General features: G+C 37.5%; 1 protein-coding gene across 1 annotated transcript; it reads left to right on the top strand.

Annotated features, from left to right (window-relative positions):
* Positions 1 to 27521: 27521 nt before the first annotated feature.
* Positions 27522 to 56780, top strand: LOC150078333 (uncharacterized). The gene is made up of 4 exons (XM_090384870.1): positions 27522 to 27820; positions 46671 to 46957; positions 50214 to 50285; positions 56095 to 56780. The coding sequence occupies exons 1-4, from the start codon at positions 27709 to 27711 to the stop codon at positions 56479 to 56481; spliced, it is 858 nt and encodes a 285-aa protein (XP_090240996.1). The 5' UTR covers positions 27522 to 27708; the 3' UTR covers positions 56482 to 56780.
* The last annotated feature ends 7911 nt before the right edge of the window (positions 56781 to 64691 follow it).

The following is a 64691-nucleotide window of genomic DNA, read 5'->3' on the forward strand; positions in this document are numbered from 1 at the left end:
TAATAGAACAAACTTATCTGCAAATAAATCTAAACTTACTAAATACTCCCGCTTCCATTTCACAAATATACGTGGTCTCAATTCCAATCTCAAAGATGTCCATTGAAAATGGTCATCTTTCAGATTGGAAAAGTACATGGAGATATCAAAGATTCCCCATGTACTTTTTTGACAGAATCCCAATTATCAGTTGATTCAACCGCTGATCATCTCAGTTGTCCTAATTATTTCATGTCTAGAGACTCAGTAATTTGGAATCTCCTCTTTTCAATCTTCTAAGGCTTAAAATCCCTACCACATTCTGTCAAATTCATCTGTTGTCTCCAGTAATCACTTGGAACTTTTTGACTTCCTCTCTTTGAAACTTGACTTTCTCCAGTCCAACTTTCCTAACAGTGACTTAATTTTTTTTGGTGATTTTAATTTTAACAACTCCAGCTGGCTTCCGTTTTCTAATCACACGGACCCAGCTGGTTGAAATACTGAAGCTTTTTACAATTACTAATGACCTCACACAGATTGTTCATTTACCTACCGGAATACCGGACAATCCTAACTACACAACCAATACGCTTGATCTTTTTCTCGCAAACAACCCTTCTAAGTACACGGTCGAGGTGAGTGGTCCGCTAGGCAACTCTTATTTATTTATTGAATTTATTACATATGCTTCACCCCTGAACAGCCTTCAGCTAGGAGGGTGCCTATATACATTTGTACATTATAATTTAGACAGCAAACATAGAAATCGTACATAAATTACGCATATATAAACATTAGCTTCTATAAAATAATACAACAAATAACATTAATGAGAGCAAATAAAGCACATAGAACTATATATATATAGTGACACAAGCAAAAGGTAGAGACATATAAACACATACGCATCCTGTATATGCATATACAACTAATACATATACATACAAACATAATAATTTAAAACGAATTAATTCTTCAGCAAAGTAGAGTTCGGGGGAGATTCCATCCTGAAGGAGATAATCAGGAAACTTCGGGGGAGATTCCATCCTGAAGGAGATAATCAGGAAACTTCTACAGTTGTATGTGGTGGTACATGTCCTGTATCTTCTCAGATGCATATGCTTTCTCATCACAGAACTTCTGGGGATCAATCTTCAGGGTGTTGTACGTTTGAAGGATGTTAGACGGAAAAAATCTTTTAAGCATAGTTAAATTCTGTAATAAGCTTCTTATAGGGAATCCATGCACAATTGCAAAGAACGCAGGAAAACCTAGGGCCTACAACAAGGTTACGGACATTTGGGGCGTCAAGGTGATCGGTGAGGAGTTGACAGAGATTGCGCAGATTTCCTGTAATGCTCAACTGATTCCAAAAAGTGCAACCAAGGTTAGCATACATGATTGACCTCGAGATGGTGAAAGGGTGGCCATTAACACGATTCAACCACCTTAAAATCCAGTACTCATTACCCATGAATTTTTTTAATGTTAGTGAGGGAAGCAGAGGACCAGATCATCGAGGCATACACGGGAATCGGAACAAGACATGTTTGTATGTAGTGAGTGGCAAGTTTTTGGTTGTTTACTCCAGTAAGTTCCTGTCTTATCGCCCACATTGCTGACAGAGTTTTTGCTTTAGTGTTGGCAAAGTGCTGTTGGAAGGTCAGGCCTTCGTCCCAGGTGAGCCCTAGATCAGTGTGATGAGACCTCTTGGACCCTAATACCATTGATGTAGATTTCTATGTTCGTCTTCTTTAGGTTGGTGAAAGACATTTGTGCTGACTTGGTCGGATTTATGGATAGGCCAATATTCTCAAGTTAATGGTAAAGTTCTATTAGGGAAGTGGCATGGGCGTTGATTGCGTCAGATTTGTCACCGTGTTTCGATGAGATGAAGAGTGTTATATCATCTGCGTAAGAGCTGCAGTCAGGATGCGGAGAGAGGAAGGGGTCCAAAGCGGCTGCAAAAAAATAGTGCAGAAAGGACGCCACCTTGGGAGACTACTCTGTAGACGACGTGGTTCCATTGGAATGTTCTATGTTCTACTCTCAAATGCTTTTGTTTGAAAATGGAAACGACAACTTTTAATAGGCCTCTCTGTATTCTGAAATGCCTTTCAAGTATTGTCATCAAAGAATTGATTGTGACATTATCGTAGCAGCTTTAAAGTCTAAAAATACTACATCAATCTGTTCTTTGGAGTTTAAGAGTCGTTAGGATCCGAAATAGGGTGTCCATTAGAATCGTCACAGTTGATCTCTTTGGAATCACAGTGTGTAAATATAGTGGTCTTTTCTGGAAAAAAATGCATAACAAGAATTGGCAGCAGAGTCTTCTCGAACAATTTTAATAAATTGCAGCTTATAGAGATGGGACGAAAATCCTTCTTGGCTTTCGGATGTTTGACTTCAGGCACGAATTTTACAATATAATATTTCCATATTTCAGGGATAATTCCAGTGTGTAGGGTTTCTCTAAATATGTGTAGCAAGACCTCGATGAATGGACTGCTTATTTTGATGATGAAGAGGGGGAACATATCGGGGCCAGAAGTGGATATATTTGGGAGACTATTTAATTAATGATGTCGTATCAGAAGACTATTAGCTATAGTCCTCCTTGTAGGATTTCCCTACACGGTGGATTCGCACTATACAGGACAAGTGAGTATAGTCTCTTCGTCACTCGTTTGGCGAGCTCTGAGTTCTAATCCCGTCTGATACTGGAGAAATTCTTAAAGGCCTAATCAATCGGGACTGTAGTTAGCCGATCTTAGGAAGAGAGCATGTGGAGTTGTCCTCTCTAAGAGTTATTCGGGGTTTTGCAGCCTGCACGATATGCAACATACAGACTACATACGCTATGTTATATTTTTATAAGAATTCCGAAAATTATTTAAATTATTTTTACTGGAGGTTGCATTCAGTCTAATATTTCGTAAAACCGGTGAAATTTCCAGCATTTTTTTTTTAAATATCGATTTTTACTAAACTTAATGGAAAAACCGGTTTGCCTAAATGTCGGGCATTCATTCTACACCGAGAACAAGGAAGTGATGGGGGAAGGGGAGGGGAGAAGTATAGTTACAACAAAAGGTTACAAACGTCGCATCCGTTACTCGCAGCACGAATAACACGACTTCTGTCTCCTTATACATAAACTACAGGTCTAAGCTTATTCCCCTTTGGTCCTTCAATTTCCTGGTCTACTCGGGGGAAGAATACACAAATTCTTATCGACTGAGTAATACACTGAAATCGAGATGTAAAAATACAAATGAGAAACCTTTTAAGATCTAAATTTTCAGAAAATCTAGTGAATGCTCTCTTATTAGTTCGCTTGATGAGCAGTCTGCTATAGTTGCTCTATTTATCACACAAAAAAAAGAGCATGCATGCCTTCGAAGTAAAGTATTTCACTAAGATGGTTTTTATTATAATAATAAACAGCATTAATAAACATAACAAGATAAACATACGTTATTTTAGATGAATTCCCAATTGAAATTATTACAATTAAATGCAACGTGCAAATAAATTTACTGAAAGCGTTTTAAATAAATAAAAAAAAGGCGTAATCCACTAACCCACGTTATTTCAACACTGTCACCTCGTAAGGGGCGCCAAACCCACGATTTTGCCTGGAAATGGCAAGTTACCATCATTCAGAATAGACTCGTGGGTGGTAGGAATTTGAAGTGGGCCTCCAGGAAGCTTTAAATCGGATAAAAATAGTTTTAATACGTATTTGTTCAACTTGGTACATATTCCTTTATTTATTTAAGATTCCATACATTATACAGAGGGCTCTTTGTTATAAAGAAAACATCCCGTACGGCCACCACGAAGGTTAAGAGGTGGACACTGCTCTAAGTGGGATAGAACCAAGGCTAACTTAAAAGCGCGTACTACTGTACCATTTGACCACCCGGCTCCGGGGCTCTACAGGCAGACGCATGCACAGTTCTCGAAAACAGCTCGATGTCAAAAGCAGCTGTGAGAAATATGTTCACTTTCAAATTGATTATGAAACGTCTGTAACAGTTGCTGTTGGTTGATTCTGTACCAACGCAACTAAGGCCAAGAGGTGTCTGCGTATTGTGTTTGTAAATTGTACTTATTCTATGATCAGTTTTGCCTGCTTTTCTGGATGAAAAATCCAACTTTCTGGGATGAAAATTCTGGTCTGTAGCTCTCCAGATTTTAATTTCTGGAGCCACAAAAACAACCAACAACTAAAATCGACGGAATTGTGATCCTTCTAATTTTAACGCTTCACAGAGGAAAGTCAACCACAAGCCAGAACTGTATTCACGATGAAATAGTTGCGTATCAAAATGTATATGGGACGTTTTCTATGCATCAAATAAATCCAGACAATAAACAGTGATTTACTTCGATCATTCGGTTACTGTATTTCAGAACCAGGGACTTACTAGGAGGGTCGCACGTTATGTAATAATTATACGTACAGAGTAGTAAAACTGGCGACGGAGTGTCGTTAACGTGCCAACACCAGTCTTCTACAAGCATGTAGGCGTGTATTTGAAGAGCTATGTAGACGAGGGCATCCGAAGAATTCCAGTACTTAGCAAAGACCGCTCAATTCTGTGTTCGCTTCTCCAAACGTCTGAGAGCAGTTCGGTGTCCCAGTACATTTGAGTGAATCACGGGACGTTTAAAATTCGTGTTTGAAGACTTCTGAAGTTTTCTTCTTTCTTTCTATCTGTGTAATTATAAAAAAAAATAGGAAGCAAGACAATTTTTATGACTTACATTAATACTATTTATACTAAGATATTTTCATCAGTTTTGAAAGGCTATTTTCAAATGCTCCTTACATGTAGTAATGCTTTATGGACATGTAAGACGTCAACGCATAAATTATCATTAAGATATTCTTGGTGGCAGAGCTGGACAAGCGAATCTTATTAGTTGAAAGAACAGGGCGAAGAAACAGAACCCAAGTTGTCATATCTGGCTTTTGTTAATGCAGAGAAAAACTTACAGTATTTTGTAAATGTTATGTTAATGAATTGATACACTACACTATTATATCACTTGGTAGATTAATTTATTATCTAAGCGATACAATTTTAAAGGAATTGAACCACCTAAATGCCAAACACTTAAAGCTATTTATGGCTACGTTTCGGGAACTTACTATTTCCCGTCTTCAGGCCTAAAGGGGGATAGTTCATTGTTTGAGAAGTGGTAGTACAAGTTTTCAATTTGATAATGAGATTTGATTATTTTCAATACAATGTACTCTAATTATCCTATACTATATTCCTTTACCTGTACACTCGTCGTATAATTATTACTTTTTCTTATAACTTTAATTCATTAATTAAGACAGTTTAAGAAAAATTCCTAGAATTACTCTAAATTAGTTGCAAAACTTACCTGTTAACGTGATCTGGCGGAGAAGTCTCTTGGTCCGGTTGGGGAAGACTGGAGTGGACTGTGGGTGGAGGACCGGTGATGAATCTATTATCCCTAATAGGAAACATTATTGGACACTCATTAGCGGGAAAAACACGCTAGCCCAGCCACTCAACTGGGCAGGGTTCTCCAATGACATCTCCTAACCTTGAAATTTCTGTCCCCACTAGAAGTCTTCACAACCGGACCAAGAGACTCCACTGCCGAATCACATTAACAGGTAAGCCCATCCAACTAATTTAGAAAATAATTCTAGGGATTTTTCACAAACTATCTTCATTTATTAACTAATTACAAGAAAGTGTAATAATTATACGACAATTGTGTATAGGAGTATAGTATAATTAGAATACATCGTATTGTAAATAATCATATATCATTATCAAATTGATATTTGATTGTTTTTCACTTCAGGTGGTTCAATTCCTTTAAATTGTATGGTTTCGGTAATAAAATACTTAATATACCACATGATACAATTGTCGTGTCTATCAATTCATTAACACAATAACGCGCAGTCACGTAGATCCCCTCTTCCAATTAATTCCTAAATAGTGTCTTATTCAATATCAATTCTTCCCGGGACTATACACCGCTTTTCCATCAACCAAAAACTATCTCCGGGCATTGAGATCCCTACTGCCACTGCGACCAGATGGAAGACTGGCATTATTTAGTCTACGTCTGCCCCCGCTATGAAGAGCTCCATAGCTAAGTAATCACAGATATACAAGACTTTCCACAAAAATAGAGCGCACCTCTTCATAACAGACGAATGGTACTACCAACCTTTTACCATCGCTCAGAAGCTTTTCACCCGCAGAAGAACAATAACGGCCCTAGAAAACCACACTCCTGACCGTGACTGAAGTCTCCCCCTGAACCTTTCTCTCAACATGAGGATCAAATTGGGCATTCTCACCTAAAACTCTTGCCAACCGAACTTGGACTTGACTTAAACCGGATATGACTCTACTATAATCCCAAACTAGGACTCACATCATCCCTACATTATTGGACACTCGATAGCGGGCAAAACACGCCAGCCCAGCCACTCAAATAGGCAGAATGACATCTCCTAACCCTGGAATTTATGTCCCTTGTAGAAATTAAACCTGCTGACCCTGGGCATTGTAGGGTGGGATTGCAAACCTATGAATTGGTATGATGGGAAGCCATTCTTCTTGTAAATGTTTGCAGAAACATTTTGGAATCTTTTAATTGTGATATGCATATACTGATGAAATAGGATAATATGCTAATAATTGTCACCTATGGAGCTCATGTTTGGTTAGACTCTGCCTTGAAAAAAATAAAATAAAAATAAATAAAATAACTACCGTTTTGGGTTATGTTGTTAGATATAGTGTTTTGAGAGGATGGCGCCCCCTCCCAAAACACTATATCCAACACCGAAGTTCGTGCGGTAGCACAGTGATTATAATCGCCGTCTTGCCCACACCAAGTGGAAAAGGGCCGGGTTCGAATACCGTCAATGACGCGAGGAACTTTTATGGGCTTTTGTTTTTTTGTTTTCATTCTGCGGCTGAGTTATTCGGTCTCAAAGAGTTACAGGTCAAGGTTTTCCGTTCATCAAAAAAAAGGCAAATCGACCAGAGAACACATGTAGTTTATGGCTATATGCCAAATGAACAGATGAGCTTGGGTGGTCCTGATATTGACAGTTTTTTTTTTTTTTCATCCAACCAACGTTGAAGTTCTCCATGGCAGCGTAGTGACACAATACACCGCAGTCTGCCACCCTTTCGGAGAGGTCTGGGTTCAATTACCCTGGATGACTAGAGGAATTTCTCAATCGAGGTTGTAGTTCACCGATATCAGGCGCAGGGAGTAGGGCTTTGCTCGTGAGTTATTCCCGGTTTTCAGCCCGAACAACATGCAAAGTGCCCGCGAATACGCGCTAATACAGACATAATACGGTTACATGAGCATGTTAGGTCGCTATTAATACCAATATTTATTTATTTATTTTTATATATTCGAATCTTGCTCCACTCCTCCCGTTGCTAGTTTTGTACTTTAACTGCGACATCTTATTCTGCTCCTAATTGCCGTTCCAAAAGTGTTTAGATATGAATTGAAATATGGGCTCTGGGCTGGAAAATGTTAGATTCCCCACTGCTATTCTTCCCAACCATTTTCATACTCCCGGTGCTTTTTTTTTTTTTTTTTTTTTGACAGAGAGCAGTCATGCTGCGACAAATAAGACCCTCGCCAAAGAATTGCCACAACGTGGGTAAGAAGAACGGTTAAGAATATCACAATATACAGCTTCATTTACGGTTTCATTGAGAGCAGTGTAACAAGGCCAAACCACACAAAACAGGCTGATGCCATCATACTGCAACCAATGTACTTTATCGTTGGTGTAATACAATCTTGGTGAAAACGTTCTTTGGACATAAGCCACATCCTGGGTGAAACTGTTCTTTCCTCATCAGCCCACATCCAGGTACGCCCATTCTCACATATCCAAACTTTGTTTTATTATTATTATCCGTTGGTGTTTTCCTAGGTTGATGGAACGTTCAGATATCCTGGATGCCCTTACACACCACAATGGCAATCAATCCTATGAAGTGTTTTTCTGATGATTGTTTGGTCCTTCGCTTATCCCACTTGTGTCAACTGTCTCTCCAGTCAGCTCGCTACAGAGCGCCTTTGCGATTTCCGACAATACTCAACTCTCGATATGTCGTGGGCTCAATAATGGTAATCTAAAAGGCTTGCAATGAATGGTCGCGTTGCATTCGGTTCTATTGGAGTACGATGTTTCCAGCAGTTAAACTTTGGGTTTTTCACTCTTCAACTATCTGGTGAATAAACATGGCCAATTTGTTGCAACCTCATAGCAAACTAGTCTGATAGAAACCAGAGTGCTTTAGGCTAGTTCATATTAAAGCAACGATCCCATGATTGGAAATTGCACACCATATTTTCACATACTTGCTATGAAAGGGATCCCCAGTAAGTTCATTTGGCAGTTGAAATCCTAGGAATTATTCTCTATGAAAACCGATTTGGATAGTCGTTTATCTCATGATCATCACTCTTGAAAATCGAGGCTTATTTCTTTTCATACTTAATGTAGTCCAAGTTTAATATTTTTGTACCAAAAAATTAATAGAATTGCATCAAGTACATATTTTATTTCTTGGTGTCTCTAATTTCATGATTATAACTTAACATTTCTTCGACACCATTATGGATAAACAACTTTATACCCACGGAAAGCTGTGAGACAGCGACTGGAGTATGTACTAAGATGCAGTTTCCTAGGGAGGGGAGGGAAAGCGCAAACAGAAATTTTATACACCGGTTTGTTTTTTTCTTACAATACTCCTGTTTAAAACAAATATGCGTTTGTCACTTTTTTTGGTTCTTTTCAAATTGCCAAAAACGGTGAATCTGCCCGGAGAGCTAAATGGGTCACTACCGTCTGGTGTATATATACGGTATATGCATTAGTAAGTAACAACATTTCATCCCTCACTGAGTATATCAAAGAAAACCTCATATGTACCAACTGTACCCTTGACCCAAAAGAAATGATGGAAGACCTACTGTCCTTGACCTAGAAAGGAATGAACAGTTTTATTCAGGCGCAGGAAGTTTCTTAGCCATGTTAGTGCCCGTGCACTGATAACTACTCAAGTATATTTGGTTTCATCTTACCTTCAGCATCTAGCAGGGTTGAAAAACGGCATGCGATAACAAAAAGTGCTTACTCCATTACTTAAGAATATCATTGTTCAATTAACACACCTGCTATGAATTCGTGTTAGTTAATATTATTATCGCGAGGTGTAATCAAAACGTTTAGGGAATGACTTGGTATTTTGATATTACGGCGTCTCATAGCGAGTTGCGACTTGTCGCAACCTGTTCGGTGACTTATCTAGACACGGTAACTCGTGAATCTCTCGTTTATCTGCAATCAGTATTAATTCGCGCGTGGTAATTTGATTAAACTTTGTTGTAATTTAGGGAAATGTACTACAGAAATCCACGAAATATTAAAATAAAACTTTCTGAGAAGATAACATCTGTCGTTCGAAGGTGTTTCAGTAGTTTGAAAAGTTTTAAAGAGCGCAGCTTGTCCGTCCAAGATGATCCTCGTTCTTGCCTCCATTGAAACTTAAAAACAATAATTCAATCGCCCGATGAGGAGTGATTGACATTTTAACTATTCACGAAATTGCTGATTAAATTGGATTCCTTACGGGACATTAAGTCAATTTTAGCACTGGCGCATTTGTTCCTCACTAATCACAGAACGACGAGTTCTCGCATGCCAGGATGTTCGTCAACGTGCCTGCTGCTGACTTACGGTTTATTTCTTCCGTCATAATTACTGCAGATTTTAAATACAGTAAATTTTAAACAAGGTGAATTTCAGGAACCTCCTCCTCCTCGCAGCCATCAAGTTGATCTCAGGATATGCAAGTAGAATCCGCAGCAAAGGAGTCTTGTTCTACTAGGACAATACGCCTGCTCATAAGCTTGTCATTGCCATGCTGCAATGCATGAGTACGGCTTTTAAATCGTGGACCATCCTTGTATTCACCAGATCTAGTACCATCGGATTTTCATCTACTTACTAATTTGAAAAAAAATACTTGGCTGGCATCTTTTCCCACAGACAATGACGTCATTTCTGCAATGGACGCATTCCTGGAGGCCCAAGAGAAATTTTCTTCTCAGCTAGAATCAACGGACCGCATCATCCTTGTCCAAAGTGCATTGGATCCAAAGAGGACTATGTTGAAAAGTCTGATGTTACCAGACTTCTCAAATAAATCCTTTATACTGAGGCCACCAACTTTTCAAATACTCTTGGTATATCCATACAAGTGAGAATGTGTTCAAGGGCCGACTTGCATGTTGTGGGATGGGGTTGGCAAACCAAGAGTAGTTCACAAGGAAACTCCACTCCCTCTGTCTGACATCGGCTAACTATAGTTCCGATTGAAGAGACATTTAAGAATTCATCCAGTCTCCGACGTGATTCGAAGTCAGATTTCACAAAACGATTTTTAAATATTAGTAAAAACCTTATCATAAGATAATCTAGGAAGTCCGTTCTCAGAATTCAAAGGTTGATCAGCTTTTGGAGAAGTTTATTGAAATTTTACAAGCGGTGAGTTGTGTTTATTGCAACTTACCAAGACAGCAATTTAAAGCTTGACTGCATCTTTCACCGAATTTCTGGGTAATGTAAGAAATTAGAGAATGATAGTAATTATATACACAGTCGTTGGATAATATTTTGGAAAAGTGATCTTATACGAATAATTTTGTGCACTGTTTCTTTATAGTGAGGTAAACAAAATCCCATTGAGGGACATGTTTTTATAACTTCGTAACTATTCATGAGCAACAAACCATACTTATGAGGACTGCTTAGCAAAGCAAATGACCTCTTGAAACAGAGTTCTTTAAAAGGTTACGAACTACTTTCTGCAGGATTGTCCTATCACAGAAAAAAATATATTATTTAAAAAATATCTGTTCTACCAGATCTTCAAGAAACTGAGAATCTTTAAATTTTTACATACATTTATGATTTTCCCCTGAATATTCCTTTTGTGGTTCTTGTCAACTGTCGTATGACTGTCGATCATAGCCATTGGGGTTCGGTTTAAATAAATCCCTACACAACAATTTCCTTCACCAAACCAATATAAATCAAAACATGAAAAGTTGCCCTGGGCGCACAAAGTTTTGATTATTGCAACACGTGCATAGCCAAGTACATTACGAGATATATTTATTTATAATTTTAGTATAATTTTCAAGTGGAATTCTTTAAAGATAATTTATCACAGCTTAATTTGATATTTATTATTTAAATCTTTACTTAAACATAATTATGGTTTCAACTCAAAGTATGCATATGTCAGGGAATGTGATGATTGATGGGGGGAGGAATTGTCACTGACAATTTTCCAGTCAGTTATGGCTTTTCTCGCTGTTGATTACGAATGAAACCACAAGTCAATGACAGGTGGAAAATTAAAGCCAAGCTAATTTTTCTGAAAATCCAGCATTGACTCAAAAAAACATTTAGAAAACGGCTTTATTCTTTTATGCGATTTGAACGACTTGATTGTAATGCTAACGTACTTAAGCCGTTTAAATAATTGGATATTATTCATTTAATCCTTCAGAGTTTCTACCGGAAGCTCGGGGGTTTTCGCCCATCACACAACAAACCGATGGAACAATAGACGCAATTACAGACTCGATATACTTACTCCTCATAGCCTTAATTGCTTTGCCACTTGACACACACTTAACCTAAACCATATTAATCTATTAGCCAGCTGGCGGACATGCCTCTATTCGTTTCAGTGCAGCTCACGACAACGCGCTACATGTTGTAATAGGAATCGTGTCGCAACACAATTTGGAAAGTACTGCTCTAATTAACCGCTCACGAAATCTGACTCCACAGCGACTCTTGTTTTGTGTTGTCATTGTACACTCCCCAACACTTTTAACTGTTTCTAAATAACGAAAAATACGTGACGATTCCACGAAATCGGCCGCCAAATTAATCCGCAAGGGGGAAACCAACCTGCGTCGTCACCCACCTATACACAAATTCCATGAAAAAGCTCGAAAACTCATACAGTTACTCTTGACATTTAAAAGTGAGATCTTACACAAAGGCCTTTTAGATAAATTCCGGATTTATGTTTATGGTCTGATTTCTACGTTTTACAACTAGGTGTTGACGTGTATCGTAGCTTATGTAGCGTGGCACCAGAGTGTTAATTCAACTGCGCCGTGGTATACTGTAATGTTACTGGACTGTAAAACAGCCAGTATTGTGTTGTTTTCTGACCACTTTGCCTCTAGGAAGGCGATCTCCTGGTGACTCGGCCTAGTACCCGTCTATACCATGAGGAGATGGGCCACAACTAGGCGTGAGTCATGGCGGACCCCGAAATACACCGTACAGAATGCACATTACGAGTGAAATCTATACTCGCCTTGTGCACAGTATTCCTTAAGAAAAAGAAAAAAAGCATCTGTATCCACTTGAGAAAGATCGTTGGACGCCAGCAATCCCGTACCAGAGAGCCTAACCCCAGGAACCAGCCAAATACCACCTCCAGCATAGGGCTAAAGGCCAACAAAAAATAAAGATTTATGAAGATTATATATATTAATCAATTAAAATTCTCCCCAAGTAAGCTAAAGAGTCCGAAAACCTGTCTTCAAAAGGGGGTAACATAGAAAAACAAGGGATTATAAAAGTATTAAAAATAATAAAAACACTTGATAGGATAGCAAAAGAAAATATGGAAGAGGAAGAAAAAAGGTAAAGATGAAATATAAATCCTGTTGAGAGCCAACTCAACGCCAATACAAAAGACAGACACCATGTGAATCCCAATATCAAAAATAAACACGTCAGCATCATTTATGCTGACGTGTTTATTTTGCACCTCATGAAGACAGGAAAGTAGAATGTGAAGAAAGAGGATGATAGTTGGAATGTTATATTGACGATTTAGTGTGAACAGATGTGATTCTAAGATGCAGTGAAGGACGTCACAGGTGGTACAGGAGAGCAACTTGCAGGCGTAGGAATAGAAGCAGCAGAAACAAGTGTAGTTGTCTAGAAAAGGCGTTGTCCGTAAAGATTTAATTGATTGAAGATATTTTGGACTGTGGAAGTTCAGCTTCATGACCGAGAGAGAGAGAGATTGCAGGAAGAGGAAGCAGCCATCGGATGACGTAGGTATTGATACAGCACACGTTCCTAGGCTTCAGTTTTACCACAGAAAGGTTGAAGGAAGCAAGACTGATACCAAAAGCTAGCGGGATGTTTGTTGTAGAGTTTTAGGTGCATCAGCAACTTAGACCATATTGTGGCGTATGTAAACTGCTTGTATTCTGTGGCCAATATGTCTCAGTGCAGAACGAAAAATCCGACGAAAAAAACATTTTTCTCCCATTTCCGGAAGGGAAAAACTATGCTGTACCATCTCCTGAGACCAACTAACGAAAAAGGCTTATAAAAATTGTTCACATCATTGCTTCGCATCTGGACAACTCTAGATGTGGGTGGAGAAAGGAAACATTTCAGTAAAACAGAAAAGTAAGGAAACTTGCTTTCTCCCAGACGGAGAAGCTCAGTGGGGAAATAAAGCCAACCTTCTTTCTATATTACAACGACAACTTTGATATGATACTTTGTTTTTCATACCTCACTGTTCTAGGGCCATATATATATATATATATATATATATATTTTTTTTTTTTTTTTTACTTTTTCGCTAGGAATCAAGGTGTTTTTTTTTTTTTTTTTTCTTTAGAAATATGAGTTGAGACTTTGACGAATTTCGGTGCTAGCAAAATCCAAAACTTTTATTTCTTACAAAAAATTTTCGATTCTCGCTTATCTTCGTTCATACCTAGATTTATGAACAAGATCAAAATTTCTACTTTGAATAATTTTAGTTTCTGAATAACTTTCTCATCCAAGGTACAGCAGGTTTGCCATTTCTCACTCCAGCATGGAGAAGGCTCAAGTTCAAATCCAGCTGAGACGAGAGGAAATTCTTCTAGGCTTTTTTCACACCATGAGCAAGGGTTACATGATTCCTCTGCAGGAAGCTGGCGTTTTTCATGAAAACTGGCCAGATAGTTCATGTATTCTCAAATTTACAGATATTATATACCTTCACCGCATGGCCTTAGTTACCTCGCCACAAATTCTACAATCACCAACCAACATACCACACGATTAGAGAAGTCTAGGTTAAAATCCAGCCAGAGACCCCCTTCTGATCAAAGGAGTTTTACCGAAAAGTAGTACTGGCGAATGATGCAATAAAGCTAGCTTATTTAGAATCAGCCAAAAATAAATCAACACACTTCACCCATCCACACCCTCAAAGAATTTTAGCTCTTCCTCCAATTTATTCAAGCCATCAACTTACACAACAACAGATGGAAGCCCGTTCCAACAATCAACCACTCGCTAGCTAAAGGCCGCACATCTAACCTGCAACCATATTTCCTCAACTTAAACCCCCTCGTGTGTAGTCTCAGCAAGAGGAAGAATGACATTAACATTCAGCTTATTCAATCCATTCAAGGCTTTAGACACCCTCATTCAGACCATCCTGCAGATGCTTAGTCTCCAGATGCTGTAATTTGCAGAACTATAGCCTTTCTTGGTAAGACCATTTTGTTCTTCTCTTCAACCTCCATTATTACCCTTCTCTGTACCCGTTCCAGCAGATTTACATCCTTCCTAAAATGAGACCTTGAGACTTGTATGCAGTATTCTAAATGTTGCCTGACTATTGCCTTATGCAACAGGATAATCACCTCCTCCTTGCTACTATAATTCCTGTATATCATTGACAAAACCCGATGAACTGTCCTGGTATCATGTCTACACTGCTCAGAGAATTTCATATCTGACTGTACAATTATTCCCAGATCTTTTCCAATTTTCATCATCCTGAGTGTAGTAACAGAGTTAATACATTAATCTGGGATTACTGCTACCCACATACAGTACCTTGCATTTGTCAATGATGAACTTCAACTGCCATTTCTCACCCCATCAATCCAATTTTCCTAGATCTTGGTGCAGTAGCTCACGCTGATTAGTGTCGTTAACCAAACAGTTTTTCTATTATTTGAAAACTTAGACATTAATCCTGATATATCATCATCAATATCATTAAAAAATATTGAAAACAACAATGGGCCCACCACCGAACCCTGGTAAACTCCACTAATCGCATTAATCCACGAAGAACAGTGCCCAGTGATAACCACTTTCTGTCTTATTCCACTTAACCATCCCTTTATCCATAGCAGTAACTTGCACTTAATGCCGCATTGCTCCAGTTTGTATCGCAGTCTTTAATGTGCAACATTATCAAAGGCCTTCTTGAAATCCAAGTACAGTATATGATTTCAAAATTAGTTTTTCCATCCAGTTCCTTGGTCACAGCATAACAGTAACCTATCGCATTGGTTAGACAACCCCCCCCTTAACAAATCCATGTTGTGACTGCAGTATAATTGCATTCCTGTTGTGATGGTCCTGCATTACATCTTTAACTAGTGACTCCATAATTTTCCCTGGAATAGACGTTAAGCTAAAATGTCTGCAATTACTCGTGTCATCCTTTGATTGCCCTTTATGAATTGGGGATACTTTCGCACATCTCCAGTAAATAGGGACTTGCCCTTAATACAAAGATGATCTCATAATTATGGCTAAGGGTTTGCTTACCACCTTTGCTGCCTCCCTTAATATAACTGGATAGATTCCATCCACCCCAAGCGTCTTTTTTTTTATGTTCAGCTTCAATAATTTCTCTTCCACTTTCCTTTCAGTCATCAAAGTCATTTAGCTCCTTGTTAGTTTGATAGACTACTGGAATATCCCTTCAGTAAAGAATTCATGTATGCATGTAGATGCAAAATACCTGTCAATTTGTCAGCACCATGAGCAGGGTCGTCAACAGTTAATCCATTGTCATCAATTAGCCCAATGTAAGTCAACCCTTCGTTCTATTAAACATAGAATTCTTTGCTGCTTTTCTTTTGCATCCTTTGCCAAAGATTTCTCATCTGCCTTCGCTTGTCCAACCTTCTTTGTGACTTGATTACAGACAGCCTAATTTATATCTACCATAGGCTTCTGTATCACCTGGTAATTTATATGCATCCCATGCACTTTTCTTCTCTCCCACGTGTCTCAGCAGTTCATCTGACATCCAATTAGATATAATCCTTGAATGGTATTGTATTTTTTCGTTGACATGAAAAGCCCAGTATCTTCTATGATAACTTCCTTCACTGTTTCCCATTTAGAATTTGCTGTTGGTAACATCATCAGTTGGTCCCGTTGAACAGAATTTAAAAACTATCTGAAACCATGTAGTCACCCTTACGAAAGCAAAAGCTTTTCCCTTTACCCTTCACAGTAGGTATGTCTTTAATTAAATTCCGCATTAGCACACTGTGATCACTGCCACCCAGTAGGTATTTTACTCGCAGATGTTCTGTAAGCAGCCGAAGGGGATTTCCTCATGCATGATCCTGCAATTTTCAGTCAGCAGAACATGCAAATCACCCTCGAACACTTTTTTTTACCGATAGCACACACACACACACACACACAACAAAAATCACGTACAGTACCGTACAAACCGATACACTAGAAAGCAAAACTAAGAGAGGCGCATTATGACCACAGAAGCCGATGCGCTCACAACTAATAAACAACAACAAACCGATGCCGTATGACCAAAAGTCGATTCGCCAATGAATCCTCAAACAACTCGCAAACCGTATAATAGCATGTTGGTCCTATTTGGACATTTGCGAAATTTGATATGCTATAATTGTTTTTTTAATTTTCAGACCTTAGTTCTCAGCCTCAAAATATAATCGTTATATAAACACCCCCCTCCCCCCCTCCCCCGAGTACATAGTAGATAACCCTTCCTCTAGCATACGCTGCTGTTAAGGACAAAGTTTGTAATTGCATATGAACCAAATAAAAATAAAGTTTATACATACATACAGTTATACGTTCCAGTGTTAACTCATGCTTGCAAATATGTAAAAACATTGAGTTTACCAGCTTATATGTCGCTGTTGTAGTATCGTTTTAGTGGCATTAACGACTTAAAACTGCATGTGTTGTTCTGTGGTCGTTTCCTGTTTACTGGACAAAAAAAAATCCATGCTTCCCTCGCCTGAGACCTAACTGCACCACTTTTTGAAAAAGGTTCATGAAAATTCCTCGTGTCACTGACGGGATATAAAGTCGGGTCTTTTCCACCAAGTATGGGGAGGACAGTGATTATACCAACTGTAAATGGCGTTTAGTCTAGTCGGAAGAGGGTTTCTTGAGATCTTGCCTCACAGAAACTAGGGTTTTCAACTGACAAAAGAATATAAGCAATTTACAGTCACAATACACACTCGTCTTAGTTGCTTTGACACAACTTCTAAACGGATCTGTCCCAACTATCCAACATATACCTATCACTTTCTTTAGTTTGCACGTAAACACCCAACTCAATTTTTGTTTTTCTCCTTTAGGAATTAAACTATGCAATGCAGCTCACATTTGGAGTGACAAGTTTATTTGCAATTATTCAGCTTAAGTGTTCCATTGTTCTTTGAGATATCAGTAAGCTTTCATGGAATGATATCAACGGTTATGAAGAGAATCAATGTAGAGATGGGAGGATAGTTTGGTGGAGCGGTTCCTAAAGATTTTGCTCAGTTACCATCCAGTATTTGTTCAAGACCATATAAGCTTTTAAGACATTAGATCGAGGCTACTGTCCCATGTTATTCCTAGATCTTTCTAATTCGGTAACTTTTCAGTGCGAATTCTGCCAATACAAACTTGATTGTCGTTTTCATGTACTTGATAAAGATTTCTGCTGATTTTGTTTTTATTCTCAGTGCTATCAACTGCAAGTAATTTTTCAGCCTTGAAATACGTAGATAGACATTCTTGTTAATGATGAATGTCTTCACTGTTACCTGGTGCGATAACAAGTCTCTATTGTGAAGGTGTCTTCCTTTCGCTCGGTGTTATTCGGTTAATGATAACCTGACTAATGCTGTGGGACTCAACCGCTTGGCAAGAAGGAAGATTAGCTTCTCTGATGCGAAACATCAACGTTTTGATTTTGTTAGGTTTTTGATTTTGAGATAGTACAAGGGTATAAGCTTAACGTTTAACATCTGATAAAATTGGCAGTCGCTTGCAAATAATGTCTGCTATAGCGCGCAGTCCTGATAATCCGATTCCTCTGTTCAAACAGTCGGTGTCTGGAAAACTTCCCCCGAGGCATTGAGCTTAGTTCGCTTTTTTTCGAGACAATACATTTACGAGAGACACTGCTGCCCTGGTACGCCGGTACACTGCCAAGGTCTCTAAATCTCCGCATCAAATGATTCACCAACGGCCACAACCTGAACTCGGCTATAAATAAATTTCTTCCTTTCTATCTTAGAACTGCCTTCACCTTCCACTCATGACTCTTCTTTTATCAACCAGTATCTGAGGCACGCGCAGTCACCTGACGAATCATGCCACGTCGTTCATCGCTCCTATTTTACATACCTTGACGCTATGCCACACGCTTCTAATGTTTTGCCCCCATTGTACGTACGCTGTGTAAAAAGTCCAGTTCGTTCGCAAGGACTCAAAGCACGCGCGATAATAATAAATAACTTTATTCACACTTACAATTTGATTAAGTGAAAAATAAAATTAAAGAAATCTTAATCTTATTTTCCCACATACTGAGAAACTGTGAGAGGATGGTTTAGTATAATTTTAGATGAGCACCAATCAGTATTTATCTACATAGCAAACAGCGTGTACCAAAGCGGCATGACACATCTACATACTTTATTCCAGTGGCTCTCAACCAGGAAGTCGCGGCCCCCAAGTAGTCTCGAAGGATATCCTGAGAAGACGTGGGGGCAGGGGAAATCGCGACTGACTACAATAAATTAAAAACACAAAACAGCATTAAACGAAGAAAGGAGCTCTAACCTTTATGACAATCAAGCGGATTGGGGATTCTTCAAAAATCAGTGGCAGAAGTTAAGGAACACTTCATCCAATATGGGAATTCCAAGATGGATCAGCAAAATATCATTGGAAATGTTGCTTATTCTAGAACTTTTGCATTACAAACTTGACCAATGAAGAGGACAAATGCATCCGAAGTGCTTGACCCACAGCATTCATATGCAGAATGGATGTACAAAAGACAAACTCGAAACTGATGATCTGAATATCTAAAAATAACTTTCCTGGAAGGAATAATTTTCAAAAGGCAAATTAAGAAAGAGAAGGAAAAGTTGGTACACTGAGTTGGTTCAACAGATGGAGAACGTTTGCCTACTTCACTTAGATTCAGATGAATAATCAGAGGGAATTCAGAAGAACTGTGCTGCTCGTAGAAATCAGCGGTATATACGAAAGCCGTGCAACAGATTGGTTCAATAAGAAGATATTGCAAAGCGTCTGATTTGTAAAAGGTTAAATTCTCTTTTCAAAAGAATAGAAAAGGAAATGTGGAGTGATAGAGAAAACCTAGTTAGACGCAATGCAAGTCACAGTTCGAGAAGTAACGTCCTTTTGAATGCTGCTCTGCCTCGTGCTTTTCTCATTTTACTGTCTGGGAATACTATTGCTCCAGCAATGACAGTGCTTGGGCATAACTTAGTCGTTTCTGAAGGGAGCTATCTACCAGTCGACCTAAAGTTATTTAATCGAACAACATCACCAAAAGGGCGAATCTTATTCATCAAAAACTCCAAGGGATAATGAAATTATAGTAGCGCTAATTTTAGGCACTTGCTATTCATTTTTTAGTCATTTTTTAGCCAAACTCCAAGGGATTGTTGTAACCCGTTATTCATTAAAACTCAGTTGAGATGTTGCAATCCACTATTCATTAAAATTATTCGCTTTTTGGGACGCTAATCGATTTAAAACGGTGTTAAAAACTGAAATTAACTCGTAGCCGTTTCCTCTAAATCTCAGTAAGGGATAATAAAAGAAGTATGCAGGAACCACCATCACAGTTTGAGAACTTGGGTTCTTGCATCTAGCACAGTGACTGCAAGCGCTGTTCTTCCATGCAATTCCTCTCAATTGAAAAACTTTAATGGTCTTTACCCCCCCCCCCCCCCACACACACACACATACACACACCGTGGTCGGACCTAGCTTGTCTCGGGCGATGGTTGCCTTTCAAGTTCCGCTTGAAAGGTTCGGTAAGAGAATAGAACTGTAGGAAGGGTAGAGGAAGAACAACGAACTTATCTTCCAACGCCCGGAGTGTTGGTCGAAAAGTGTGTGACCGAGCATTGTAGAGATAGTGTGATTAGTTCGGTGTTACCGCGAACTCGACTCATCCTCTTCCTCAAGTAATTAGAAAAATCAATCAGGTAAATATGCGCGTACATAAACATGGTACCCATAACCCTGTGGGCAGATGCTTGTCATAAACTTTTCTTGGTCGTGTAGAGTCATTGTGACGATATTCCATGTATTTCCTTTACTCTTCGAGATCAAAATGGTGGACCCATCTCTCACTTTCTGTAACAATTCCATGCAGAAATCAATTCCTTTCTTTGTGATGACTGTTCAACAACTGCAGATTAATCCGAACTCTTTCGGCCTTCATCTGCACAGTGAACATTCGAGGAACTAATGCTGCCCAAACTTTTTAATAACCGAGAAATCCAATTTATTGGATTTCTCGGTTCCAGATGTTCGGGTCACTAGCAATGTAATCTTGGATTATGCAACAATCACTTTGATTCATGTCATTCACAATTTGTGTATTTTATCGAATACCGTTATCGATCTTCCAATGCGAGGTTTATCGTTCAAATCAGCTGTTTCTGGTTCGCTATCTCCACATTTCTTTGCCCACCTACTCGAGGTGCTTTTATCGACACATTCGTCGCCATAAACAGCCTTCATTCGTACGCCGCACTCGTAGTTAGCACAGTTGGTAGAATCGTCTTCCTCCCCACACCGTGTGGAAAAGATCCGAGTTCGAGTCCCGTTGATGAAGTGAAGAGTTATCTTTTCTGGGTTTTTTTCACAACATGGCTGAGTTAGTGGGCCTCAAGCGAGGGTAGCATGTTTTTTTTTTCTCCTGGAAACAGACATATCGATCACAGAACATGCAATTTTCCAGAAAATATACGCGGAACAATATGGGCTTCTCGCTGATGATCCTAAATTCTTATTACAACAACACCCTTCATTCGCCGATAACTTTTAGCAGGAATGACCTTTCCGCGTTTAAGAATTCAATAATAGTACGCTGTTTTAAGCGCGTTGACGTACCTATTGCACCAGCGCTCATTCTAATGGATATTGACTGAGTTTTGGTTATGCTACAGAGTGAGCTTTTTGCTTTGAGTATAGAACATTCGAAAGATTCATTTATATTTTGAATTTTCAAAATATCTCAATTGTTTACCAGTTATGAGTCAAACACAAAACTTATCAGCCTACCCTCGTAAAAGCGATTTATTAATCAAAAACGAAACGAAGGAAAAACGTCCACTTCTCCATATGTTTAAGGTGATATCGGCATATATTCAAATAGATCAGAGCTTGTCATTTAAATGCTAAACTGTGTCATTTTCCAACATTCGCCGACACCTAACTCATGACTCGCCAGCACTGTCATCGTAGTAATACCCATCACGATTTTCACTATTGTTCATGTGATTCCCTCTTACTTTTACCTATCTACTCAATCCGTCATGAATAGTTAAACAGAAAAGCTTTTCTGCAAAAAGATGTAAACCCCCCAACCCCCAAAAAACTTCCTCATTCAATTGACAAATATACTTGGTCTCAGTTACAATCTCAATGACATCCATTTCCACCTATAATCTGCCAAGTCCCACTTACTTTATCTGATAGAATCTCAATCACCACTTTTCAGGGCAGACAACCACCTTGTCCATTCTGATATTCTTTGTCATAGACTTCCTAATCCGAGCCTTCTCTTCTTGATCTCCTATGACTTAAAATCTTTACCCAATTAAGTCAAATTCATTTGTTACATATATGGTTCTTCTAACTCTGCAAATTACTCAGCACTTCCACTGCTCTACCATTAATATCCGGAGAACCCCCCCCCCCATGAATGGGGAAACAGGTCATATGCATGCAACATGTCACAGAACCTGCTATAAATATGCACACTGGGCTTCAAACAGACAATTGCAAAAGTGGGCATGCAAGATGACACTTTCAACAGAATTGATCACCTCAACAAATGCTAGATGCCGATTAAAATAGTGTAAGGAGCGCAAATCCTGGACTGTAAAGCAGTGGAAAACAGTCCTATGCACCGACGAGTTGAGGTTCGCACTCTACCAGTCTGATGGCCGTTCCTGTGAAGGAACTGTGCCAGGGGAACAGTTCCTTCCTGATTGTATCCTCCCAATAATGAAGTTTGGTGGGGGCAGTGTCGTCGTATGGAGCTCCTTTCATGGTTTGGCTTGGGCTCATTAGTCATTATCAACAAAACCGTGAATGCTGTACAATACCAGGAAATCTGGACAACTATGCAATACTTCGAGCAAGGCCCATACCTGTATCAGCAAGACAACGCGCCATGCCATTCTGCTCGGGTCGTAATAGAATGGTTTGAGGATATGGGTATGGAAAAGTTGGAACGGCCAGCCCAGAATACTGATCTGAATCCTATCGACCATCTTTGGGATGTATTGGATCGTCGGGTACGGGCACGTCGAGATCGCCAAAGAACAAGGCCGGGTGGAGGAACACGTATCACCTGACATTTATAAAAGCTGGTTGAGAGTATGCCGCGAAGATTTGAAGGCTGTCATAAAAGCAAAAGGTTTCGGTACAAAATATCAAATGACACAATAAAAGCTTTTTTTGTTGTTTTTGTCTAAAGGCAAGTGTCCGGATATTAATGGTAGGGCAATATATATTGACTTCCTTTCTTTGAAACTAGACTTTCCCAAATCTAACTTTCCTAAAAGTGAAGTAATTTTCCTTGCCGATTTTAATGTTTGCCACTCCAGATGGCTTTACTTTACTAGTTACGTTAACGGAGCAAGTTAAGATGCTGAGAATTTTGCAATTAGTAATGACCGTATAGAACTTGTGCCCACAAGAACACCAGACAATCCTAACCACACATCCAACACTGATCTTTTCCTTACTAACCACCCTTCAAAGTACAATATTAGTGGTCCTCTATTTACCTGAGCTCAACATGGTCTGTTCTGCAATGAATCCTCTTTCATGGCCATTAACCGCCTCGTGTCGAGTAACATCACAATGTGGCAACGATCTGTGAGATTTGTAATCCTCTTTTCCTTGCTTAGATTCCTATTTAAAATTTTTCGATCCTAATGTTTGTTCAGATTGTTTCAGTGAAATATTCTTGTAGGGATGAAATCCATTATTCTTCATTCCATCCAAAAATCTCGTCCTTTTTCTAAACCTTGGTTTACCGATAAATGTGCTGATGCTGTTCAAAAATATTTCAACGTAGTATATCGCAATTTTCTGCCTACACTCATACGCAGAAACTGTAAAGCAATTCAATTTTCCATTAATCCAAACTAAATTTTGAACAGGCTAAGTGTAGAAGACTTGCCTCTTGTCTAAGTGGTAGTCGAGCCTTCTGTTTTCTTGCCAAGGCTATCGGCTGCAACTTCTCTCCATCTATACTTCAGCCTCTGTGACAACCTGATGGTCCTATCGCATCCTCGACTAAAGATAAAGCTTACGTATTAGCATCCTGCTTTTCTTCTAAACTCCTGGTGTATTGATGATTTTGGCAAATCACCTTCTGCTATACCAAAAACTCCACTTAATGCTTGTTGTGGTCGTCCCACAAAAGGACGTTAGAAGAATATTCTCAATGGCCTTGATACCAGAAAAGCTCTAGCCCCTATGGCATATTTCCACTTGTTCTCAAAAACCTATACTCCTGAGTTTGCACCTGTTTTTGAAGCACTTTTTATGCTTTCTTATTCCATTTGTGTTTTTCCTTCTACATGGAAATTTGCTCAACTCACACCCATCCAGTTATCGTCCCATTGAACTTACCTCTACCCTTTCCAAAGTAATGAAGCCAACTTTCATCCTATCACGGAACCTTCCATCTGATCAATGGCCCTAAGTGTTGATCCACTGAGTATATAATGACTTAACGCGTTACTTATCTGTGGATAAATTTGATCGAATCTTTGGAGAAGCAGTTTCTTCTAAACAAGCTACCATCTTATGAATGGGAACTTGTTTAGAAGCCTTTTTTTTTTTTTTAATTTTATTAGACGGATAGTTTTCTCTGACCGCTTTGCTGCGAGTGATGGTAAATAGCTCATCGTCTTCTAATTTCTCAGTTAAGCCGCTGTTCTCCCAAGGTTCAGTTCTTCCTCTCACTCTTTTCCTCTTGTGTATTAACTAGAAATGTTATTCATAGTTTACTGATACGGCCTACTGCCTCTCATGCAATCCCACCAGGGATGTATCATATACCACCGTGTGACTTTTCATTCACAGCCAGGGGAAAACACCATGTCCCAACAGAACATGCTACAAATACATGCCACATTGAGAACCCAGTACACACCGATCTACACAGATGGATCTAAAACTGAAAAGCATGTCGGTGCAGCAGCAGTATTTTCCTAACATCACTATGCCGAAAAAACTCCCCCACTGAATGTAGCAGCTGTACTGCAGAACTCTGTGCTATCCACATAGCCTTAAACTACACACTCTTAATAACTAGACTGCACAGCGTTATTTATACCGGCTCCATTAGTGCTATGCAACACAATACAAAAAATGATGATCTTTTTTAGACAGATCTGGAATATTCTGACTAAATTAAATCAGAAGAAAGTTCTATTATGTTGGATCCCTAGTCACATTTCTGGAAATGAACAGGCCGACCTGGCTGCCAAAACTGCTACCGATCCTATAGACCAATAATTCACTACACCTGCATCTGACTATAAGTACATTATAAATAAACGATGCCTTGAACAGTGGCAACATATCTGGCAGAATCAAGTCAACAATAAGGTACTTGGCATAAAAAAAAGATCTAAAATCATGGAGATCTAGTATACGTGAGAACCGACATGAAGAAGTCGTATTAACCCGATTAAGGATAGGCCACACGCACCTGACACATCTTTATTTGCTTGCAGCCACTGACCCGCCACTGTATACAAACTGCAACACTCAGCTCACTGTCGACCATCTACTTGATTGTCCCAAGTACAGTACTGAGCGACAAGCTATGTTTATATCATTTCCCACGACGAACACCTCTCTCAGCATATCTGACCTACTAGCAGACACACCACATGTGAGAATTTTTGATTTCCTCAAACAGATAAAACTGTAGAACACGATATAAACTTGAATAACATCTATACAGATAGAACTATGTATTTAACATCACCATAGTTAGGCGCATTATGGCCTTTGCTGTCCTTGCGCCGTAAAGCCCTTAAACAACAACAGCACACTACATTCCACTTTTACGTTTGAGTAACCTTACCTTTCAAAGACAAACCTCAACTTCTCGAATATCCACTACCAATAAGATGCCGATTCCAGGTAATTCTCCAATGGAGTGAAGAAAACTTAACTTTACTCCTAAAATTCAATCCAATTTCTCCAAAACATCTATTGATCGATATTTCTAAACAAGATTACATATCCCTGCTGGGGATCATCCTGATTTCTAATCTCCCTTAATATAAGCACATCACAAATATTGCGATGTTGCTGGTTAAAAAAGAAAAAAAAAATTTTTTTCTTTGTGTAAATTTTTTCTAAACAGTTACCGACTTCTTACACATCTCAAACCCATTCTACTATTATATATTATTCCCACACCTGGGACAGTAATCCGAAAAACCTCATGCTACTCAATTCGACCTCGTGGGGAGCACAGTTGGTAGAATCGCCGCCCTCCTCACACCAGGTGGAAAAGACCTGAGTTCGAATCCCCGTCAATGACGCCAAAATCGCCTCAATTTTTACGGGTGTTTTTCGCAACGTGGCTAAGTTAGTCGGTCTCAGAAGAGGGTAGCATGGTTTTTTCTCCCGAAAACTCGGGTTTTTAATCCAACAAAGAATTGACCACAATATGGCCTTAGTCGCTGATGCTCCTAAAACCGTACTATAACAAGAGCTCGACTCTATTCAAAGGGAGCAGTCAGGTCAATGACCCATCTCTTACGAGAACTCTCCACTCTGTCTCGCAGACTTTCTGCTGCATGCCTTTTCTGTAGGTACTTCATGGACACTTTGTTCTTCTGAATAGCATCTGTAATTTTCCGTTGTCTTCCAGACCAGTCTGAACACGTGCCTCAACCATTCATTTTTATCTTCTTTATTTATCCCTTCTGCTTCCGTTCGCTGGAACAACCTTTCCTCACATGTATTTCCCGAAATTACAATCTGCAGGAATTCAAGTCTAATGCCAATTAGTATCTTTCTCATTCTTTAACCCACTCGCTGTACTATTAGGTTGCAATACTTAGTGTTTGAGGGTTCCATAAAAAAGTAATAATAATAAATCTCATATGAAGAATAGTTCAAAATAATATCCAGATTTCCATATCAGTTACCAATTATCGAAACGCATCAGTTACTTAATTTCGTATTTAAAATTAATTCATTAAATTCTGGTTAATATCAGAAACCATTTCTGGTTGAGACTTTTCGGATGATTTATTTTTGTAAATGCAAAACTCGAGACCAATATCGTGAATAAACGATATTGCCAATATACTAGATTTTGATTACATAAAATGGTTTACAATTTAAAATTATTTAACTCTTCATAACAACGAAATTGATAAAAATTTTCTTGGGATATCCCAAGCATATCAGGCTAGTCATCGTTATTATGAATGGCCTTATTTACAGAAATGATATACGAAATGCGAAGCTCATATAAGGAAAACGTTGATCATTGTATTCCCCCCCCCCCGCGCACACAAATTCTGCAATCTGCGGAAGAGACTTATCGCTGAAAGTTCGTCAACTTATGTCGGAATCCTTCAGTGAATGTGACGTCCAATGACAGCTAGAGGATGTGTACGCCCATCCAAATGTCCGGAATCGGGCCGATGAGAAAAATGTCAGAGCTGGAACACCACAACAAACACTAAAGCACTTTGTTTTGAAAACATTAAAGCACAAAAAAAAACTGCCAAAAAAAAAACAGTCCGAGACACTTGCACGCGACACTAAACTTCGAGATTACGAAAATATCGCGTAAGAGAGCATCGTCGGAAAATGTTGGTGATACAGAGAAGTCCGCGTGGCCTGCACGTACCCGCGTGCGACAACAGCGTTCACGTGCGCCTGTTAGTACTTCCTCTGGCATCCGGCCGTGACATCATACTCGCAAAATGACGTCACACAACTTACTTGTCTAGTGGTTAACACCCCATTGCATGCACCCTGTAATTCCCCAACTGGCCACGGGGAAAACGGACGTCCTATAAAAGCGTTACCGGCATGCCCGTTAAGGTAAGCGTACAATCGCTGCAGCTCGAGTCCTCGTGCCAATCCTTCCCCGTGCCTTGTGTGCCGACACATAAGTTGGCAGTCCCAAGGCCACAGGATCCTGTCTAATACGTTCCTGGTGTGATAATCACTTCTCTCGCCCTACCTCACTTGATATGGTTGCTATGGTGAAACAAACAAAGTCGCCAAACAGGACGCCGTCGCCGTTGTTGCTCTCATCATTCGCTTCCAACTTGGTCCATCTCTCCTACAAAAAGCTCGTGTCTGGTAAGTTGGTGTCTATTTTAAGGTAAACTTATTTAAAGTGCCTCCAGCCGCCTACGTCGGTGTGCCCGGCCGCTAATGACTCCGAGCGCAGGCGAACAGACATGGCTAACTGCGTCTGACACTTCTCCTTGGGTCTACAGCCGACTTCTTACCTTTGTTTCTTAGCGGAACGGCTAGTACCAACAACTAGTTACTTCTGGCTGAGCATGTGATCTCCCCCAGCCGCACGTGCTTCCGAGGCTGTCCACGCCTACCTAATAGTCACGCCTACCTTGTATGTGGCTGTCTGTGCGTGTAGTTTAGGTGTTAACATATCAATGCACGAGGGGGCATCGGCTTACACCCCAACTTTTAAGTAGCCGTTTTATCTTACTAACGCGCTTCCTAAGTGACACTCCGACGCCAATATAGAATCCTCGCCTGGCTACCTACGGCGAGGTTTAAGCCTCGTGTGCCGCTAATAGTATTTTGTCAAGATTTCCCGGATCTGGTGCAATCGAGCCTCTGTCTCCCCCTCTCCCTGTACACCCAACTCCAGTGTGACAGTTCTGTATACAACAGCTAAACCGAAAATCCCCAGCTTTTCAATTTCTGCCTTTACTGTCCTAAGAATGAATATCAGCATTTTGAAACTGTCACACTTTGACTCCGTTGGTTCTTTGAATTATACGTTGATGCCCGAAATCAAGGTTCAAAATTTAAGAAAACAGAATAGGCAAATAAATTACTAATTAACAAATATTTTTAAATCTTTGGACAGGAAAGAAATGTCGGTTCTGTTTTGTTTTAGAATAAGAAGAAATTTTAACAAGTGGAACGCACTGGGCACCAATTGTAACTAGAAGAAAATTTTATAGAAGTAGAGTAAATGGAGAGAAGTATTTGTGGATTTATTTGTATTCAGCTCAGTCTGTATTTGAATAGTTAGCCAAGCTGCAAACGATGTTGGTACACAATATCTTTTCTAAGTTTTAATTCAGTTTATTCTCTTCAGCGTGTGATTCATTAGCGATCAATCGCGCTTTAAAAATGAATTTCTGATCGGAGTATTTCACCAAATTTAAAAATAATACGAGAACATAAACTAAATTTTTAAAGATGCACATTTATTGAACTCGGGAAATGCCGATTAAAAATTGAACTTATAATACAACTTGCAATATCGTCTTCAGTTCTCTGGGAAGCAGGAAGCACGATAAATTACATGTTTCAGAATGTGCTCAGGGATAAAGGCCATGAGACATCGGGTTGTCGCCGCTGTAAATTATTTTAAAGATTAAAAACATAGCTTCATATTTAAGATCCACAAATTCAAACATTAAGTTATATACTGAACCCTAAATGAACTTTCCAAATAGGAACGAAACCATTCTTCAAACATGAGCCATGAATTGGGGTTTCATACATCTACAAAACGTGTTAAATTAAGGTAGGGAAACAAAGTGAACGTGCAAACAGATAAATCAAAAGAACTGATGGTAAAAGCAAAAACAATGTCAGTTAAAATACCAACGTATCACTTCATCTACGTCTTGAAGGTTAACACCATGAAATACAATTCTACTCTTCTAAAACATAAGTGAGGAGTGAAATAAAGCAATTAATACTGGTTTTGTTTTATCTCACTCGCATTTTCAATTCTACGAGAGGTTTGAATATAGTATTTAATGTTTCTTCTGTGTTTCTGAGAACAGCTGTAGATGGAAAGCCTGTATTCAACTTCAGGGCTTTATCATGGTCATCGATCATTCGTGCAGTATTTTATATCTTGGGTCGTGTAATCCTTTATTTTAAATTTAAGATCTTTAGTGGAATAAGAGGTTGAGTTAGCGATTTTTTTCTACTTTTTTATATTTTAAAAAGGGATAGAACTGCGTGTTTTATTGTGGCAGATTTAAACTTTAAGAGTGATACGTTTGTTCTGTTTTTTATGCCTTCACCTCCAGCTCTTCAGATTTAGCTCGTTCACTTGGTTTCTCGCAAATTTTCGACAAGTCCAGTTGATGGTAGAGATCGGATACTTCAAATTCTGGATTAATTTACAGAATGGTTCCCCTTATACTGTAAAATTTACTTGGCATTCAATAATACTAACATTATATAAATAGCTTGCCCATTGGTGAATAAGCAAAGATGGTCCTTTGAATAGGTGGGTCTCTTGTACGAACTTATAGATTTAACTTATAGGCCTGAGAAGTAGGGAGATTTCAGAAGACAGTGGGCTGATTTAGCTAAATTTCAAACAGCTGCAAATTTTGTGGATTCTGAGATCTTGGAGAAAGAAAACCCTTTTCTGGAAGAAAACCTTCTCACGATGCGGTATAACTTTTCCATGGTATAAAAGAAAACCATTAAAATCTTCCCATCACGACGAGAAGTGTATCAGTTTCGGCCGTAGTTGACCTTAAATCTCTGAGTGGTTACGGGAGAGCAACGACCTCATTCACTCACTAATCTTGGGGGAAATGCCAAATTTATGTAGTCTGCCCCATACACGCACAATATTTTACAACGAATCCCATTATACTAACAAAATCAAATACGTTGCGTTGTGGGCCTGGTTCCCCTGAATCACGGGGGAACTGTCTTTTAAGGTCGGATCAGCTGTTGACTTTAATCGTGACTTTAAAAAGAAACGTATTCATTCTTTCCACCTCTCTTCTAGCAAAGTTTCTATTGTACTTTGCATTGTAGCATACAGCTGCGTTCCAACATTTCTAGTGCAGTTTGAAACTAAATGTCAAGAACCGGGTTATTACGGACAGATGCGCTGGCATTTTTTGATTGTGTTACTAATTTTGGTTTGCTCGAGCAAACCGGAATTAGTACATTTTACATAAGTTGCCTTTAAATAATTTAAATAACTGATATTTATGTAAAATAAGTGAATTTAAATTATGAATGTGCTCTGTTGTGGCATTTGTTAAATTCATGCGATAGACTGAGGATGAATATATATGCACAGTACAAATTAATGATTTATAATTTGTACTTATTTATAATTACTATAAGATCCTTAAATATAAAGAAGTAAATGATTGGGGGACGAAATGCTTTCAAGACTTGCGGTTTTTTCTTCAGTGTTCCTAGGAATCAGCCATTTTTCGGAAAAGTACCATATCATTGCAACTCCTGAAACAACTGGAGTCCCAGCCGTTCCAGATTTCCCGTGTTTAACAAGGATTTTTTTTTTTCAAATTTAAAGTTTTTTTTTTATTATTAATTTTTAATGTTCCAAATGATCTTTTTTTTTTTTTTTTAAATCACATGCAATATTTGACTCGTTAACCCCCCATTCTGGTGATGATTCTTAAACCCAAAAATTTTAGTATCCAAATGCAGATAGGCAATTCTCGGATTGAACAGGAATTGACTAATGCGTTCCAACAGTTTTCTACTTGAGCTTCGTGGAAATTTCTTTTATTAGAAAATAATACTGTAGTTTCACGCATACAGTTAAATAGTCATTTATTTCAATCCGTGTTCGACATTACTGCCCGCGAATGAAATTTAAGAAAGTTAGGAACCCATCTCAAAACTCTTTGGACTGGTAATAAAGATAGTGTTGTTAGGATATCGAGGGAAAACAATGGTTTACAAATCGGACTTGATACGAAATGACTTCTTTTAGTCTGTAATACAGCAGTCTTCCATAAAACACTTTCCACCAATGTGTCGGATTCCTTTTTTTTCCCCCATTCTTGAAGTATAAGTTTAATTGAGAAAGTGATGTTAGCTTCCATGGACCCGCTCTCTCTTGACTCTTTCTAATTCGTTCCGTAGTGATTTTAATTGAACTCAAATCAGATGGATTTTGCTGTCAAAACAAGCCATTCCATCAGTATCATTATTCTTCCTAAATCAAACCTCATACTCTATTCATTAGAAAAGCACTTTGTATGTCAAGATTTTTGGTTCCAGAGGCCGGTTCTTCCGAAAACAACACTTTTAAACCCTTCACTTTTTATTAACTTTCTTTATGAAAGGTTTGAAGGTGATAGCTCGTCCTTGGATTCCTCCCCCGCCCCTCTTTCATGCAATGCTCTGCACACAGTAAACATACTGATAACAGCTCGTGCACGTTCCCGACGTTCTCGGTGAATCTTTGGCAACTTTACCAGTGATTTCCGGTAACACGTCCAAATGCGCGGAGATTGTTGTCAAAAGATTTCTCCTTGGCAGATGTTCAGCTTGACTCCACTCACGTACCATGTTCCAGACGGGGGTATCGGAATGGTGAAACTCCAAAATCAGTCCGTACGCTGTCCAGCCCTAGATCCCATCACACTTTGAGATTCGATGAGCTCATTTCTGCATGTTTTGCTAACTGCAAATGATAGTTATCTTCCGAAATGTCATTTATGCCTCAGTGCCACCGTACTGCATTCTACAATATTAGTATGTCCAACTTATGCCAGTTAGTCTTACTTCTGCAATAAAGTCAGGCTTGAATTTCTTTCATTTATCACCCTTAATGAAATTTTATATTTTACAGACAAAATACAGGTTAATAATGTATAATGGCAATGTCATTCACTACAATGAATGAAGGGAGCATTGCGTTATACGTGATTCGCTGTTATTTTTAGTTCCGGGTTTATTTTTAGTTGTGCAGAATCAAAATAAATACAATGCGCGGCAACCAATGGGTGTAACTTAAAAGGAAACTAATGAATAAAAGCCGCACTCCTCCTATCATGTGTAAGCGATTGTCTGCTGAATGATTATGCGACTACTAAGAAGTTACGTGCAGTCACCTTTAGAGTAGAGCTGTCTTCTCTGTTTGAGAACAAGGCTGAATGAATATTTCGGATTCTCTGAAAGATATCTTAAAATTGATTTAATGATAAAAAATTTAGTGAACTTAAGACCTAGTGGCCCGTATTTACGCATAAACAACATTTAAGCAGTTTAAACAACATTTAAACAACATTTATTAGTAACTACATATATTAAAAGCTTTAATCCATCGCGTGAGAGTTAGATGTTCTCTTAATTCCCATGAGCATAACTAATTTATTTATTCGAACTTAACCTATACGAGAATAGATTTCAAATTTGGTACATTAAACCATATTAAACGGCTTTGAAGACAACATCCAAAGGCCAAATTAGCAACGGAACTGGTCATATTAATGTGAAAGCGATCGTTCACCTCCTGAGGGTTGTTCTGCTTTTGAATGAATTTGTGTTAGTAAGGCCAAATCATATCACGAAGAAAACTTTTTTTTGCGTTAGCCAAAAATAAAAAAAATAATAAACTTGAATTTATCCAGTCCAACTTTCCTAACAATTAATTTTCATTGGTAATTTTAATGTTCACAACTCCAGCTGGCTTCCATTTTCTAGTCATACCGACCCAGCTGGTCGAGATGCTGAGGCTTTTGCAATTACTAATGACCTCGCACAGATTGTTCATTTACCTACCAGAATACCGGACTTTTTCTCACAAACAACCCTTCTAAGTACACGGTCGAAGTGAGTGGTGCTTTAAGCACCTCAGATCACAACTTGGTGATCGTCTCTTCTCCAATGGAGCCTTTATCTCATGGCTATTCCCAACCTCGTATTGTTTGGCATTACAAGATTTTGTAATGCCAAGATGGGATGACCTGCCGAGATTTCCTTGGTTGGATTACTGTTTCAAAACTCCTGATGTCAACGTTTGCTCAGATCGTGTTAGTGAAATTATTCTTGCAGGAATGGAATCCTTTATTCCACACTCCACTTTAAAATCTCGTCCTTTATCTAAACCTTGGTTTTCCAATAAATATGCTAAGGCTGTTCAAGAGAAGAATTTTGCATATCGTAATTGGTTTGTTTTTTCCAATTCTTCATTTTCTGCCTACACCAAAGCTCGCAACAATTGCAAAGCAGTTATTAGTCCAAACTAAATTTTGAACAGGCTAAGAGTAGAAAACTTGCTTCTTGCCTTAATGGTAGCCAAGCATTCTTTGTCTCTTGCCAAAGCTATTGGGCGCAACTTTTGCCCATCCCTGCTCCCACTTCTGTCAAAACCAGATGGATAAAGCTGACCTGCTAGCATCCCATTTTTCTTCCAACTCGTGTATTAATGATCTTAGTAAAACACCTCCCACCATTCCCAACACGCTCCATCCAATGCCTCCTGTGGCCCTTCCGTCAAAAGGATGTCAGAAGGATTTTGACGAAACTTGATGCTCAAAAAGCTTCAGGTCCTGATGATATGTCTCCACTTGTTCTCAAAACCTGTGCTCCTAAACTTACTCCTCTTCTTTGCCGACTTTTTTTTCACTTTCTTATTCCAAAGGTAAACTTGATCATATCCAGCCAGTTCCTAAACAGGGTGACAAATCCCTCCCATCCAATTATCGTCCATTGCAATTACTTCTACTCTTCTAAAGTAATGGAGAAATCAATTAACCTCCAACTCTTAAACTGCCTAGAAACCTGTGTCATCAACGATCGCCAGTATGGATTCCTCAGTGTCGATCCACTGGTGATATTCCAGCTTATGTTACCCATTTATGGATAAATTCAATGCAAAAGCATGGACAAATTCAAACAATTTGTCCATAAATGTTACCCATTTATGGACAAATTCGATGTTGTTCTTGACATCTCAAATGCTTTCAATCGTGTTTGGCATAAACGTCTTCTAAACAATCTTCCATCTTATGGTTTGCCAATGTAATTGGTTATCCAGTTTTCTCTGTGATCGCTCACTGAGGGTGATGGTAGATGGTCTGTCTTCTAACTTCTCCACTAATGCTGATGTCCTCCAAGGTTCAGTTCTTTCCCCTACTCCTTTCCTCTTGTATATTAATGACCTTCTTCCATTGACTGGAAATCCTATCCGTAGTTTTGCAGATGATAGCACATTGCTTTCCAGTTTCAGAAACCTTGCCCTGCTCAATCAGCTTCAACTTTTCGAATATCCACTACCAATTCCTTAAATGCCGATCTCCAGTGGGGCAAAGACAACTTAGTTGATTTCAATCTTTCTAAAACTCAGTCTTGTCTTATATCTCGCAAAAAGGATTCTTCTGCTCCTATGCTTATCTTTGGTGACACTCCGATTTCTAGGCAAGATGATCTCTCTTTTGGGGTTTACCCTGACTTCTAATCTCTCTCTTGGCACAAGCACATTACAAATATTGCTTCCTCTGCATCTAAAAAAGTTGATTTTCTCTTTCGCTCTCAGCGTTACTTTTCTCCCAAACAGCTGAGACAAATTGTTCGCACATCTGGGGTGGTGCCCCCAAAACCTCTCCCAAGCTTCTAGATTCCATTCAGAAGAGGAAGTTAGATCAATTTATGACTAACCTCTAACAGAGTCTCTCCACTCGCTGTCCCATAGATGTACTGTTTCTGTTGCATGCCTTTTCTACAGATACTTCCATGGGCACAATTCTTCTGAATTGGCTTCTATAATTCCCGCTCTCTCTTTTTGAAAACAGTCCGAACACGTGCTGTCTTACTTCCAACTCACAGAACCAACTTCATCTTCCTCGTTTGTTCATTCAACTGCCGTTTTCCGGAACAACCTTCCTTCATACGTATATCCCGAAAATTACAGTCTGCAGAAATTCAAGTCTAATGTTAAAAAATATCTTTCGTCGTCTGAACCTCCAACCCAAGCACGGTACTAGTACTATACGTTCTAATACCTCTAGTGTTTGGGGTTTTTATAAAAAAAAAAAAAACCGGAATATTCATAATATTCCGATTCCCCCAAGGTTGTTGGTATGGTTGTTTCTCGGCACAAGGGCCCCTAAGGCCATTATGTGCCAGTTCATGTAGCAAGCTATATTAGCTCAGAACTGGAAAAAATCAGTCAGGTGTACATTATTTCCTCTTATGTTTTAGTGTCAAGGGCTCTTATAAGTTTGATCGAATTAGCAGAGTTCCTGCTCGAGCACTCTGATAATAATTGCAGTCAACAATGATCCCGCAAGGTAATGCTCAGACTCGCTTCTTCCAAGCTGGGAGGCAATTTATTCGGACAACCCACTGTTATAGGTAATATTCATGAGATTCAATTTTCCGTTATTCCCTACGATTTTGAGTCCTCGTTCGTGTCTCAACCACGAGGAAGAACACACCATCCCAATAGATATTACTCAATCCGCTCAATTGCTTAACCACAGTTAGAGCTATCCTTAATTTCGAGTTGCCAAAACCTTGCAGTGTATGTACACTTCTAAGCCGTTCTTCATACGTGCTTTGCACTGATCCAATGTGCTATTTTCTGAAGACGACGCACACTTCAATTAAAAATTCTTGGATCAGTAAACCGGACTAAGTTTTATACAATTTAAAATAAAATCAGTGAGAAGGCTGCAGAAAATGAATTGTGGATCTCTCTATGTCCTAGTTGATCATATTTTTATTCATATTTTTATTCATATTTTCCTTTTCTCTTGAAAGAAGGAAGATATCGAAAAGTAGCATTTTATTTCTTATTTTTTTATTATTTTGTAGTATATTATTTCTCAAATACAAAGTTTGTCATTACGCCAAAGCAACTAAGGCTTGGGGTTCAAGTACCTGTAAAAAGTGGTCGATTGGTCTGTTTTCATGGATGAAACTTTGATTCTCCCATGGTGGAGAGGCGTGCAACCATCGCAAGAGACAAACTAACTCTGCCACGATGTGAGAGGGGCCCTATAGATACAGCGAAACCTCTTAAGATGTTTTGGAAGGAAGTTTGAATTAATTAATTTGACAATACCTTAAGAAAGTGGAGTTAACACGTTTTTTCATTTCTTGGAACCAAACCATTTGAAGGTTTTATTCAAAAAAAAAAAACATTTACATGGAATTCGATTAAACAGGTTCCCATTCTGTATTTTCTGCATGCCATTCAGTTACCTCAATTACAGAGGATAATATCAGTTCTTTTCCACTTAACCTTATCCAGTGTGGTTAGCAAAATACGACGACACGAATGACTGTATAGTCCTTAAGAAGCTTCTCTGGAATGGAGATATGGACTGATCGTCGTTATATGTACGAGAATATTACTTTCGTGTATCAATAATGAAATTTATGGCAAAATTTACTACCAGACTAGTAGTAATAAATTTCGGAATAAACCAAACCCAAGTACATTTTAGACCTGCATGCTTTATTTCTTGTGAAGCACTTTCCTGTTAGATACATACCGCAGTGGAATAATGTACTCCATTACCAACCTACGATTGTAGCCGGAGTGTTCAGAAGGAAAGTAACAAAAGTTTCGCGTGTCAAGAGCTCACGTGACACCACATATACGACAAAATTCTTGTCCTCTTCGTGAAGTCTTCTGATCCCACATGACCATCCCAGAATATAAACAGAACACATTAAATGCATTCTTTCGGGCAAACTGGATTCAACACAAAAAAAAAAAAAACTGCTTTGTTGATTCAATGTAAATTGAAACGACTTCAGTTCTCATTTAATGGAGAAGTGTTTTCAGAATTAAAACTGACACAACTAGTAAGAGTTTCCTATCGAAAGCCCTGTGCTGCTTGGTTCTGTATTATACAGAAACAACTCTCAAACATCTCCATTTCAATGGAGATGAATACAGCAATCAAATCATACAGCCAACAAATTTCACAGAACACTGGTCTGGCTAGTCCCTCTTCTAAAAGGAAATGTTAGGCGACGAGCTTTTTGTCTGATTACGGTATTCATCTTGTGATATGCGATTAACTGATGTAATTTAAATAATTCAGTTAATTTTAATAAGATAACTGTTGATTGAAAGAGTTTAATTACTTTCCCACGTTACTGAATTTTAATTTAATTTATTGGTTAAGCGACAGAAAAAAATCCCCAAAAGAATTCAAAATACAAAACTAAGAACGGGGAATGTTTTTCCCGACGGGATTCTAAAGCAGAATCCCAAAGACGGAATTATACTGCAGTCATCACAGCATGGATTTTTTTTTTTAGAGGCGATCTTGTTTGACCAACTTGATTGGATATTATGGCACAGTAACAGACAAAGGGGATGGAAAAAAGTAATAATTTTGAGCCGTATACTTAATCTGTACATTTATTTCAACTTCAAAATGAATAACAGGATTAATCGTTTTATATAAAACACATTTTAAAATTATTATCGTATTTTAATATCCAAATTATTTAATTAAACCGAAGAATATTTCAGTGGAAGAATTATATGAAAGAAACTTTCGTAACACACTTGTTAGCATAACTAGAGATAAGCATAAATGACACTATTAACCACGAAATAGTTTTATACGAACTACTACTATCTTTAACTGTACGCACAGTTAAAAAATCCGTTTACTATGGACAAATGATTGGCGTAAATGTCTGGTTTTTCGGTAGAGGGCACATATTTTTTTTTTTTTTTTTTTTTCTTTTGCATTTAATGAAAAAACTTTAAATTCAAAAATATGATGCACTCTCGCCTCAATTTGGACTCATAGCATATGACAACAGTTTCGTTTAATTGTTTTGAAATTATCTGTGACAATATAAGGTTTAGTATAAACAAAAACAACACGCTACAAAGTACTTTAAGATTTTTTATTACGCATTTAAAAATTTATGGCAAAAATTATTGAAATGATTAATATTAACAACTATACTGATTTTTCATCAAAATATCCTCCGAGAATTTATCGCTACCTTGCACAGACGTGGCATTCGGACGATTAATTTTTATATTAGTGTCTTGACTAACATTCTAAGCGATCTGCAAGGATCCCCATAAATGTTTTGTGAAGATGGGCAGACTTCACTAACTTGGCTGTCTAGATGATCCCATAAAAGCTCTTGAGTTTAATCAACCTGATTAGCGGGGTTACACCATAATTTGCAATATATCCTCCTGTTGGATGGTTCCTAGAGAGCCCCTGCACAGCTTAGAACTGTACTTCGGGTCATTGTCTTGTTTTAATATAAACTTTCTCTCACAAAGTCGAAATCCAGAGGATATGTATTATGTTTAAGCAAGTTTTTGTCTTCTTTTCTTAAAATTCCTTCAATTCTGATATCATCCACTCCAGAAAAATAGAAGCAACTCCAGATCATGAAGGAACCACCACAGTACTTCACTGTAATTACTAAACAATATGGCACGATTATTTTTCTTCAGTTGATCTCTCACATAAGTTCTGCGCTTAGAGTCAATTTCAAATTTCGATTCGTTCATGGTGCGCTTTTATACTCTTCAATTGTCCAACGTTAATGGCTCTTAGTTCGAGCCAATCGTTTCTTTCGATTTTCCAATTTTAATGAGGGTTTTCGGACCGCTACATTACCATGAAGCCCTACTTGTTTAAGAAAAGTTTTACAGTGGACGCGGGAGTTCCTATTTCTATTGAACTCGGCTCGGATTTCAGGTATGGAAAAACATCGATTGCGTTTAGAAATCAGTGTTATGGTCTTATCTTGTGTTTCCCAGCTCTTTGAATCGTCGAATGTTTGTACTCCTTTAAATGAAGCGCCTAGTTTTTTGCCAATACTTCTCATGGAATAACTTTCTTTATAGAGTTATAATAGCACTTCTTTTTTCGACAATCAGTTCCTTATTTCTTGCAATGTTTATCACCAAACACACACTAAACACTTTCTGAATGACGGGCGTTTGATTTTATAAGTTACAGCACTGACTCCTCAATTTATATTATTTGGAAACACTGCAAAATCACTAGTCTTCTATAATATTGAAACAATACTCCCACTTTATAGAATCATCTACAACGTTCTACCCATCCTGGTATTTACTAGAATATTCTACCACATTCAATAGTCCTTTAAATCCAATAAACCTTTCTGGAATATTCTAGAAATGTCTTAAATATTAAGTTTTTTATTTTTATACATAAAGAAAATATTTTAATGAATATCGGTAAACAAGTTGTTCCTATTTTAATAAAAGAAATTTTGAAAATTAAAATGAAACATAATTCCAAATTAACAACTGAACTATTTTAAAATAGTTCACACTTTCCACATTTTTTTAAATTAATAAACTTACGCTTATTAAATATTACGCAAAAATCTCAACACTTGTTGTTCATTTCCTGGAATGTTGGGAATCTTAATTATGGATTGGTTGATTGTTGTTGAGTTTTAGGAACATCAGCGATAAGGCCACGTTGCTCCATATACATTGTCTGTAAATTGCGTGTGTTCTGAAGTCGATTTTCTGTTTGCTGGACAAAAATCAGTTTCCGGGAGAAAAAACCATGCTCCCCTCGCCTGAAACCGACTAACTTAGCCACGTTGTGAAAAAGATCCCTAAAAATTCCTCCCATCATCGACGGGATTCAAACTCCTGGTCTTTTCCACCAGCTGTGGGGAGGACGGCAATCCTACCGACTGTGCTACTCACGAGGGCAATTATGGATTATAAATTGTATCGTTCATAAATTGCATTTTGATTATTTAACAATAGCATTAATTTGCTATGACATTTCTAAAAATTAAGAATTATATTGTTCTCTACAGCTAAACATTACTTAAATTAGAAATAATTAGTATCAATAAAAACAGCTGAAAGCATGTATTACAAATGAAATAGGGGGAAAAACACAGTTTACATTTCTCTCTAAAGTGAAATTTGATACTGTATTCACATCAAAGTATTGTTTGGAGTATTTTTAAGTTAGGCGCGTCCACTGCTATATTGGTTTTGCCACTTCTTGTTTGGAGAAGTCAGGCTTTGAGTTCCATCAATGGACTAGCGGACTTTTTGAAGTGCTCTTCAGCCGGAAATGTAATTAGCTGACGATGGGAAGCGGACTCTCCCTTCCCCCGAAATTTATTTTGGGGTTTTCAGCAAGCACAACGTGCAAATCAGCCAGTGAATTTTAAATCTACACCGTTCATATCAAACTGGAAGTATATCAATAACGTAAATTCTGGTCTTTGCCCTGAAGTTACTTGAATGGGATCCCTAGTCCACTTTAACAACTGAAGCAACCGTCGCCTCTCCAACCCGTGGTGGTTGATGTGCTGGTCTGGTACATCAACCAGAAATATTGTAAATATCGCATTCATACGAATGTAATATTTACAACATTTCTTCTCGGAATTTATTTCGTTGATCAGAGCCTCATTTTAAGATATTTCTGCGACCATAACAGTTAATGCTAAAATAGTACTCGTTTATCATTGAAGCAAACATGTTAATTAGTAGGGGAATCCCATAAAATCAAGGAAGATGTCATATAGTTCTAGACAAAAAGAATCTTTTCTTTTAAAATAAAATTTTCAGAAAACACTAAACAGGAAAGACCAGTGCGTCATCACTGTGGGAGAGGAAGGTAGGTGGCGAATGCAAGATGCCTTCAAAAGGGATTATGTTCACTTATTGTCCTGTTTTCTGTTTACATTGCTAACTGCATTGTACAGCTCTACTGTTAGTTCCGCATCTCACAACGAAGTTCCGCTGTTTTCTCTAACCCGTGAATAAAGCGTATGCGTAGTACGTATCAGAGCTAAAATAATTTCAGCTTGCGTGGCTACTGAGCGAACCTCTCAAAGACTAACACCTGTTGTTAACACTATGTCTACTGTATCGTCCAGGGCTAAGGACACAGCGTCGCCACGTTTACGTGTTCAATGGCAACCAAGAAGGCACTGACCCTTCTGCTAACTGGTAAAGTTTTAAATAAATTTATTTTTATTCTCTAATTACACGCTTGTTTCGGAAAGAGTTATAATTGTTTTGAATTAATACATTGATTTAATATTTAATTCCGAATATATTCGGGATTAAATATAGTCAGGTTCAGAAAATCAATCAGCTTAATGCAAAATTCTAAGTCCCTTAACTGAATATTCAAAAAATGAACGACATTTCTGAATCTCCCGTGGAATTTTTGTCTTAAGACCAAAAAGAAAAGTTGTTTACAGCTTACTTATCAGTCTGTAGATAACAATTCTTTTTTGGCTTGGTGACAGGATTCCACACTGGAGTCTGAACGCTGCTCCATAATTTAGTTGAGAGACAGTTCTTAGGTTAGGATCTCTCATTAGTTGAACTGAGGTATCTACCTGACGTTTACCCTCTGGAACCGAACATTAATTTATATAAACAAACGTAGTGTTAAGAATTATGCATTTTTTAATCCTCATTTTAAGTTTTACTGAAAACTGTAACTTCAGCATTTATTTAATCGTAACTCCACTGGCAATGCTTCAACAGTATAAATAAGCGTCTCCACTTCTCTCTGCTTTTTGTTTGACTACCAACCTGATTTCAGTAAAAATGGGAAATACAGGACATGTTTCTAGTTAACACTGTGTCAAACCGAATGCTTGTCCATGCTGATCAAAAAGCAACAAGAGTGAAGATAATCTGGTCTGTATTCGCGTGATATTTCATCCTTTTTTGTGTATTGATTAGTCATGCATTTATTTGTGATAGTCAAAAATAGGCTAGAAAAACTGATGAGCTTCTGCCTTGCATAATCCGGATGTTATTGGTTTATCAGTCAGCTTCCTTCCTTTCGATTCGCTTATGTTTGAATTTAATCACTGGAATTGTGAACGCGTCCTGTGGTTACAACAGGGGCGGACACGCACAAAAAATAGCCACTGCCTACTAATCATGATTCACTGAAATTTGAGACGCAATCGTTGCTCTCTCGTATTCAAACAAGTATATTCGCGACTTCGTGTATTTTAAAACAAAGAAAATAAAAATTCTGTTTAGTAAATAGTTATCTTAATTAGAATGAATAATTCTAATTAAGATGACTTTAAAAAGTATAAACAAACACAAATGTATTTCTTATACCACCTGGTAACCAAATGAATAACAGGGGCTTGGTCTCGTCAAGTCTCGCGATCCAACACATCGCAAATATAATAAACAGGAAATCGTTGATATATTGCAAGGTCTGTTATCCAAGTATTCTCTTCTCAAAACGGAACTCTTAAATCAAAATTTACAAGCGAACTTGTTTTTTAAGTCATTATTCTAGTCCAGCGGTTCCCAGCTTAGGTAAGCGTAACAGTGGAAAGTTCACTGTTGCGTAGTGGTACATAGAATTAAAAAAAAAAACATGTACCCTACTTTAAATAGAAAAACCAAGTACAATAAAATCACTTTTCTGTAAGCATCAAACTAGCTGGGGATTCTTTGCCTTAGTCTAAACAAAATACCTTTGCCAAAATCAAGCTTATCGATTCTGATTGATTGCTTTCAGATAAAAGAAATTAAACTGCACAAGCTCGTCATCTAAATTTAATAATAGTAATACATGATTAAGGAATTATTCAGAATTTTAATTAGTTACATCAAGTTTTAATTTCCTTTTTTTACATCGAGTGAACTGAATGTTCATGCAACATTGTTACCCAAGTTGTGAAACAAACGGTTCAATATATAGTTAGATATTCAACCTTTGCGGTGGGCCTTGCTGCTCTTGCATTTATTAATTTAATATCTAGTTATAGAACTCTTTCCTGTCATGCAGACTGGTCAATCAATCAAAAGTTGATCTTTTAAATTCATAATCTTGATATGAAAAAATAATAAAATAAGATATTCAGGGGTCATTTTTCTTTATAAAACAATGTTAAAATCACACCTTCCTAATGTAAGATCATTCTTCACTGGTTAATATCCGCAATTATTTTTTTTTTTAACTGATAGAACCTAAAGTTGGAGAAAAATGCGCCACAATTCTAAATCGTTCACGCTAATCAATCAAAAAATATATCTGCCACTCTATATACTCGATTCTTAAAGCACTAAACTCATCTCTAATTTTTATTTTCAATGTTTACTAATTTTTGGCTATTTTCTACACAATTTAGTTGCTACGCATAGATTTAGATCTATGCACGGACATCGAGTCAGCTTCTAATTCTCAAAATATGCATAAATCTAAATCTTTATGATGAATAAAAATTAAATTGTGCCAAGAGCTAAGTATAATAACCGCTGGTAAAGATTTTGGTGCCTAATCTAATATCCAAAATGATTCTTCCATCAGAGTGCAGAACATTTGGCCATAAACTGAATCGTAAACGATGACTTCCAACAAAAAAGTAATGAATTTTCACTATCGTATTCTGTCAGGTTAGTTTAGTTTAGGTCTGGAGATGAAACTGGTTTACTTTGAAATTAAACTGGATAACAATTGAAATGTAAAAAGTTTACAAGAATTTGTTGGTGAAAATTCTGACTATACTCTTATAATACCAGTTATGTTGATGCCCTTCGATAAATAAATGATTATTATTTGTACTGTGGATAGTAAAAATCCGAAGTCTACTTTTCCTTCCTTCAGTTTTGTTTCTTGTTTACTCCGTATTTTGTAGAAATTTCTGTCACTCATTCTTCTTTTTTACTTTCTCTCATTGTCCACTCTGTTTTGATTTATTATTGTTGGAAGGAACCATAAGTTCACAGACATCCATAAAGACAGCTCTTCGACTGGTGATCGGTTACAAGAGAGACCAAGCCATCTTACTATTCGGGCTGAGTGAATAATTTATAGTTAGATGGATTATGAGAGACTCGTTGACTAGCTTACGTTCTGGTCAGTGGTTCGAAATAAGAATATCAAAATTTGATCAACGTAAAGTGCCATTCATTTCGGATCAATAAACCAAACTTCGCGCGAAACTAAAATGGATCAGTTATAAGTGACTTCTTTCTTGTTAATACTCTAAATACAAACACTTGAGTTTAAAAAAAAAATTAATTCTATCCTAACAAGCAATATCATATTGAATTTTAACCGTCTGATTAGTTGGAATGGTTATTTAGTAAGGCTGGTTCTTGTTTTCATCACTAATGTAGAGTTTAGTCATGCTTTAAAGTTTCTGAAATATTGGCACCAGGAAATAAGAAATACGACGTATACCTACGTCACTGTTATAGCACGTGGTAGGTACTCAAACTGGAATCAAGGTTGCTGCTTTGCCTGAACTCCGTTATAATGACGCATGTTGTATTAAGGGGTGAATTGTCAGCAAGATGAATAGATGTTTATAAACAATTCAAGCGCCTTTATTTAATAAAATTGCACGAACCAAATGTACTCAGTTTTATCATGTTGGATTCGCACTTATGCATCGTAGGACCAATTTTTGTTTGCATTCTTCTATTCACCTGTACCTAGTTATTAGAGATATCCTTTCTTAGGTATGCGACCTAGTTACCAGATCATTGAAGCTACGACTATCGAAATAACTGTCCATTTTTCTCCTCAATATTTCGATTGTCTAAGATGATGATGAAGTCTTATTGCTAAGCGACGTAACGATTGAGACCATGCAGCTGTGGTTTCGACCAAACAAGAAGTGGATATCCCCCCCTCATTTAAAAAAACTAACAGTTTTTCACCTTTATTCGTAATTTCTTTGACCTTCAAATGGAAAGGGGAACGAAAGCGTCACAACTTTGCTGTTTTCTTGACAACTGACTGCCTTCTGTTTTGTCTTTTAGCGGTGTGTGCATATCTCACACACAAGGTGGCAAGAACCACGTGAATGCCACTTACCGGTTTGGCAGCCAAGCTTGGCATGGAGCCAAAAAATATCCACCGTGTATGATGAAAGGTTTCAACAGGTGGCGGCTGGGTAAAGACTGAAGATTGTTGTCTAAAACTGGTTGCTAGATTTTCCCTTTATATTAAACATAATCGGCATGACCAATGAAAAGCATGCCTTTTCTTGACCAGTCTTGACTTTTATTTCGTTAATGCTGTTGCGCTAGAAACTAAACTTTGAATATTATTTGCAGAATAAATGAAAATGTTGCGCTTTTTAAAAAAATATTTTATAAATTATATATACTTACTTTGGCAATATATCTCGTGGTAACTGATCATTTCACATAACTTACGGTTTGCAGTGCAGGTCCTTTTATCCTAAATTAAAAACTAAATGTGCATCCAATATCTGATCGCTATTCATCCATAGATTTTTTGTATTATACATTTGGTCTCTGATGTATGTAATCTATAAGAATAATAGGATGCCTTCAAGCTGTCTTTTTAATAATTTCTTGTATCCAAGCCACAAAGAACTATCCACACGCAACTATTTAACCAAACATTCTCATTATGGCATTTCAGTAAAACCTAAGATGCTTGCATTATTCATTAACATTAATTATTATTTATATAAAATCTAAGTTTTCAGCTTTAGAAAAATTTTTATAATCGAACCAGCCCAACAGCGCATAAAAATAGGCCATTTTTTCCCCATTTTGAATATTTTACGGTCACGCTACATGTATATTCATTAAAGGCTTGCTAAAGCATTCGGGGCTCCAGTTTTCTATGACAAAATGAACAAATCGTTCGTGTTTAGAGAGTCAGAGCAACAAACATGAACACTGTCATATTTTGTAAGTGGCATTTAAACTATATTTAATAATGCGAATTCTTATTACATTCCAACTGTAATTTTGTAATATAATTTTATTACACCGCCTCAGAGTAAAGAATTTCGACTTCAGCTGAAATCCAAAGTTGCAGCTTGGCACTCCTAATTTTCCCCATGATCAGCCAATCCAGAAACTGAAAAATCGATTTGGATAAATTCAGATTAATTGATAAATTCACATCCATCGTTTGGGTAAATCCAAATAAGAGACAACGAACAGTTACTTCTACAATAAAAGGCTTTTTTTTTTTTTTTTCTTAATTCAGTTTGTTTCAATTGTACTTTACGATCTTAGCTTCAAAGATTAAAATAGTTCGAGCCAAAATCTCGAACATGATACCAAAGGATAGAATCGTTTAATGATATTAATGAAAATAAATTAAAATCTATTTAATGATGGTCATAATCAGAGTACTTTAATTATTCAATCGCTATTTATTTTAATAAAACAGTCTATAAAACTACAGCATTTCCTTTTTTTCTATTTCAGTTCTTCTAGCAGGACTCTTGCTACTTAGTAACGTGGTAGGCAATCCCATACCACTAGTAACGGAGGGAAGAAGAGATCAACAGCGAATAGTCCTAATATCTGACCAACCGTTTTCTAACGAGCTCCGTAATCCGTGTACTTTTCATCGTATACCTACTCCAGGCTCCAATTCCTTTTCAAGATTAAGCCAACAGGAGCGAATCATGTTCGCAAATGAAATAATACAACAGCATGTACTAAGTTGGATATCCAGGTCGAAGACCGTAGGAGAAGATATAATAGCCTCGGTAAGTTCTATCATTACTTGATCTTCGTACAGGAGTTCCAAATAAATGTGAATAGTGTTAATAATATTCTGCAATATTTTGGTAATGTATTTCTTATGCAGAGCAGTAATTCTCGAACTTTTCCGGCTGTACCCAAATCAGAATTGGAAATTTATTACTTAATTTCCGTAGGTACTATATATTCCCATACCTCCCTCCTTGTATCCCTAAGGATACATGTACTACTGATTGAGAAACGAAGTCAAAGCATGGCTTCTCGCATTATTCTGAAATTTGGAGATTGACTGAACAAAACCATAGATGTTCTGAGTTATAAGGCCGACTGATGGATAATACACGCACACAGGGTTCTCGAACGAATTATTTGATGACAGTAGCCTGCAAACCCACTCGTATGTTCAGTAGGATTACTATAAGTGGCGTCAACAGCTGTATATATTTATTACAATGAAAAGTATTCAAACATTCGAAGATATCATCACACCCAGAAAGATTTCTATGGCCGAATCCATAAAAAGCTTTCTCCTTTCCTCGTTTTCCAAAACAACTTGCTTTACGAAACTGAACTTTTCATTTTCCTGAAATGTGCTTTTGAACTTTGTTCGGAGATCTTGTCCGGAAGAACCATAGATTTCCTTAGGTAATCAAGCCGAAAGAAGAGTGGTACCTTTACTCATGATTAGGAAATAACCTAGCAGAATTGGTATTCAGAGATGAAGCTACGTTTCAGTCTATTTATTTGTAATATTTTTAAAAGAAAACTATACAAACAGTCGCCTTGGTCTAAATGCAACCATGAAGGTGACACCGCATACTAAGTCGTACACTAAACTAAGATCTTTCACGATCAGTAATGCTCCACCAGTGCTGGCTACACTTTGGGAGAAAATTCTGATAGTAACTGATATTTTTGACGAATGAAGAAAAGTTTAATTACAATAAATCATCAGTTATCTAAATTTATTAATGTCGAAGTCAGAATATATAGACCAGCACTGGCTGTGTTAGACTCGTAATAAAAGAACGCATTACTACACATTTCAAATCGCGCTTTTAATTAATATGTTAATTACAATAATAAAATAATTAAAATTAATATTGCTATAATTTTAATAATTTAATTTCTTTATTTTAAGAATATAGTTAGTATGCATAACACGTATCATTTTAAGATACGGTATTTAAATTCGATTTATTTATTAAAATGTGCAAGTAACAGGACGACTGGGCTGCTTTCGTTTAGCGATATCAGGTGGTAAAACCCTAACTGAGAAATATTTCTCTGTTTACAAACAGGAAATAACGAAGAGGATACTGTACAGGTTCCGCTATGCATACGCAGACAGTTTTTGAAATTCGCCAAAAAAGGGAAGGAACTAAATGGGGAAGACATAAGAGCCATGATGTGATCAAAAGATTTGTGGTGTTGCAACTTACTTGATATTACAGAAATAGAGTTATATGGAGGATCACGAAGTTGAGATCTCGATTGACGAGACCTAGGTTGAAGATGAGTGGAATTACTATGGTCTCTTCAACTTCTTACCATATTAGACATTAATCTACTCCGACTTCTAACAGAGGCATATGTGGATGAGGCCTTGAAGAGGAGAAGCAGCAGCTGTAACGTTTTTAAAATTTTTAACAGAATCTCCAATGATGATCCTTTCAATTTTCTACCGGAGGAAAATGCATCCATATCTTGCAAATGGATCGACGAACACGCACACTTCATACAGATATGAGCGACAAAGCTCCAGGGCCTTCATACTTCACCTTAAAATTACTATTTTAAGTGTCCAAAGAATTCTGATAGCTGTATTTGAGAATCACTTAATTTCCAAACAATATTCGGAAACTTCTGACTTAATAGAATAAGTATTTAGCCTGTCGGTTGTACTGGGTTCCTCAGTTAAGCCTAACGACTTTAACATTCTTCTCTACTTATACCTGATGTTATTTTTACCTTGTGGATGCATTTTGTTTGCTTTTACCAGTTTCCCCGCCTGTCTTATCTCTCGACGAGTGACATGGGTGAGTGTACTTTAACAATGAGTAAAATTATAACTCTTAACTTGCACTCCGATCAGGAAGAGATAGTTTTAATTATCTGTTATTGATATTCCTTGTCGCTTCGAGGCCTTTATTACAGGCTATAGGTCCTTGATAATCTTCCCCATTCTCTCGTTAAATTGCAAATGGCTTTAAAAGGTTCCTCCGAACCGGAAAAACGACTTTATAATAATTCTTACGCAGCTGTTCGTCCTTTGAGGGAACAATACAGTTTTGGATGTTGCACGACTGTTTTGTGTCTCGATTAAGACTTTCTTATAGCATTGATGGTAAGGTTATTTCGCTATATAAGCAGGCAAATGCACTGGTATAGGTTTTATTCCTCTGAAATAATTTGATGTTCAATAAAATCCAGTTGAATTCATTTACTGTAGATATCTGCAGTAGCAGTAAAATCAAAATATACACACTTAAAAATCCATAAACTGTGCTGATGGGATTAGTGTCGATGTGTTGGGACGGTTCCCCATAACATTGCCAATGGAGGTAGACTTTTACACGGATTATATCAATGAGACAGGTACAGGTATGCTTGACCTTCAGAAGAGACATGAAAGGGGAGGAGATTGCAAGTAAGGTCGCAAAACACGCTTATTAGCCTACTTCACAGATGGCAAATTAGAAAATAAATATATATTTTTATACAAAGGGACGACCTGTCTGCTGTTTAAGCTGGGAGGTCGTATTCTTCGCTAGTAATCATCTCACGATATGAAAGACTTAAAAAAAATTGTTGCTCTGATGATTTCCCGCCTCTGTCTCCTTTATTTTAAAGTGAGAATTAAAACGTAATTTATTATTTTAAATGTTAACAGTAGTGGACCTAATTAAAACACAACGATGGTTGGAAATTAAGAGCATTTATCCGGGATAAACGTGATTTAAAAATCAATAGAATCACGATTAAATTAAATTATTAAAGATTAAATTAAATCATGATTAAAAGTCATTAAAAAACACGTAGTGTTTAACAGGGCGGTTTATCTACTACAGATCTGACGCAAGGAACGTGTGTCTGGTGAACAGTAAAACTATCTGCTTTAATAACACACCTAAGACAGCATACTATATATTTATATGCATTTAATAAAATAACTAAAATATTATTTATTTATAAATTATGCATTATGATATAATTTGAGGAACGATGATTAGTGACAGTATTTTTATTTATATATTTCAGAACATGATTCACAATTGCAGCATGTTGGGACTTCCACTTCTATCTGATACTCCAACACTACAGCAATTAGAGGTAAGATTTTCTTTTCTTTGCACTTGTTATAATCAGTTTCTCTTTTTCTTTTGTTATTATCTGTAGTAAGGATCTTACTGACTGAACCTCGCAATTAATCATCTGTCATGCTTATCTACACAACGTGATCCATTCAAACACCATTTTAGACGTCGTTGGCATGTGCTTTTTGACTCTGAATATGTCATTTACGTTCCAGTTTCATTTTACCAGCTCAACTGCATTTTCGTTTCATTTTGACAACTCGAAGATGGACTTTGAAGGTACGATATCGAAATGTGGCTCATTTTCGGCTGCCATGAACTCCACTGATACCCTTTTATTTGGTATGGAGTTATTAGATTGAGATATTATTAGACCTGAGATTTTTAATAGCGATTTAAAAAATCGTTATGTATTGTCTTGCCAATTTATCAGAGAATCCAGCGCTCTGATATTACCATTTCTTCAATCGTAGGCAAATCAATAACCCACGACCTGTTTTCAGGTGGTACAATAGACCTTTTCAGCTGTTTGGTTTGCGTTTAAAATCGGATTGTTCCTGAATATAAAACAAATTTACTGGAGAAAAACAAAACAATTTAGCTTTCGTCGGAGACAAATAACTCGACCACTAGTCAAATAAGTTCTCCTTTGATCCAGGCCTTTCCACACTAAGGGGTGCAACAGCGATTGTAACCTGTTTGTAACGAGGCCCTACGAAGAGGGTTGCAGTTCATCGATCGAGTCATTAAAGGTATATAATAGGAAAGACAGACGAGATCGACGACTTCAAAAAAGACACGACCATATGTTTCATGCAGCGGGAGCATCGCTACTAACAGCATCGGCTGAGAGACAAAACGAAAAAAAGAAAGTCCTGCTGGAAGACGAATCTGAACCACAAATAAACAGCATCGGTCTTCTATGTGATGAGATGGTTGGTGTTACTTGGCGTCTTCCGATGTAATATTTGTTTGTTAGAACTTGATTGCCTAAATAGTCGAAAGACTGGCAGATCTGTAGACCCTGGCATCATTTAGTTTCTCTGGATCAAAGGATAATGTATGCAATACTTCCATGGAGTTGAATTGAAACGTGGGATCCAGAGAAAAATCATAATTAGCAAACTGTATCTGATGAGGAACAAGTTGTCATAATGTCTTGAGCGACGGAGGTTTGGAAAGAACTTGCTAGATATTTGTTGAATCGAATAGTAGATGTAGAGAATTCTGATATTACGCGGCATCTGCCATGTCCTGCACTGTCGTCAGATGCGAATCCCATCGAGTATCTGTGGGTTTATCTGGAACGACGAAGCCGATATAAGCCTTAATAATAAACGACTATAACCAATCTAAAGATTATTCCTGAACAAGAATGGAAAACATCAAAATGGCACATGGTAAAATCCTTGCCACACTGTATTGCCACTGTCATCGTCATTCAATTGGCTTACCACACTGTGGAAGAGAAAGCCTAATGAGTGGCATTTAGTTGCTTGCTGTTTTTCGCCCTGCTGTAAGTATTCTATCGTCAATGGTGTACGAAGATTCCCGGCTTGTCTCTTCATAGACTGAAAGAATTTCTAAAAGCAATTGTAACCCGCTGTCCTCATTAGGAGAGGTGGCTTCCCTTTGATTCTTTTTTTTTTTTTTTTTTTTCCTGTATCTTTCGCCCTGCACAATTAACTCGCCCTGAGAACACATGCAATCTATACACCGACCACCATTTCTGTGCCATTAACGGTATATTTTTGATCTTTTGAATTAAAATATTTTGAAGAAAATAAAATAATAGGTGATGAGTAAAGGTGCTGTCATATTTAAAATTTTATAAAGACAGCTGACTCGAGAATCTAGAAAACATTTGATTCCATGAGTACTGGCCAAAATCTTTTTTCTGTTTCTTTTCATTGTGATTATCAAAAATAATGTATTATACTTTTTAAAATGCTCATTCCATTATTAGCGAAACAAACTAACAGCATGTCACATCTTTCTACTAATTGTATTAAAAATAAAACGAAAAACCAAACTTGAATGGAGGAAGAGCTTTAGCTTGAGGTATCGCAGTATAAAACCTGATTGAGGTGCGTTAGTCTCTGAAGTAGTTGTGAATGAGCGATATTTTCTCTGGTAAGAGAGGCAAGAACTGGGGCGGAGTAATAAATATAAAATCGTAAGCAATAACAGAAGGCTACATGAAATATTTTACCTTTGGGCAGCTTGTTTTAGATTATTGAAATAAATTTTCTGCCAAGGTGGCAATGCAGAAAGTCTGCTTCTTTGTATCATTTAGCCATACTAAGCACGTGCTCTCCCCTTCCATTTATTTCATAATATAATTATGATATTGATCAGGACGTAACATTTGCTTTGTGCTACTAAATGTCTTTATCCTTTTAGCTCACGCTGTAACTTCTAACTTCAGTAGCTGTAAGTTGAGACACCAAATAAAGAGGACTACCGATTGAATCATTGATTTTTTTTGAAGTTGAAGAGCGAAGATTATCTTCCACAGACAAGCAACCCTCTTTGAACAATTCAAACCATTGAAAAGTCCTCGAATGTCACATGGCATTTTCTCCAAAAACTGTTTCTAACTTTTTTGTGGATTTCTGTTGCACTTTTCCCTGATTCAAAATAAAATTTGTTACAAATTCGCTGCTCTCTAAAATCCCTCGTGCGTTACTGTGTCTGGATAAGTCGCTGTGACGCCGCAATGTTGCGCAGATAATTATAACGTACAATCAAAACAAATTACGCTACTGCTAAACGGTTGACTCCTCCATCATTCGTACTAGAGCCTGATAATAACTTATAGCCGTGAACTTGATGCGATAGAAACAAACCACTTTTTTAGTGATTCCAAATATGAAAGGTTGTCGAAACCCATAGATGCTCTAGTACAATGGAAGGATTAAGCGATTAGAAGAAATTCCTCAATATTTACTCCTCGGTTTTTCATAAGACACGATTTTCAGGAAACTGTACATGAGTTGTCACAGAACAAAATTAGTGATAAACTAAGTGAGTTGGTGTTGAGCCGCAAATCGAAATTGACTAATTGCTGCACACGATTAGACTCGTTTGAAAGAATGAGGTGGAACTACAAATGCCAATTCGCATGAATAGGATTAAAATGATATGCAAGAAAGGCGTGTGAGAAGAGTGCTCTTTTTCAGTGCTCTGAAACATTTATTAGTGCTCTTTTTGGACATTCGGAGCTTGAATGGATTTGGGGTTCTTCAACAGAAGTGGAACACCAGTGGTGGAGCGGATTTGCGATCTCTATAGAAATAAGTGAAGAATAACTCAGATAGTAAGAGAAACTTTTTTTTTTTTTTTTTTGCTCCATTCGTGTTTCTAGTTTTGAGGGATGAAAAACCAGTTCTGAAAGAAACTGTGCAACCCTTTTTCCGAAACACCGAAGTTTCTCATCAATACGGAAATGGAACCCATGCCTTTTCCATAACTCGAAGGACAGCGATCATATTTGCTGTGCTAACACTACAGCTTTTTGCTTCCATGCTTTCGACGGCAGCAAAATGAATTCTTGTATAGAAATTCGCAAAATAAACAGTTGGATTCAGCTTTTAAGAAATTGGCAGTGAATATGAAAGAAGTGGTTGTTTCCACATTCTATATTTTTTAGTTCGGAAAATAATGCAGTGTTTCTACCTTTCCTGCTAATGGGAAAAAATCAGTGATGCACTGAGGAGAAAAAGCATCAAACAATACGAAATTGTATATCAATCATACTGTCTAATGGTCTTTGTAAGGAAGCTGCGTCACACTTCATCTCAGTAGAAACGAGACATTTTCTTTCACCTGTCGAGTTTATGGTCTGATTATTAACGACGAAACGTTAAATTTTTCTGAATATTTTTGCTTTCTTTGACTCATTCGGAGTTGACTCCAACTCCAGTTTAATTCAACAGCATGCAGTCATCCAGTAGATCAATCGACATTCTCGGTAGTCCACTTTCAACACAATTTTCGTGCTCCTCTTCTTTGAGCAGCAGCCCAAAGCTCTGTCACTCGATTTCATTTGACGTTCTCAATGATTTTGATTCGTCTTTTTTTCTAATGATTTTTAGAGCCCGATCAAACCATCGTCACCAGAATAAATCCAGTGACAAAAATAATTCATAATAACAGATATCCGTGGATGAGTAAGTGATTATATTTAGAAACAATATGGATTTCCTTAAAAATATGAAAAATATCAATATTTCTACCACAGCGAAACACGCTATTTCCTGACAGCAAACAAATTAGGTAACGAATGTCATCCTGTGGTAAATCTCTTCGCGCTTGCGCTACTTTGCTCTACTAAACTGTTGCTCAGGTCAGAATTTGGGCAATGGTTTAGTAATAGTTTTAGCAAGCTTAGGAATGGAGGTTAGCATGTAGTCTTTTCCAAGTCCTTGCAGTCTACGTTATTAACCTCTGACCCTTAACGGTTTTCCGGGGTGTATAAACAAAAACCAACTCTGTGCACTGTTGTAGATATATCAGATGACTTTGCAAGTCAGTAGCGCATCATATGACAAAGATCTGTTGCGATATCTGAAAAGAGCGTATAAATACCAGAATTGAAAGTCATAAGATGGTACCAGCATAATTGAGTCGTTTCAAAGTGTCTTCAGTAATGACAGATATAGCCAGCCATGATATAGCTGTTGTTGTTATTTGCGTTTTTTTAGGAGCATTAGCAACTAAGGCCATATTGCTCCGAGGATATGCGGTGGTCATTCCCTGACCTTTCCACATCCTTCGTATTTGGTGGTCACAGGCTCGAACCCCAGTCTAATCAAGAAGCGTGTGCTATGCACTGCCGCTCCTGCCCACCTGGCTACAAAGGCGCCTCCATTATATAACACATGGCTGGCTATATCATGGCTTTCACCGGAGACACGATACGACACTCTCTAATGAAGAATCAACTCTGCTTCTCCAGTGTGTCTCTTGACTTCAGTAAGCCCCAAAACAGAAGAGACCGGTTACTGAAAATTTATACTTTTTCATCGCGCTAATCCACTCTTTCCTGACAATGCTGCAAACACCGACGACAACTGTTGGTTGGTTCTTTGGAAAATTTTGAATCTCGGCCACTTTACTGAGTCAGCCAGTTGGTATCATACTCTATATATAGACTACTAAAGAAGCTTTTCTTTAAGAATTCCTTCCTTTCTTACAGGATTCGAACTGTGAATTCTTCAAACAAGCGACAAGTGACGAAACGACTGCGTACCATACCAGCCGCAAGCTGTAGCAAACCCAAATATATCGTATCAGAATTATTTTTTGTATCCAGTTCTTTTGTCACTGCAACATATTGTCCAATAGAATTGGTCAGACAAGATCTCCCCTTAACAAACCCATGCTCTGAGTGAAGTATTACTCCAGTGGCGCCATTAATTTCCCCTGGAACAGAAGTTAAACTAACAAGTCTGCGATCGTGTCACTCTTTGCCCCCCCCCCCCCCTTGTGAATTGGCAATACATTCGCACATGGACTTCCCCTGAATCCAAAGATGCAGTATTGAGTGATAGTTGGAAATCGTGTTACTGGTTACATTTGCAACAAAAGTTTGATTTGTTCTTATCCAGAAAGTGTGCAAAATCCCATTCTTATCGAAAGCGTCTGCATTAACTATTTAAATTCTTAATAACTGATTCTTGTTAGTATGGGGGTGTATAGATTTTAACTACATTTTTTTTGTAATTTTTATCTACTGTGAATGGGGGGTTTGTTAAAAAATATCAATAGATCTAAATTTATTTTTTAATGCAGATTAATTAATTATTTTCTTTTCCACACAGGAAGTGGACACAGAAGAAGCACTGAAGAAACTGTACGGCTCCCTCCTCACACATACCGCCCACGTGTATTTCGTAAGGGATCAGGCAACTCTTTATTCTAACGAGACATGTGACGCAAGAAATAACGAAGACACTTTGGTTAACCAAAGCAACGAGTTTGCCGTGAAATTACTGAATGTGGTGTGTTGGTTACGAACAGCAAGCGATGTAGTGGCATACTCCACCGACTACAACAACGTGACCAGTCGGGTATTAAACGAACCCCTTGATGACCTAAACTTGTGCTCGCGAAGAGTAGTGAGAGACTGCCAAACTATTCATAGCTCACTGCGCCTGCTCTCAACTGTGAATACTTACTTGAGAAACTACACGTCCTTCGAGGAATGATGAAATGCTGGAAAGATAGCGCCAATCTACCACGGAACAATGTTAAGAAGCTGGACTTTATTTTCAACAGTTGGAGTGGTGAACAACCCAGCTGCTCGTGGCTAATTTATACAGACAGTTTTCCGAAACGCAGCCGCTGTCGCCGTTTCCTTCAAACGCCAAATGTTGAAGCAACTCTACCTCCCGGACCGATGTTATATAAATTAAGTGACTAATTTAGCTTGACTGTTCGCGGTTCATCTCGCTTCCAGGAGGTGCTGGTGCGCTACTATTTATCAGGGGCTGGAACCCTGTCTTTTTATAACGCCAAACGTACGTTTGTTAGATTTGCATAGTTGATCTATAAACCAATTCTCTTTTTATGAATAGCCTTTTAAAATACTATATGTTCATATATATGTGTGTGTCTCGTTCTGGCAGACTACTGGTTTGCTTATTTTTTTTAAACGAAAGCTGGTCTTTGTAGTTTCATGGTACTCGTCAGTCATAATTAGAAAGCTGGGCAACTATTTGTGTAAGGAAATATTTTCTTAATGCAAAAATATTTCTATTATCAACCGGTTTCTGTATCTTTTTGTGAAAACGGAAAGCAAACTTCCATAAAATAATATTGACTCTTGCTTTATAAGGTAAAGCAGAGTTAATCTGTCGCGTACGAAGCCAAGATAAACAAAGTATCTTCTGATACTCATAAGCTAGTCAATATTTATAAAAATAAAATTTATTTTAGGTTTCAGAAAAATGCATTTTTAAAGGATTATTGGGCATTATTGAAATTACTCGCAACGATGTTGTTCTCTGCTAATGGAGAATTTGGAGATAAGCAGTTTCCGTCCGTTTAAGATGTTTCCTGTCCAACGAACTTAGAAAACAAAAAGTTAAATTGTGCATTTGGAGCACAATTCGCTAGGAGAGCGATAGGCCTTAATTAAATGTGGGATGTCGGTGCAGAATGTCTCGTGTTCTCGGAACAAATTTCATACGACCATCTTTCAACCCGAATGCTGTTTTGAAAGTGCATTTAACTTATTTAACTTGCGACGATAACTTATTTATATTTATTTTTTTATCATGATATCATTGTTCATATATCGTGTTGTTCTTCCATTAAAATGTAGTGAGAGGGAATATGTTTTCCTACTGTAATATACATAAGAGTAATAACACTTGTTTTCTATGTATAATGAGAAGCATGATTTAATGCGAATGATTGAAAATGTGTTTTATTTTGTTTTGTTTCACTTTCATAACATGCAACTGGTTACTGTCCAAAGATAGCCATGTCGTTTATATATGTGCCTTTGTAAATAAATCACGTTTTTTTATCTCTAGTTTTATTCTGAATTATTTATCTGGGTGAGTTTTTCTTCAACTGGATTCCATGTGATTTGCTTTCGACCTTGCTGTAGCCTCTTTTTAAAGTTTAAGAAATTGTCACCCACGAAATAACTGAGTGTCCCGCATTTCGTAGAAGTCTGACATAGAAAACAAAACATTTAATCCAGTTTTTAGGAATAAATATTTGTCAAAAATATACGTATTGTGTTGCTGAAGATATAGGTGAATCGTTAATTTTTTGGGACAGATAGAACTGACTTTTGGGACTGTAGTTAACTCAATGTATCTATTTCTTTGGAATCTAGCCTGGAGATCATCGTGTAAAGAATTGGCGGCAGATATTCGAGTAATTCAAGGGAAAATATCCCATGATATACAAAAGAAAAGGTAGGCGACTAAAATCTTCAGATATTCCACCTTTGGTTCAGAAATTTGAAGATGGAGGGTCAGTTAATGGAACTTTTCCGTTACTTAAAAAAATAAGAAGAGTTGTGGGGCACTGGTTTGTCTCCCTTCTTAGCGAATGTATATGGAGACATTTGCACACAGCAGGGAGAGGGGGACGGACACCTGAAATAAATATTAAAAGTTAGACATAAAACAAGTGTTAAGAACAACTTGGAATATACCTCCTCTAACTGTCCATTAAGCGTTTAACGCTTACTGGATACAGTCTTTGTCTTTAACATTTCATTACGAATGAAGGTGGCAACTGATTTGTGTTTTTTGTTATGACATAGACAAGAGCTCCTTAATTTTATATTCATAATGCTCCTTAGTTTTATTTTCGTTATGTTGGAAAATAAGAACTGATTAACAGTATTTTTGGACACCATTCCTTAATGCTTTTTATTAAACGGATGTCTGGAAAAAGCTCCAAAGTATAACTGTCGAATAAACATTGATACATTACAGGGTTTTTTTTTTTTTTTTTGCATTTCAGCATACACAATGTTTCATTTCGATGTCTGTTATTTTTGCAACGATTTCCGCAGAAAAGTAATCACACCAACATTACAATAGCCGTAGGAGTGTTGTTGAAGTGATTTCCTAATTCCTGTTATGTCTTGTCCAACTTCCGGTTTATTCTCATTAGGTAGAATACGGGCTTAACACATCGAGTGCATTTTCCTTTTACTTGAATTAATATAAACTAATTTATTCGGACTGAATCGTACAGACAGCAGACATTACTTCGTGTACAACTTTTTTTTTTTTTTTTGAGTTATGTATGTTAATTTGGCTGGTCAAGTGAATTAGATTGTATTGGTAAATGTATGATTAATCTGCACCCTGCCCAATCGAGAAGGGAGGAGAAAGTGCGGTCAAGATCAGCTACTTATTTAATTTGTAATACTCTGCAAAAAAAAATGGAAAATCGCTTGTAAAACTGGTATAAAAATCGGATTTCAAAAGTCAACATGGACGTTGAATGGGGGACAAAAGGGCCCATTTATCATCCCTCCCATCTGAATTTTACACAGTTTATATTATTACAAATGGAGCTAAAGAAACTCCAATGCAAGTTGATGTGCGTTATGTGAATAGAAGCTAATGGTGAATAACCATTTTTGTGGGATGAAAAACCAAGAATATCTCAGGGAGAAACTGTCACAAACACGGGGTGATTATAGCCACGAGTAAAGACTAAAGTAAGTTAGGCAACAAGTTTAACATCATGCCTTTTATCAAACTACTGAAAGAACAGACTTTATGTAGATGTACCCCATTCCTCCCCTTTCCCTAAAACAGTTTGATGGGGTTGTCATATGGGGATCGATCTAATAAAGTGACTATTAAAATATTCTTTGTATTTACCTGCTCACTACTGCTAGGGTTCTTACTCTATCAACATCCGTACACTTAGCTCGTCATACCAATCTTAGACTGTTTGAAGTTTGTATTAGGAGTGGAAAATGGTGCAAGGAACCTTATACAACATCAACAAAAAAAAAAAAAAAAAAAAATTGCCCAATATTGCCTCTCTCTCTTCGAATAATCAGTCCAATCTTCCTTTAAATTTATTCAAACTACCGACTTTCGCAACACCAGATGGACAACGTGGGCGTCTGTAAGGTTCGACGATTTATTAAACTCGCTGCCTCAGAAGTAGTGGAATCAATAAAAATTTCCGGTGGACTGGGACCACAGATTTCGTGAGTAGTGTCGGACCAGGAAACGGCAGAAAGTTATCGAGTTTCAAAAAAGTTTGAGACGTATATACATAATATACACGCTTGCAAAAAGAAGTTTAACAATAGAATTGACTTAGAGGGGCATTCTCGATAAATCGACCCAAAGGATGGTAGCATCGTAGTGAGATGATGTTCGTAGGACATCCGGTAAGGTTTGTTTTCATTCCTTTCTGTTAGACAAGTATTACAGTTGACTCTTGATCGAAGAATGTGATTCTGATGACCCAAGCAAATTGAGTGTGATAGGAGTGGAAATTTTATAGTTGGGTGCAACTGTCTTCGTGCTGAAGACCTTTGACTCTTGATATGAGTAGTGAGCAGAGAATGTTATCGTTCCAATTAGAAATGCTGGATTTTGCCAAACGAATTTAGTCGATTATTAAATTCAGCTAGTCTCTAAATTTGTGGTACACCTTTTAAATATGTGTAATTGAAGACTATAATACTTGGCTTTTAGTTAATATTAGTATAGCTAAATGAGTCATTTTGGCCTTGTGCTAATTGTGCATTCCATTATCCCAAAGATGTTCAGTTCGGTTTTGTCGTGTGCTGGGTACTGCTATGTTCTGATGTTATTCTATTGAACCCACACGGTCATAATTCTTGCTTCTTTGTGAAATAGAGCGTTATGTTGGAAAGTGTGAGGGCCGCTTCTACAAAATTTCCACAATCAGGGGAACACCAAATTGAACAGAATGTACGACGCAGAATTCACGCGGACTTTCTTGTTGTTGGATTTAAGAACATCGGCGATTAAGGCCATATTGTTTGTAAATTGCGCGTGTTCTGTGGTCGATTTTCGGTTTTGCTGGACCAAAAACCAGAGTTTCCGGGAGGGAAAAAACCATACTACCCTCGCCTGAGACCGACTATGTCAGCCACGTTGCGTAAAAGACCCATAAAAATTCCTCCCTCATCGACGGGATTCGAAATCTGGTCTTTTCCACCCAATATGGGGAGGACGGCGATCCTACCAACTGTGCTACCACGAGGGCATTTTCTTGTGGTATTGATCTAGTCCGTACCTCGAGAAACATCTCCAGCACCATCACTCCACCTCATCCTACGTGTGAAGCTGGAACGATACAGGTGGAAAGCTTTCTTATGTCATCGTCCATGAGGGTTGAACAAGAACAAATAGACCCTGCGGCAATAAAATTTGTCGTCTATGCCAAGTGTAGTTGATTGGTATTTAATTGTTATTGGCGTTATGAAAGATTCGTTTATCAAAGGGGTTATTAACCATGTTCCGCAATCAAAAATCATATGAAATTCTTACAACTGAAAATAATTACTGTGACTTCAAAGTGTTTGGAGCAGTACATTTTGAGCTTTTACGGGTCTAAGATAAAATCTTTACCGGTGCACCACATTGAAGAAACTAAAAAAAATAAACTGTGTATAACAGTGCATATTTTCTTTTTCATTTTTACGGTTTTTTTCTTCTGTTAATCGCAAAAGTTTCGATTTCTTTTATTTTTCATTGCAAAAATATATCATTTTAGCCAAGGATCATTGAAAGCGATTATTACAATTTACGTATATATTTTAGAAGTCTAGGAGCATCATAACTGCGTCCAGCGCCAGGCGCCGAGAGTGCTTAAAAAGAAATTAATAACTGATAAAAGAGAACTTATGATTTTAAACAGAGTACTTACCTGATTTTTAGTTATGGATTAAATATTCTTTTTCCGGATACTCCGAGGAAGTAAGTGTATTCATATATTGATAACATGGTTTTTAATGGGAAAATATGATCAGAACAATCGACTTAAAGAACGTGCTTTTGAAACAGAACAAACTCGTAATTTGTTCTACGTCAAAGTGTAATAAATATGACATCCCAGCTCTCTTTTTGTTCATGATGAAATTAGTATTCTAGAGTTTTTCCATTTATGTTTTTTATTATGAATAAGGCAATAAAATAACTACATTTTCTGTTTATATCCGGAACGATTGGTGATAGCAGTTCACATAGGAATAATACAAGAAACATTACCGTATTTAATAGTCATGGAGGCTTGAACGAAATAGATAGAAAATACAATTATATGCTTCTCTCCTCACACAGGAACTATCCAGTTGACCTTTGAATTTATTCAAACTGTCAGCCTCAACTACCTGCGACGGCAACTTGTTCCAGAAATCAATGACTCGCTGGCCAAAAGAAAACTTCCTATAATTTAGTCTAAACCTCAACCCCTGTCATTTGAATTTATGACCCTTGGCTCTGGAATCCTTTAGAACAGTGAGAAATCCACCTTCACTCATTATACTAATCCATCTCAGAGCCTTGTAAACTTCAATCTGGTCACCTCTGAGGTGCCTGGTTGCCAGGGTGTGTAGCCCACATAATCGAAGTCTTTCCTCGTATTGTCGTTCTTTTGCCGATCTTATCATTCGAGTTGATCTGCCCGTATCGTAACTCCCAGATCCCTTTCTTCCTCCACTGTTTTTAATTCAACCCTACCAATAAGTGCGTAATTTATTTTGGGGTTTTGCTGTTCCCCAAGTGAAAGATCTTGCATTTAGCAGCATTAAAATATAGCTGCCACTTGACCATCTTCGAAGTCTGTTCATGTCATCCTGAAGGAGTGCTGCTTGGCACTGATCATTAACCACTCTACCAATCTTTACACCACTGCAAATATTGGCATCATGCCTTCTATCCCTTCGTCAATATCATTCACGAAACTAAGAAACAACAGTGATCCAACAACCGATTTTTGGGAGACCACAGTTCTGACGCTACACTAATCTGAAGAATATCTATTGATCAGTATTCTGCCCTGCAGCCATCCAACAGTCCATCTGAGAATCTTAACAGTAACCCCAACCTATTCCAGCTTATACAGTAACCTCTCATGAGGGACCGAGTCAAATGCTTTTCTAAAATCCAAATAAACTATGACGAAATTGTTTTTCTACATCCAGCTCATGAGTAACTCTGTCAAAATAGCCTACGAAGTTAGTTAAGCATGAATTTTCTTTAACAAAACGATGTTGTGTCCTTCAGAATGCCATATCTATCTGAATGTCCCTATATTGCACTCTTAATTGTTGCTTCTAATATTTTTCCTGCCACTGAAGTCGGGCTAACTGGTCTGTAGTTACCAACTTCGCTCTTAGAACTGCTGTTAAGTATTGGTGATATGTTAGCACTTTTCCAATCCAAAGGAGTCTCCTCCGAGTCCAAAGATGTCCCCATAATTAACCTCCGTGGGTCAATACACTCCCTGACGGTCTCCCTCAAAACTACCAGGTGTATGTCATCAACTCCGGAAGCCTTACCTTTATGCTCAAAAGTTTTTCTACTAAACAATCTTCTGTAATTACGATCACTAATTTCATATGGCTCAGACTCACTCATTTTAGGTAGGATATGGATCTCTTTGAAAGGGATCCAGAAAAAAAACAGTTCCTGGACATAAAAAGGCACTCCATGAAAGACTTCACATCTGCAAACAGCAGCGCTTGGAAACTGTGCATCTGAGAAGAGACCCTATTGTTGTTTAAAGCTTTAAATGTGTTGAGTGAACTAAACAAACTTAAGGAGGCATGAATTTAAATTGGATGGTTGCAGAATAGATCTCGAAAAAATGCTTTCAGCTAGTGAGTGATTGATTGTGGAAACAAACTTCTGTCTTATGTTACGAAGTGGTTAGTCTGAATAAATTTAAAGTATTGGTCAAATGAGGGTCAATCCCAACTGTATATTTCTAGCTCTATATAGAATAGATATGTTATAATCCCATCTTCCATATGTATTTAGAAGCTCATGGTGCTATCTTTATTCACAAGATTAATTTTTTGACTTTCTTCCACGAGAGTGGAAAACGGACAGGTTCCAACCAAACGAATGCAGTGAGTCACGTGCTTGCATGACACGGCAGTACTCTGGCTGGTAAGGTGGCGCTTTGTGTGAATGAAAAAGGTGAGATAGGAAATGAGATAAAACCTAAAAAAAAAACAGATAAAGGAATGGAAGAACGCGAGGCGGAAATCTTTATACAATTTTAGAATGGTATATGTTCCGGCCTGTGGAAAGGTAAATTCCTTCATTTTACAAAGTATGAAACGTGAAGGAGTAGAACAATGTCGTCAAACTAGTCTTAAGACAGACAATGGTGAAAATAACTGTGAAAATATTGAAAACATGCTTTTCATATGCAACTGAATTTTTATGTTTTGAGCGTTTATTTCTGTACCAACTTCTGCAATTGTAAAAAATGTACTCACTTCTCTATTCTTTCCAATCTTTCGTATGAAAAAAAGATGTATGCAATATAAGTAAAACAAGAAATCGTTTTGGATTTTTAAAATAGTTTATTAAATCATGTAGGTCACAAGTAATAATCTCTATTACAATGCATAGCCTAAAAGAGACGAGATTTGCTATCCAAATACATTCTGATACTGTCAATTCAAAGTGAAAAAAAAAAAATACATTTAACACTATGAAAACATTTATTTTTGCAAAGTTTTATTAACAAATTATGAAAAACATTCACAGTTCTTGACTAAATTGGATCTATGTAATAATTTAGCAGTTTTTGGATTATAAGGGCAGTAAAGCACAAGTATTTCTTTGGTTAAAGTACATGTTGATATCATAATAGTATAAAATTACAATGTTAAACAGTCTTAGTAACATCGAAAAGATAAAAATTTGAACAC

Source organism: Mastigoproctus giganteus, chromosome 11 (assembly GCF_048544385.1).
Source record: "Mastigoproctus giganteus isolate SK-2022 chromosome 11, ASM4854438v1, whole genome shotgun sequence".
Taxonomy (NCBI): domain Eukaryota; kingdom Metazoa; phylum Arthropoda; class Arachnida; order Uropygi; family Thelyphonidae; genus Mastigoproctus; species Mastigoproctus giganteus.

Coding starts and splice junctions, on each gene's coding strand:
- LOC150078333 (XM_090384870.1), top strand. CDS start 27,709: ATGGTTGCTATGGTGAAACAAACAAAGTCGCCAAACAGGACGCCGTCG. Junction 46,958..50,213: donor GAGAAGATATAATAGCCTCG/GTAAGTTCTATC, acceptor TATATATTTCAG/AACATGATTCACAATTGCAG. Junction 50,286..56,094: donor CAACACTACAGCAATTAGAG/GTAAGATTTTCT, acceptor TTTTCCACACAG/GAAGTGGACACAGAAGAAGC.